At 36.5% G+C, this 72,089-nt stretch overlaps 3 protein-coding genes across 6 annotated transcripts; 2 read left to right on the top strand and 1 right to left on the bottom strand.

Moving 5' to 3' along the window:
* Nucleotides 1–23,768: 23,768 nt before the first annotated feature.
* RFNR2 (root FNR 2) lies at nucleotides 23,769–28,586 on the top strand. Of its 2 annotated transcripts, XM_028240588.2 has the most exons (6): nucleotides 23,769–23,932; nucleotides 24,047–24,103; nucleotides 25,739–26,074; nucleotides 26,601–26,820; nucleotides 27,728–28,255; nucleotides 28,368–28,586. In XM_028240588.2, the coding sequence occupies exons 1-5, from the start codon at nucleotides 23,909–23,911 to the stop codon at nucleotides 28,225–28,227; spliced, it is 1,137 nt and encodes a 378-aa protein (XP_028096389.2). In that variant the 5' UTR covers nucleotides 23,769–23,908; the 3' UTR covers nucleotides 28,228–28,255; nucleotides 28,368–28,586. The 2 variants fall into 2 exon arrangements, with proteins under 2 accessions (XP_028096389.2, XP_028096387.2); XM_028240586.2 differs by having other exon boundaries at nucleotides 27,728–28,392.
* A 2,229-nt stretch (nucleotides 28,587–30,815) lies between these two features.
* Nucleotides 30,816–40,298, bottom strand: LOC114296290 (somatic embryogenesis receptor kinase 2). 3 transcript variants are annotated; one of them, XM_028240582.2, is made up of 11 exons: nucleotides 39,877–40,298; nucleotides 38,608–38,740; nucleotides 38,413–38,484; nucleotides 36,922–37,065; nucleotides 34,932–35,003; nucleotides 34,723–34,794; nucleotides 34,533–34,642; nucleotides 33,870–34,004; nucleotides 33,454–33,795; nucleotides 32,354–32,742; nucleotides 30,816–31,304 (listed from the first exon to the last, which is right to left on the bottom strand). In XM_028240582.2, exons 1-11 carry the CDS (start codon nucleotides 40,097–40,099, stop codon nucleotides 30,966–30,968), a joined length of 2,031 nt encoding a protein of 676 aa, XP_028096383.2. In that variant the 5' UTR covers nucleotides 40,100–40,298; the 3' UTR covers nucleotides 30,816–30,965. The 3 variants fall into 3 exon arrangements, with proteins under 3 accessions (XP_028096383.2, XP_028096385.2, XP_028096386.2); XM_028240584.2 differs by having other exon boundaries at nucleotides 38,608–38,773; nucleotides 39,877–40,230; XM_028240585.2 differs by having other exon boundaries at nucleotides 38,608–38,770; nucleotides 39,877–40,105.
* Nucleotides 40,299–54,433: 14,135 nt separating this feature from the next.
* LOC114296293 (putative inactive receptor kinase At5g10020) lies at nucleotides 54,434–60,368 on the top strand. The gene is made up of 3 exons (XM_082886282.1): nucleotides 54,434–55,613; nucleotides 56,615–58,279; nucleotides 59,535–60,368. The coding sequence occupies exons 1-3, from the start codon at nucleotides 54,668–54,670 to the stop codon at nucleotides 60,110–60,112; spliced, it is 3,189 nt and encodes a 1,062-aa protein (XP_082742408.1). The 5' UTR covers nucleotides 54,434–54,667; the 3' UTR covers nucleotides 60,113–60,368.
* The last annotated feature ends 11,721 nt before the right edge of the window (nucleotides 60,369–72,089 follow it).

The raw sequence follows: 72,089 nt of genomic DNA, 5'->3' as shown, positions 1-72,089 counted from the left end.
TGTAAAATCTGATATGGAAGACACTTAGTTAGGGATATAGGCAACAAATTAGTGCAATTCCTAATTGGAAAACATTTTGCGCCATTATCCACCTAACATTAACAATATTTAATTCATTATCTCTACTATACCATTGTGTTGTTGAGTACTAGGAATAATCAATTTTCTAAGCATCCATTTCTCTTCACAGAGTTTTCTAAAATAACTCAAATAGATACTTGCCACTTTGGTCAAAACTAAAAGCATGAAAGTTGTTATCTAATTGATCTCAACCTCATATGTGCAATGTCAAAAATCATCTCAAAACTTTTGACTTATGGGAGATCAAATAGTCTTGACTTAGATGCGTATCGTAATCTATAAATGTGTCGAGATTGAGGCTTAGCTATCATACCCTTACACATATCTAGTCACAAATATCATAGTGGACTAAATGCGCCAATACAAATGACCTTCTACGGCTTTCCTACTTACTTGTGCACACCCATTGCGAACAAAGTTACACATTCACATGAGAGCAAGATGTCATAAGCGAGTGGGCCCGAGAAGGCCTACTCAAACCATCGTGTTATCATCTCATTAATGTGATTACGTATAATAAGCCACCGGTTCATATCCAATGTCATAAAGTAATTCCAATCATCTTAATGTGTGAGTTCTCAAAGACAAGTTTTAAAGGTTTAGGCCCAACTAGGTAATGACTCGCGACTAATTCATATTCACTAGATCATAAGAAGATGTCATGGAGATATCAAGTGTGCCTAAGTCGCAAATTTAACTAGTAAGTGCTAATCCCCAGCACCTTCAAGTCAATTTTATTCTCCATACACTTTACTGCATCTAGTTGAAAGATGACGATACTCCTTTTGCCATTTCTATTTCTCGCTTCATAATTACTTGCAATTAATTCTACTATCCACAAGAAGGAGAGAATAAGCTATCAATCTATGACAGCTCCTGAAGTAACTTAAGTGCGAATTAGGCTAAAGAGTCTAATTCAACACAATGCTCTCACAAGCAATGCGTCAAATTCTTAGAGTCATAACAATCTTGTCGGCCTGACCTTTTTCATTACTATGCTGCAACGTTTGTGCTTAGTGGTAAACGTTATTCAAAAAACGTTAGCCTAGTAAAGGAATCATACAAAGACGCATCTCATCATGTCTCACACTCAAGTGTGGAAACAATAAGTGTCCAGATTTAGACAAGTTGGCAATGCTAATAGATTTTGCAGCCACTTGGCGCTAATCTTTTCACTTAGTGTTAATAGATTTTGCTACTACTAAGCGCTAATCTTTTAACTTCAAGTGATACTTTAATGCACACTATTATAGTGCGTGAAATTTTGCTCCATCCACTCCCAATAATTGGGTAGAGAGCAAAACACTGCTCATACTGGCTACTCGTCTTACACTTAATGACTAATTTATTTAAGCTCACATTTCTTTGATGACGTGACTCTTGAATGTTACTTCATCCAATGTTGTAACATTATTTACAAATCAAATTACAAAGTCAATCCACGCAGCTCAATAGTTAAGATCATATACAGATCTATTGAGGGCTTACTAATTTCATAACTCCAAAACTCGCAAACCACAACTACGTAGCGTGCCGCAAACCATAGCGCACACATTAGTTTTTATTGTGCCAAACAAGGCAACAAAACCACGGCGACTTTGAGTCATGTTTCCTTACTATGGCTCAATTAAGATCTGACCTAAAGTCTCAAAGACTTTTGTTCATCTAAAGAATATGATTACATTGTTCACATTTGAACATCTCTACTAAGTCTAGGTCAACCAAATTAACTTCAATAAGCGACGTCAATTTAGAGAGAAATTTGCATTGGGATTAATTTAATTAGCATAATTTAATTTTACTGCAAAAATCTAAATTAAATAGTGACAATATTACACAAGTCGTAAGATCGCAAATCCGCTATGCTCCTAATCATCTCTTGCGCCACAGGTGACAATTATCTAAAATTTAATTTAATTCATACGCAAAATATTAGTTTTTGGGAGTAAATCTACTAAGATTTCACTCAACCGAATAGCCTCCCACTGACTATGGCATGTCTAAAAGCATGATCAAAAATTTTAATTCCATACAATAGCATCATAATGTAGATTCACAACAAACTCATTCTATGTCACAATTAATAATGGAATTTAAACAAATAACAATTAATCATGCTATTCTAATTACAACATATTAGAAACTCTAGGCAAAAAACAACAATATGCTGTATTTAATATTCAAATTATGCCATAACAGAAAGTATATCACTTCTGAAAATTTCTGCAAATTTTCTAGAATTTTAAATAAATAATAAACACACACAAAATTAGAAATAAATATTCCAGAATCTGGTAAAATGCAATAACCATACCAGTAAATAGTAAACTATAACAATAGTCTACAATAAAAAATTCAGCTCCAAAAACTTAATCATGCAACACCAGATTCATTTTAAAGCAGAAATAATGAATTATTATTTTAGGAAATATATTTTTTATTTTCATAAAATTTTGAAAATTTTACAGAAGATAAAAAATTTAATTTTGAGTCTAACGGTACCGACCATGCTTAAAACAAAGCTATAACGAATTAATTATGACCCTTTAACGCGATTTAGAATTTAAAATAAAACAAACAGCGCCTTAGTACTAGCAGCCAAGCCATGGAGAAAAACGGCGCGGCTCAGAAGGCGACTCATCGAGCGGCTCAGCGCACGGCGCGAGGGGGCTCAACGCGGCGCAGCGCATGGCGCGACTCGAAGCGGCGCGATTTAACGCGCGCATGTGGAAGGGCGTATGGTCGCCGCTGACGGCGTCACCAAGCGCGTGCGGCTTACACGCCACCTTCCAGGGTGTTTTCTGGTTCGATTTTGGTACTGTCGGACTCCATTTTTCAAAATAAAAGCATTTATGGTCTTAAAAATGGCATTTAATGAACATAAAAATGATGTATTTTTTACACTCTCAATCTAATGAGAGTGGAAGTGCAGAAACCATGCACTTCATCTTCCTCCTTCATTAATTTTCATGCATCTAATGTATATATATTTATATAAAATTATACACTTATTTTAATGCATAAAAAAAAAAACACGAAAATATCCATGTTGGCTCTGATACCAATGTAAATCATAGTATTATAACGCAGTGGGAAAAACATTTAGATCATACCTTTAGGTGATAGAACCTCGCGGGTAAATCACGTGCTTCCAGAATCTAAACAACGAACCCAACAGTGGAGTGATACTACAAAATGAGTATCACCCACACAAGTCACAGTGCAAAATGGCTTGATCGTTATTTGATGAGAGAGAGTCAGAGAGAGAGTTTGGGAAAAAAGGTTACAGGTAAAAACCACATAACGTATCTGATATACGTATCTGATATATCAATATATTATCTAAAATATATATTCAGATAAATAACCAATATCAATCTATCCATATCTATTTAGGGGTGTACACGGTTCGAATTGGTTCGATTCTAAGAAAATCTAAGAACCGAACCGATCATAACGGTTCTGTGATTTTGAGAACCAGACCAGACCGTTACACTTGTAAAATCGGACCAGAACCAAGCCGAAAAAACGGTTCGGTTTCGGTTTGGTTTACGGTTCTAAAAATTTCTATTTACAAGAATAAATTGTTAATATTAGTAAAATAATTACTCAAACTAATTACATTTAACTCATGATAAAAACTAATAATATTAAGACATTACTTAATATTACATATCTATACCATCCTAATATCATTAAAATTATAAAAAAAACCAATTAATAAAAATAAAACTTGATATTATATATTATATATATATATCTTTTAAAATTCGGTTCGGTTCGGTTCGAACCGCGGATTTTTCATAAAATCCATTAACCGAACCATTTTTACGGTTCTCATATTTCTTAATCCGAACCGAACCAATTCTTAATGGAACCGAACCAAACTGTATGATTCGATCTGGTTCGGTTCGGATTACCGGTTTGAACGGATTTTCGAACAGCCCTATATCTATTGATATGATAGATATAGATATCCTGAATGATTATCCAAATAAGTTTTAAATTCAAATTCAAACTTACACGGATAAGTTCAAAAGGTTCAGGTTCAAAATGTTCAAAGGGTCATGCCACATGAGGCGCCCAATTTCTAACAGAAGCGGTGGGAGTAGGGTCACTGGCAATTGAGAAAGGTAAATGAAGGGTCGTTAATGGTGGAGAAGGCGAGAAAAAAAATGAGGAGTGACATGGATAGGCCCATAAGGCTTACAGCTCACAGCAAACAACCCCAAACCCATCGCTTGGGACCCATAGCATAACCCGGCTGGCAAAGCCCAGGACAACTGGAGGCCATCTAGGCATGGAGGGCCAATGACATTCGAGCACATGGCAGGTGAAACACAGGCCACATCAGCAGACAAAGATCTGCAGACTTATTGCCACAACACATCACCATTAATGCAGCCCATCACAGCATTTATTACGACAACACCTCCCCGTCGGAACAGAGCCCCCTCACCCTGAACAAGGTAAGCTACGGCGGAGGGGGGTACGTCGCAAAAGACAGTGAAATGATTACCAAAGGATATAAGCAAGAATCGAAGACAAGAGGAAGGTTAAGCTTTTCTATCTCTCTCTCTCTATATATTTCCTTCTTCCTCTACTGATTTGCTGGCCGGAGGGTTCACTGGGGGACTACCCCGTTCCCCTTTGGACTTGCTTGCAGGTCATCTGGTGGAATCATCCGCCTGGATCGGAACTTGAAGAGCTTGGACCAGCCCGACCCATCCACCCAGGACGGACTGCATCATCAGTTGGCGCCATCTGTCGGAATTTGTGGTTTATTCGTGCGCTAGTTGTGTTCACTATCGCCGGAGCCCCCTTTCTCCCCGTTACCTTTTTCTCTCACCCGTCCAGGTGTATGGTCACGACTAGGTCCATGGCTTCTCACCATAATACCGCCGATCATCAAACAGACCCTCCCCATCCAAACAACCCACCACAGTACATCATCGAACTTACCAACAGCATTAACTGCATGGCCGAGCAAAACCAGGCCCTGATCAGTGCTTTACTCCAAAGAAACCTCCCCTCTCCACCTCCAGATATTCCACCCAACCAAGAAAGAACCCCGGTCCACACTGCTCCACAACCCCCTCCGCTCAACCCAGAAGGTTTACAACCTCCTCCTCCTCCACATATGAGCCTACCACCTCCACCCCCACGCCCGTCAGTCATGGCACTAGCCCCTGAGGGGGAAGCCAGCAGCGTCCAGCCTCCATTGACCGACCATGGCAACAACATTCCCCTCTGGGACGCTGAACTTCGAGCTATGAAGCTCCAACTACAAGGGGTCATGCAGAACATTCAGCACAAGCCCTCAGTCACCGCCAACTCGCCTTTTGTTGCCTCCATCCGGGACAAACCTTTGCCCGCCAAGTTCAAAATGCCCACCATTGACTCTTTCGATGGCACAACGGACCCAGTCGACCATTTGGAAACCTACCGCACCCTCATGATCCTCCATGCTTTCCCTGACGAGATCATGTGCCGAGCTTTCCCCGTGACACTGAAGGGATCAGCTCGGTTGTGGTTTAGCCAGTTACCGGCGGACTCCGTCTCCACCTTTCAATACCTCAGTGACTCTTTCCTGAGCCATTTTATCGGAGCCCAGCGTCAGAGACGCCCAGCCACCCAACTCCTTAACATTCGTCAGACCGAGGGGGAGTCGTTTCGCAGCTTCATCACCCGCTTCAACACCGAAGCCCTTCAAGTAGCGGAGAACGACGACAAGGTCATCCTCATGGCTTTCATGGCCAGCCTACGGTCGTCCGATTTTCTTTTCTCCCTCTCCAAAAACCCTCCAACCACCATGGCAGCCCTACTATCCAAAGCCTAGAAGCACATGAATGCTGAAGATTCCCTGGCCGCTCGGCAGGAGCCAATCACTAAAAATCTGACCCCCAGAGACAAGAGGAAAGACTCAGAACCCAGGACCGCTCAGTATAATAGCCAAACACCCCACTATAATGACCGACCCCACCGAGCCGACCGGTCGGCTCTGACCCGACCGCCTGGTCGGTTCGAGCGGTACACACCACTCAACTCTCCCATGGAACACGTCCTCAATCAGATCCAGCGGGACTACCCCCTCAAGTGGCCCCTGCCTTCACGAAACCTTTCCAATCGGAAAGATCAGTCCAAATACTGCCGTTTCCACCAAGACCATGGCCATACCACCGACGAGTGTATTAACCTCAAAGACCAGATCGAGACCTTCATACGTCAGGGCCGCCTCAGCTGATTCACAGACATCCGCCCTCAGCAGAGGCAAAGAACCGACCTTTCCAGGAACAATCGCCGGCATACACCACCCCGGAACCAAGCCCCACCTAACCAAGGCCATGATTGCCCACCGCCACAGCCTCGACCTCCAGGCAATCCCCCTCCACCAGTCAGAGAAATCAGAGTCATTTCAGGTGGCCTTGCTTGCGGGGGACCATCCCGCTCGGCTCAGAAGGCAGAGCTCAGAAAAATAAGGCAGGACTCAGACAAAGCAGTGGCGATGGTGGACCGACCTTCCAAACAGTCAAAACAGTGGATTGAACCCATCACCTTCACAGACACCGACTGTGCAGGAGTCCGTTACCCATATGATGACCCCCTTGTCATTTTCGCCATCCTCTCCAACTACAAGGTCAGACGAGTTCTCATAGACAACGGCAGCTCTTCAGACATCATCTTCCTCAATTGCTTCCGCCAGCTCAAGATTGGGGAAGAAAGCTTGTCTCCTCTCCAAACCCCTCTGGTCGGTTTCACCGGCGACCGTGTGACCTCCATCGGCTCCATCGATCTACCTATAACCATTGGCGAACACCCGAGGCAGACCACTAAGTTGCTTACCTTCCTTGTGGTCGACTGCCCCTCTGCTTACAACATCATTATTGGCCGCACAGCCCTAAACGCCTTCCAAGCCATCACATCCACCTATCACCTTGCCATCAAGTTTCCTATCGATCTCGGCGTCGGAACTGTCAAAGGAGAACAGACCGTGGCCAGGGAGTGTTATGTCGCCTCACTCAAAGAAGTCAAGCTGAAAGAGGCCATGATCATCGAAGGGCTTGACGTCCGAGACGAGGACGAGTTGGTTAGAGGAGAACCTGTGGAGGAACTTGTTGAAGTTAACATTGATCCCACCAACCCAATAAAAACTGCCAAAATCGGCAGCCAACTACCTTCCCAAGCCAAGGTCGACCTTACCGCTCTCCTGACCGAGCATAGAGATGTATTCGCCTGGACCCATTCAGACATGCCAAGCATTGACCCCTCCTTCATAACCCATCGCCTCAGCATCGAACCCCACTTTCGACCCCACCGCCAGAAGCAATGCATTTTCCATCCGGAGCGCAACACTCTTATAGCCGCAGAAGTTGACAAGCTCCTCGAGGCCCAATTCATCAAAAATGTGGACTACCCTCGATGGTTGTCCAACGTGGTCCTCGTCCGCAAACACAATGGCAAATGGCGACTCTATGTCGATTACTCTGACCTGAACCGAGCTTGCCCCAAAGACAGTTACCCCCTTCCCCACATAGATCTGTTGGTCGACGCCACGGCCGGTCATCAAATGCTCAGCTTCATGGATGCCTTCTCTGGGTACAACCAAATCCTGATGCACACATCTGATCGGGAACACACATCATTCATTACCGACCGAGGTACCTACCACTATTGTATAATGCCGTTCGGGTTGAAGAATGCTGGGGCCACCTATCAACGGCTGGTTAATACCGTTTTCCATCACCAAATAGGCTGAAATGTGGAAGTCTACGTCGACGACATGCTAGTCAAAAGCAAACATTCCTCCGATCACCTCACTGACTTACGAGAAACCTTCGCCACCTTGCGCAAGTACCAGATGAAGCTCAACCCAGAGAAATGCGCCTTCGGCGTAGGATATGGAAAGTTTTTGGGTTTTATGGTCAGTCAACGCGGCATTGAAGCTAACCCTGAGAAGATCAAGGCCTTGGTTGAGATGTAGTCACCTAGGACGGTCAAAGAAGTTCAAAGACTCACCGGCCGAGTGGCGGCCCTCAACCACTTCATTTCCCGTGCAATAGATAAATGTCTACCATTCTTCAAAGTTCTTCGGCAGACTTTTGAATGGACAGCTGAATCCGAAGAGGCCTTCCAACAGTTAAAGCAATGCATGGCCAATCCTCCACTTCTTTCACAGGCCATCACGGGCGAGCCCCTCTTCCTCTACTTAGCAGTGTCGAGCACCGCAGTCAGTGCAGCACTCCTCAGAGAAGATGGCTCAATCCAACGGCCGGTCTATTATATCAGTCGGGCTCTCAGGGGAGCGGAGCAGAACTACCCCTTATTAGAAAAATTGTCCCTGGCATTGGTCATTGCCTCCAGACGACTCCGCCCATACTTCCAAGCCCACTCCATAGTGGTCCTCACCGACCAGCCCCTGAAAAAGGTCATGCAGTAACCAGAACTCTCAGGCAGACTAATGCAGTGGTCAGTAGAACTCAGCCAGTTCGACATCTCCTACCGCCCTTGGACAGCAATCAAGGGGCAAACTGTAGCTGACTTCATCCTGGAGTTCACCAATCCGGCCCCGACCACTACCCCTCCACTCCCACTAACTCCAACAGAGCCAGAAGATCCTCATTCTTGGACTCTCAATGTCGACGGTTCGTCTCGCAGAGAAGGAAGTGGGGCCGGTCTCATCATCACCTCCCCCAAGGGCGGCTATTTCAAATGTGCCCTCCGTTTCTTGTTTGAAGCAAGCAACAATGAGGCCGAGTATGAGGCATTGATAGCAGGACTCCGCCTTGCCAAGGACATTGGTGTCAGCCACCTCCGAGTATTCAGCGACTCCCAGCTCGTCGTCGATCAGATGACGGGGGACTTCGACGCCAAGGAAGACACAATGCGAGCGTACAGGGATATGGCACTCCCCCTTGTTCGCCTCTTCAATACCTTCCACATCAGGCACATACCTCGGGCGGAAAACTCCAAAGCAAATGAGATGGCTCAGTTGGCCTCTGCTGAGCATCCTAATCTCAGCCATGATGTCCGTCTCGAATATCTACACCACCCGGCCATTTCACCCGACCTGCAAGCTGTACAGTTCATCCAAAACGAACCCATCCCTTGGGCATCCGACATTCTCCTATTCTTGACCATAGGGGCACTCCCAGATGACCAACAGCAGGCAGCCAAAGTCCGATCCCGAGCATCCAATTACATCATTGTCGATGGTATATTGTACAAGCGCGGTTTTTCCCGGCCATATCTACGGTGCCTCAATCCAGCTCAAGCAACTTATGTAATGCAGGAGATCCATGAGGGAATTTGTGGTAATCATTCAGGCGGCAGGTCCCTTGCCCACAAGATGCTCCGTACTCGGTATTTTTGGCCAACTCTTAATCAGGATGCGACCGATTTCGTGCTCAAATGCGATAAATGTCAACGTTTCGCCAACATCCCCTATGCTCCTCCTACAGAGTTAATCACACTCTGTAGCCCTTATTCGTTTGCCAAATGGGGGATCGACTTGGTTGGTCCACTTCCCACCGGTCGAGGCCAGACCAAGTTCGCGGCCGAATGGGGGATCGACTTGGTTGGTCCATTGATTACTTCACCAAGTGGGTCGAGGCCGAACCCCTTGCCACAATCACCGAGCGGAACACCACCAGGTTTATTTGTGTAATAACCCTCACAACTGATTACCGTTAAACATTGATTACTGATAATTGAACTGATTATAAGTACTGAACTGACTGACTGAAATTGAAAACCGAATTGACTGAGTACATGTTAGTTAATTGCATTTTATCTGATTGACAGTATGATTATCTGTTCATGTTCATATGTTTAAACTGCTAATTGAAGGCCTTATCGGCGGCCGAATCCGAAACCGATTAGTGTTCTATGATCCTTAGAATTAATGTGATTTTATAGTGTAATTATCTGAAAATTGATTAGGTATGATTAAAATAGATTAAATATTGATTAATCGCATAGTTTGGTTTAATTACCGTTCCGCCACTTAGTGGACCACTATCTCTTGAACCTTGTATACACTCCACGTATTGATCAAACAAACATTTTCTTCTCCTCTTCTTGCCTCAACCGACCCAAGTTAGAGAGTGAGAGAGAGTTGAGTTGTTCTTGAGAGATTTGCTTGATCTTGCTTGGAATTGAAGTGTTGATTGCTACTTTGAGCTCCTAGACCTTGAACACAAGACTAAGGTAGGACATTCATCTTCTTGTTGTTGTCTTAGAATCCATTCTTGCACAATTCATGCTTTAATTGTAGAGTTAAGCCATGTTTTGGTGCATACATGTTGAATTGAAGCTCATTTCATGCATGCATGTTTGAATTAATGAGTTTTGAGGTTGTAGTCCATGTTTCCTCACATGCATGTCCATCTTTTGGTCATACTCCATGAATTCATCATGTTCTTGAAGAAATGAGTCCATTTGAACAAGCTTTGAAGGTTGAATTTGGTTTGAATCCATGCATGTTTGCATGTTCATATTGTTCTTGAAAAATGGTTTGAAATTGAGTTTGAATTAAACACCCTTGGGCTTTGATTTCTCAAATTGAGCTTTAAAACATGTTGTGCTATGTGTTTACAAGTGTTTTCTGGAAATACAGCCCAAAAGGATCGGTTTTGATGCAGTTAGATTTGAGTTTGAGCTTGGAGGTGCAATATGGAATTCCCAGATTCTGCACTTCCGCTCGAGCGGGGAACTTGGCGCTCGAGCGGAGAATTCGAGCATTCAGCATCTCTCTGCACTGTTTTACAGTCCGCTCGAGCGGAGGATTGGGAGCTCGAGCGGAGTCATGTCTCAAGCTCGAGCGGGCGTCGAGCGGAGATTTCACCCATCCAGTACTTTTACAGTACGCTCAAGCGGGAAAGTTTACGCTCGAGCGTGTACCTTTGTTGCATAACCGCTCGAGCGGGGAAACATGCGCTCGAGCAGGACTCTGTTTTTCTGAAACTGTTTTCTGATAGCATCGTTGCATCCTCATCCCATCTTAGGCATTCTTAGGCCTAGTTTAAGACATCTTAATGAGGATATAGATGTAGAACACACCGAGGCATATTAGGGATTAAGTTATGTTATTTCCCAACTGTGTAGCTTAGTGTGTGTTCAATCTGTTAACTATGTAGGGTTGGCGACTGGGGAGACACGCTCTAGCATACTGTAGCCCAAATTCTGTGAGTAACGATTGTGTAAAGATATGTTCATAAACGAATATCTTCTGAACAAAATGAACTATACTGTTTACTGAACTGATTACTGTTAATTGAATGAATGTATGTCCTATATTCTGAACTGTATTGTGGCATCCTTAGCATCTACTGTTTACTGTTACTGTGACAGAATTCTCTGTCGGTTCCCTCGTGGAACCACTACTGTTTACTGACTGATGGCCATCATTACTGCTCGGTCTTTTAAGACCTACTGTTTACTGTACTGTTATGCTAATGGATGTACCGCATATGACTGTACTGACTGAACAACTGAACTACTGTTTAAATGAACTGTTTTCATTACTGTAAGGACATTCATTCTCAACCTCTTTACGCATTATGTTATTCACTGGGCTTTAGCTCACTGCTCATATATATATGTAGGTGTTCAGGCACCAGACCGCAGCTAGGAGCGTCAGGGTTACTCCTGTTTTGGTCAAGCCAACCATTGTGCCTCACCGCGAGGTTCCGAGCCTATTGTGTTAAGGCTTAGGGGTGTTTTACACTTCCCCCTTCTGTACTGTTTTACTGTTCTGTATAGACTGAATGTTTCCGTACTGTTATGTAGGGATTGAGTCCCTAATCTGAATGATTGTAAATATTGCATACTGTTCTGTACTGTTTATGTATAAATGTATGGAAAATCTTTTTGGCATACAGACTGTCACAGCTCAATGGACATTATTTATTTACTGTATTGGCTTCCGCCAGGCCCTGTACTCTGTTTTACTGTATTACTGTTCTATAGGCCTTCGGTAATCTCAGATTACTGGCCGGTTACGGTGCTAAACCCATAGGGCCGGGTTTGGGTCGTGACAATTTGGCAATCGATCGTTTGTCGATTTAGCATCCCTCAAGCCATCATTTCCGACAACGGCAAACAATTTGATAACGCAAAGTACAGAAAATTTTGTGCAGATCTCCAAATTCAACCATGCTTCTCTTTCCCCGATCATCCCCAAGCAAATGGCCAAGTTGAGGTCACCAATCGTTCCCTTCTGAAAATCATCAAAACTAAGCTCGAAGCTGCTAAAGGCCTTTGGGCTGAGGAACTACCAAATGTACTCTGGGCTTACCGAACCACTACTCGCACTCTCACTGGGGAAATCCCTTTTCGCTTAACATATGGCGCTGAGGCGGTTATTCCGGTAGAAGTCGGTCTGCCCACCCCCAGGGTTTTACATCCAGATCTCGCCTCAACCGAAGAGCTCCATCGAACAGACTTGAACCTTATCGAAGAGCTCAGAGAGACTGCTGCTGTCAGATTGGCTTCGTACCAGCAGAAAATGAGAACACACTACAACCGCAGAGTTCGACCACGAGAGTTCTCTATAGGGGACCTTGTCTTGAGAGAAGCGACTCTTGCCATAAAGAATCCAACCGAGGGCAAACTAGCAGCCAAATGGGAGGGACCCTACGTTGTGAAAGCCCGACCACGACCAAGCACTTACCGACTTCAAGACATGGAAGGCCGAGACCTCCCCCATCCCTGGAATGCGGAACATTTGAAGCGTTACTATCAATGAGTTCATACTTTTGTATTGTCAACATTGTTGTATTTTCCTCTTTAATACATAATGCAAATTCCGACCGAAGTTCTCAGTTTTTATAATTCAACTGTCTGTATGTCGCTTCCATGACACTTTCACTTGTAGCACTCAAAGCCTCAGCCAGACCGAGCACTCAAAGCCTCGGCCGGACCGAGCACTCAAGGCCTCGGCCGAACCGAGCACTCAAGGCCTCAGCCAGACCGAGCACTCAAAGCCTCAGCCAGACCGAGCACTCAAAGCCTCGGCCAGACCGAGCACCCAAAGCCTCGGCCAGATCGAGCACTCAAAGCCTCAGCCAGACTGAGCACCCAAAGCCTTAGCCAGACTGAGCACTCAAGGCCTCGGCCAGACTGAACACTTCAAAGCCTCAGCCAGACTGAGCACTTCAGAAGCCTCAGCCAGACTGAGCACTCAAAGCCTCAGCCAGACTGAGCACTCAAAGCCTCGGCCGGACCGAGCACTCAAGGCCTCAGCCAGACCGAGCACTTAAAGCCTCGGCCAGACCGAGCACCCAAAGCCTCGGCCAGACCAAGCACTCAAAGCCTCAGCCAGACATAGCATTTCAGAAGCCTCAGCCAGACTGAGCATTCAAAGCCTCAGCCAGATTGAGCACTCAAGGCCTCGGCCAAACTGAGCACTTTAAAGCCTCAGCCAGACTGAGCACTTCAAAGCCTCAGCCAGAACTGAGCACTCCATGCTGAGATCATCCTATCCACGAAATTTCATAAAGCAGGACTACGTTTTTAACACTCAGTCACATTTTGAAACTTATTCACAATTCCAGGACCATGTTTTTACTTAGTTAGATTCCAAAGGTGTTCTCACGTATTTCATTTACTAATCAGATTATCTCCCACCCCACCCAACTTGTTTCTCCAATCTCTTCTCTACAAGTTTACAATTAACCGTTTAGTTACGATTTGCAACCTACTTTTCTGTCCTCATCCATGGATTCTTCATCCGTACTTATCAAACCGGAAGTCCTAACCCCATTCGAATATTATGTTCTACAATTTCATAATCCAACTTTTCAATAAACCACTATCATCCTTTCAATTTTCATACAAATCCAATCTCACTTGCAGGGAGGAACTTTTAACTTAACGTTGCACGAAATTTTCATTGCACAATTTTTATGACTAGTTTTTATGACAAGACTTCATTCATTTTAGACAATACAAGCCAACATAGTCAATTGACAACATAAACGAAATTTTATTAATTTACAATGTGTACACAAGTTCATTACAATAAAACAAACACAAAAAAGGCAAAAAAAAAAAAAAAAAAAACAGACACAGAGAGAGGGGCTCTTCATCTCCCTTGGTTATTTCTCCTCGCTGGATACAAGCTCTTCCTCTTCAATGCCCTCGTCCAGGGGGGTCTGGGCCACCATCTTCACCAATCATTACACTACTTAAGTCCAAGTCTGGAAACAGCTCTTCAGCTCTGCGTTTGAACATCTTCCAACCGCTGTCCCAGAACTCAGCCATTTCGTGCTTGTAGAAGTCTGACTGCTGGAAGCTCTCAATAACTTCTGCCTCCTTCCTACCTCCAGCAGTCGTCCTTGATAGACCCACCCCCCCCAGATTCTTGCCCAGCCAGATTCCTGGCGACTGCGGCATCTACTGCCATCTGAAATTCGGGAGACCCTTTGTATTGCTCCACTGCTGCGACGCACAGATCGGGGTAGGCCGCCCTCTCAAAAGCCGCCCTCGCCCTCTCTTCGTCTAGCTCTCTCTGCAGGACCCCCTTTCAGCAGCCACCGTTGCCCTTTCCTTTTCCATTCCCTTCCTCAGACTCTCCATCTCCGCCATCGCCTTCGCCTTCTCTGCTTCCAACTCCCTTACGAGCCTCCCATTCTCCTCCTCTGCTTTAGCGCGCTCATCCTCCAACTCCTTCAACAGATCTCCAAATCTGGCATCTGCCTCATCTTTTTGCCTGACCAGCTCTTCATTGCTGCTCATGGCCTCTTCATGCAGCTCGACCGCAACGGCGCAGGCTCTTTCAGACTCCTCCAACTTTTTCTGTTCGCCAGCCAGTTGGAACTCGAGCGACACGACCTTACGGCGTGTGTCCTCCAGCTCCAACTTGACTGCTTGCAGCTCAGCATGGGCAGTCTTCTAGTCGGCACTCTCCTTCTTCAACTTGGCCAACTGGGCCTTGGCCTCTTCAGCTCTTAGCTTGGCAGCCCCTGCTTTCCTTAGAAGGGCCCCTGCCAAGGTGGTTACCTCCATTTGGGCGGAGCATAACCCCCTTAGTAGGTCAGCCTCATTGAATCCGGAGGCCGAGCGCAGGGCTATCTCCTCCAGAATCTTCACCAAGTGGTCTGCCCCCGCCCTGGCTGGGCCTTCTTCTCCCTCCAACCTTCCAGCTACCGCGCGAGTGTGATAAATTGCCGTGGCCAGACGGACCCCTCCTTCCTGGGATGCAGGGCCCCTTTGGGTCTGCTCCCTCCCGCTCGGTTCAGCCTCAGTCAACCCAACTCCTACTTGCACTGTTGGGGCAGTCTCTACAACCTCCAGTGTTGGGGTGACCCCCCCCACCTCTAGGATATCCTTGGCCACAGGGGCCTCTACCTCAGCTGGGGCCACCTTAGCCCTCTTGGCCCTAGACTCATCTGCAGCTCCCTCTGGGGCACTCCTCTTCTTTTTCTTCTTGTTCTTCAGAGCCTCCCCCTCCTTTCTGGCCTGTTCTTTTACAGGATCTACTGGGGGCGGTCGTGGCTCAAAACTGCTTAAGTCCTTCCCCCCTAGCAGCCTTGGGCGCGGTCGGATCCTCTCCTGCGCGATCGGTCTTCTCGCGCTTCCTTCAACTTCGTGGCTTTGGCAAGTATGGCCTGATCCTCTGCTTCCTGAACTTCTCTTCTCGCCTCCAATTCTGCTCGGTCGAGGTCCCCATCCCTCGGTTGCAGTCCCAACCCTGCCTCAAACAATGCGGACAGTTGAACAAGGTCGTCCTATTTGGTTTTCTCTCTCTCCCTCCACTCCTTCACCCTCTTCACCCTCTCTTCCACCGCTGCCCCCAGTCTTGACTCCATCGACCTAATGGGCACCTTCCAGATGGTGCGCACTCCCAGTCCCCCATTGGCAGACACGTAGAACCACCGTGGCTGCCACCCCTTGATCGATGTCGGCAACCCTGCCACCAATCCCCTCCCCATCACTGCCTGTAGGGTGACCCACGTCTCTTGCTGCCCCGAAGCCTTATAACAGGAAAAGAACTCGTCTACCGCCATGGCTTCCCCTCCATTTGCCTTGGGCCACGCGTTAGCACAGGCTAGCAGAATCTTTCATGCATTGGGCATCAATTGCCCCGGTGCTACCTCCAGACGGTTCAGTACGTTAACCACCACTTGGGGCAGTGGCAACCTCAGCCCACCTTTTAGCGCCTCCTCGTAAAGGGAAAACTCCCCTGGCCTGGCATCTGACGGCCTTTCCCTTGATGTTGGCAGCAATAACTCCACCTAAGCCGAAATCTGGTATTTTTCCCTGATAGCATCCAAATCCGCAGCAGTAATTGTGGATTTGTCAGCCTTAGTGTGCCACTGATCCGGCTCTACCTGGCTTATTAGCCTTGGAACCAATATCAGGGCCGATGCCTGCGATTGTCCCACCGATTCCCCCACCCCCACCATTCGTGTCTCCATCCTATATCGCGCTGCTAGCTCCTCTGCATCATTGTCTCCCAGGGGGTCCACCCTCACATTCACCGCTTCTTCTTGTGCCATTTCTAGGGTTTGCTTACGAATCACTTCTGACGCAGGAGCAAGGAAGTTGAGAAAATGTTGCACAGGTGTGTCGTGCGCAATGAAAGAATTAACACTTGGGTATTTTGAGTTTTTGTAAAAAGGTAGGTGAAACGAATTATACCAAAAACCCACGGTTTACCCGTATTCCATGGATCCAAAGCCCGTTTAAAAACCTTTCAAATCAACCGTCAAAACCGCCTTTTCAAAACCTCCCCTCGTGACCTATCGTTTCATTTCTACTCCAACGCTTCACTTCCCCCACGATATTGCCACGTGTATGGCCATGATGCACTGTCCCCTCCCCTTACCCTGTCCTTTCCATTTCACATCATCACATGGCACACCCTCCCTTTTTTGAGCCCCGTGCCGTCCTGGTCGGCACGCCCCACGCTCGGCCACCCTCACGGTCATCTCCCCCCGCTCGGCCACCCTTGCGGTCGGCACGCCTCACGGTCGACCCCTCCTACTAGGCCACCCTTGCGGTCGGCACGCCTCACGGTCGACCCCTCCCGCTCGGCCACCCTTGCGGTCGGCACGCCTAACGGTCGGCCTCTCTGCTCGGTTCGCACTTCTCTTCCTTATTACTATTCCCTTCGTTGGACTAAAGCTGCACTCGGAAATGGGGGACTACTGACATGGATAGGCCCATAAGGCTTACAGCCCACACCAAACAACCCCAAGCCCATCGCTTGGGACCCATAGCATAACCCGGCTGGCAAAGCCCAGGACAACTGGAGGCCATCTGGGCATGGAGGGCCAATGACATTCGGGCACATGGCAGGTGAAACACAGGCCACATCAGCAAACAAAGATCTGCAGAGTTATTGCCACAACACATCACCATTAATGCAGCCCATCACAGCATTTATTACGACAACACCTCCCCGTCGGAACAGAGCCCCCTCACCCTGAACAAGGTAAGCTACGACACAAGCTTTCGGCGGAGGGGGGCACGTCGCAAGAGACAGTGAAATGATTACCAAAGGATATAAGCAAGAATCGAAGACAAGAGGAAGGTTAAGCTTTTCTATCTCTCTCTATATATATTTCCTTCTTCCTCTACTGATTTGCTGGCCGGAGGGTTCACTGGGGGACTACCCCGTTCCCCTTTGGACTTACTTGCAGGTCATCTGGTGGAATCATCCACCTGGATCGGAACTTGAAGAGCTTGTACCAGCCCGACCCATCCACCCAGGACGGACTGCATCATCAAGGAGTATAGAGGAAATTGAGAAAATATAAAGGGTATGAGAGAGGCAAAAATTTACTTTTAATCATGTTTCTATCATTTATTTTAAGTTACCATATGCAGTGCAATTGTTTTCTACTCTCCACATTTTACAATTATTTGTACAAGTTTACATTTGTTAGTAAATTTTTTTATTTATTTTGTTCAAAATAAATCATATAAAAATAATTATTATTTTTTATCCACTCCCACTCCCACTCCCACTTCCCCCCCCTCCCCTCAAAAAAAAATTTATTCACTAAACTAATTTTTAAAATAAAAACATAACAAATTTTAAAAAATTAATCAAACAAAATCACATAATTATATCCTATTTTACAAACACACTTACATACACCAAGGTCATGTTTGTTTATCTCTTTGGAAAAGGAGATTAGACTAATAGTCCGTAAGACCCACTTACATAATGTTTGGTTGAGGATATGAGTGAAGGAATTAACCATCCCTTTGGGTCTTGTTTGTTTGGCAGATTAGTTTAGATGGCATTATGAATACGGTAAGATTGAGTGAGGTGATTATTAATGTAATGATATTAGTTTGTAAATGTATGATAAAGAGTATTTGTTTGTGTATTAGTGTGGTTGTATTAGTTTGTTAGGATTAAATTTATAAAATTACGTAAACACCTTCACTGTGTAATAATTAGCTTTGTTGTTTTTGTAATATAAGGGCAAAATTGTCTTTTCACACCTAAATCTCATGGGATTGTATTACCAATTGCACCTCTCCTATGGGAAAGCTAATCCCACCGCGTGGGGATATTTATTTTCCCATGGGACTACTAGTCCCTTTTTATTTTGTTAACCAAACATGGGTTATGTAAAGCCTACAAGATTATTAATCCAATCTCCCACCTATGGAGCTAAACAAACATAACCTTGGACTAATAATCCCCTCCATTGATAGAACTACTAAGAGAAAAACTATGGATCTAGACTTACCCACCCATAATTTTATGAGTGGGTGATTGTGTAATGAAAATTAATTTGTGTAGTGTGGGATCCATGTGAGGTATGGTGGAGATTAATTTCTGAATAATTTATAGGGTGATGAGGGTGGGCTTGTAGTATTACTCGACTACCAATTCCACGTGAGAGTTAGGATTAAAAATTAATGAGAAGATTAGTGATTTTTTAAGTAAAATTTATATATTTTAGAACCAAAAAAAAATATTTATAATATTAAAAAAATACAAAAAATTTAAAATATTAATTTTATATATTAATATTATCTATAGTATTACTAATTCGGTAATGTATAAATAAACACTCTTTATCCTAAAGGTTATTTTGGGAAATGGCTTATAAGCTGGTTTTTTTAACTTATTATGAAAAAATATACAAAAAGTAAAGAGGTGATATGATCCAAATAAGCTAGCTTATAAAACACTTTCCAAAATGGTCCTAATAATTTGGGATGATTTAAATAAGTGCAATTTTTGACTTTTTATGAAATATGGGTTGGGTTTGAAGTGATGTGTTAGAGAGGTGATGTGATTTAAATAAGATGATGTGACTTAAATAGAATAGTGACTTTTTGACTTTTTATTTTTTTTTAAGTATGCCAAACTTGACCTTAATTTCATCACTATACTCTTAATCCCCTTAACCATATAAAACCAAACAAACGTGGCCCAATTGTTTACTAGTAAAATTTGAATCATGGTTCTCTTCATTACATATCCAATAACTATTACGTGAATTTATCACTATGTAACCTGGTTGACTAATATTTTCATAACCATTAGATGATAGGCATCTTTTGAAAAGGCAAAAAACAAACTAGTTTATTGGCTTATTTAGAGTCATATCACTCCTTTAATTTTTTATATTTTATTTTTTTTATTTTTTTTGGGTAACACGATAACAAGTCCCAAAAAAAAAAATTCACATCTCAAAATAGGTCATAATGAAAATTTTCCATTACAACAATGTAATGGAGAGGATTTTAGTAAACTATTTTTAAAATTGTGTATAAAAATATTAATGTTTGAATGTACCTAAAAATGAAAAAAAAAAAATACTAAAATATGAAAAGTATTTACTAAAAAAAAAAAAAAAAAGCCTTCAAAAACTAAATCATGGCCTTGTTTTGGAAGTTGGCTATTGTAATAGGTTATTTTAGTAAGTTAAAATATTTGTATTTGGAAATATAGTTGGATTTTTTTATAATTAGATAGGATGGTGTGAGAGAAGAAGTGAAATAATTATGAATTTGATGTAACATTTTGTTTTATTAACTATTTTAACTTATTTTGTTTTTTGATAAATTTTAGCCCAAAAAAATCATTTGCCAAACACCCCATGACAAAAATAATAAAAAATCAATTCATTTTCTCTCTTTTTGTTTTACATGTCATTAAAAAAACTAATTCCCAAACCAACTTATAGGCCTCGGTTGGAAAGTTGGCTATGTTAATTTTTAACTATTATTGGATTAAAATATGTGTTTAGAAAGATAATTGGATATTTTTATAATTGGATGTGATATTTGTGAGAGAAAAAGTAAAATAATTATAAGTTTGACGCGACATTGTTTTATTAGCTATTTAATTTATTTTATTTTTTTTGTGAATTTTAGTCCAAAAAGCAAAAAACAAAACAAAAAACCCTTACCAAACAAGTCCAAGGGAGAATTCTATTATACAAACTTCATACCATAAGTATCTTTAGTTACGCCATTTTCTTTTCTAGTTATGATTAATTTTTTTCTTTAATTATGATATTATTTTGAGACATTTGAGGGGTGTTTGGAAGCCAATTTTAAAGTTTTTTTTTTGGTTAAAATTCATAAAAAGATAAAATAGGCTAAAATAACTAAGAAAATAAATATTACATCAAACTCATAACCATTTCACTTTTTTTTTTTTTTTCCACAAATATCACATTCTATAGCGATCCCGGTTGTCCCTTTACTATTCTGTTGTATTCCGGACTCGGTTCCGTAGAGTTGGTAGTTGTATCTATCTTGTTGTCATCCTTTAATTCCATTTATTTGAGTTTTAGGATGTGTTGGGCATGCTTCGAACAGGTGGGTTGAACCTTGGTCTAAAATCTTGTTGCCAGGTTTTTTGTCGTTAGGCTCAAGCGGGCCTTGTTGCGCTCGAGCGGAGATTGCACACTCCCAGTTTCTCGTGTCCCTGCAAAACTTCTGCAGGTGTGATTCTTACGCTCGAGCGGGTTTCTTCACGCTCGAGCGGTGGTGCTCGAGCGGGTAGTACTTTTTTGTGTAAGTTCTAGGAGGGGGAAATCTACGCTCGAGCGGACTAGTTTTCGCGCTCGAGCAGATGTACTTTATTCTTGTGTCTTGGTGCTCGAGCGGGCCTTCTTGCGCTCGAGCATACCTAGTTTTTTGTTCTTGACGCTCGAGCGTTGTGTTCTCCGCTCGAGCGGGAATGTCGTATATCAGTTGGCAGCTGGGCGTTTTAAATTTACTTTTTACTTTCTCTCTCTCTCTTACTTTCTAAAAAGCCATTTTGAGAGTTCCTCTCTCTAGAAACTCCCTTCTCTCTAGGGTTTGATCTAGTTAGAGTGTTTCCTTTTTCTTCGGCCTTTGTAAAAGTGGGGTTGATCGTCGAGGGCTATCCATTGATCCGAGAATATTGAGTTTTGGAGCACGTTGAGTTTCTTCACCTTCTTTCCTTGAGCTCTGAATTTGAGGTGGGGATTCCTACTCACTCTTATGGTCTTTGACATAGATTTTTTGTTGTTTTGATGAAGTGTTGAAGTTGGGTAAATTTTGGGACTTAGGGTTTCAAAATGTTAAAAGAGGATTTGTTATTTTGAGTCTAAAATGTGTATTGTGGGTTCAAAATAATGATATCGTTGTTGGTTGTTGATATTTAGACCATTGGGTCAATATTGGGAAATCGGGTGAAAAACCCTAATTTTGGAAAAATTGTGATTTTATGGAATTGAGTTGGAAATAATGAAATTGGTTCATTATATGGTTGAATAGTGGAGTTAGATTTATTGATCACTCACTTTTGAAAACATTGATATTTTATCTGTTAGAGCTTTTATTATCTGTTTAGAAATAATTGCTTGGGCTACCAGTGGAGGGTAGTTTTGTTTGTTGTAGACAATGCATGATGATTAGGCAAACTAAAACTAATCAATTGGATATGTCATAGAGTATGACGGTTGATAGAATATATTAACGTTATGTATTGATTGATTGTGTATATGACCTTTGTGTATATACGTTGTGTGTGTGTGAGAGGAGATAGGGGATGTACTCCACGGTGTAAGGGAAGATAAGGGATGGACCTCTAAACCGGATGTTGTTTGGGAGGAGATAGGGGATGGACTCCACTGATACAGCTCATATGCTTGTCAGATAATGTATTGATATAGCTTATATGCTTATCTTTGGAAGTGTTGATATAGCTCATATGCTTATCTTTGGAAGTGTTGATATAGCTAATATGCATATCTGTTGAAAGGTGGATACAACTTGTATGCTTATCTGTTGAGATGTTGATACAACTAGTATGTTTATCTATTGTAAAATGGGAAACGTTTAATATGAGTCACTGTCTCATATAAGTGGTTGGCCAGGTTCTGAGCCGTTGATGTAAATTGTAAAATTGATAAGAAATGAAAACTGAAATGAAACATGAACATAGTGGTCATGAAATGGAAATGGGTTATGAATTGATTTATGGAAATTGAACATTTATCAATTGCTAATGTCTTAGTTAATGCTTATACTGTGTTTAGCATATTTCTACTGGGCGTTGGCTCACCCTATATGGGACATTATTTTCAGGTACAGATAGTATGCCACCTCCAAGGACATAGCTTGAATGATGATGAGAGTTGAAGACTCTTTTTGTTTATTTTGTTAGTGTTACATGTATATCAAGCCAATGACTTATTTTGTATAGAGTTAGTACTCTTCTTTTGTGTAACCAGGTGTTGACTTGAAAAGTTGTAAGCCCATAGGGCATTTGCTTTTGTTGTTAACATGTAATACCATTGTAACAACTACTCTGATGAATATAAATGGTTGGATTCTTTTATATCAATGCATGTCTAGTGATGGGTTTTAATGTTATTATTTTGGGGGCGTTACACATTCAACTACAAAAAAAATCCAATAACACTAAAAGACAAAATATATTAAAATAGTCAATAAGATAAAATGTTACATCAAACTCATAATTATTTCACTTTTTATCTCACATACATCATATTCAACTACAAAAAAATTCAACTATTTTCCCAAACACAAAATTTTAGCCTCCTAAAATAGTTAAAAACTAAAATAACCTACTAAAATAACTTCTCAAACACTTACAAACAATCTAATCTGCTAAAATAGTCAAAAATTAAAATAATCAACTTCTCAAACAAAGCCTTAGTTATGATATTTTTGTGTTTAGTTATGATTTTTTTATTTTATTTTAGTTATAAATCAAAAAAGATATATATAAAATTATATAATTTTTTTCTATAATTATGAAATATATATATAATCAAATATAGATCAAAGGCAGAAACCCTAATTTGTACCATTATAAATTCTCTACTAATAAACATTTTGCAAGTGGAGGATTATTTTAAGATCAATGACAGAGAAATTAGTATAGAGTTGTTTAGGACCCAGAAACCACGTCGTTTGCAACACTCCAAAGATCACAAAAAACCCAAAAGCCATTTTTCCGTTTGGAAAATGGGTTGATTTGGTGGCTTTTTGAATTTTTTTTTTATTATTTTAGACTTGGCTAAAAAGTTTGGTCTGGGAAAGGTTTTTTGACTTTTTGATTTTTTTGTGAGAGAAGAATGTAATAATTATGAATTTGACGTGATATTTTGTTTTTTTTGATTAAAATAGCCTGTTTTATCTTTTGTGGCAAAAAAAAGTCGAAAAAAAAAAAAAAAAAAAAAAACCGTTTAGGTCTTGCCAAACGGATTAGCTTCTTTGCTCACTTCTTCACTTCTCTGTAAAGTCTATACAAACGCTCAGAGTCAGACCAACCCTTTAATCTCTCTCTCTCTCTCTCTCTCCATATATATATATAATCTTTCTTTCTTGAAGCTATTTTGATCCGATCATGGCTCACTTGGCCTTTTCTCAGGTGATTATTGCATTCTTGAATTGCGAATTTTCGAGTGCATTTGGGTGTTTGATTTTGATTGTTTTGCAGATTGAATGGAAATAATTATTGGGTATATTCTAAATTTGATCGCAGGTCTATGTGACTGTCCCTCTTAATAGCGATTCGACTTTTAAGAGATCTGTGTTTAAGGTACTTAATTTCTTTTAATTAATACTGATTTTTGTGCTTTCGTTGTGAACCCAATAAATTTTACTTGCTGATTGTTATATTTTTGGTTTATTTTTATTTTTTAACATGTAGGTTAGCTAATCCAATAGCTTAATTTAATTTTACTTTCTATGGCTTTTTAGAGAGAAAATCCAAGCATTTTTTTTATTTAAAAAAATTACATTTTTGAAGTTGTAAGTACATAAAAAAAATGTTTATCAACATAGGAATTGGTTTTCTTGTGGTTCTGTCACGGTAGATTCTCTTACTACTGCTATATTTTGTGGCTCCTTCAAATGTTTTTGTTTGTTTGTTTATTGGGTTATCTTTGAATGATGATATTAAGGTAGAAGTTAGAACCCCAATGTTTTTAGGAGTGGCTCGGAATGTCAAATTGCTGGATAAAAATTGAATTTGATTGGAATACTAGTACTGTTAGTTGTCTTGTGTATTGTTGTTCGCCAGTGATGGGGTTATGCTGTACACTCAATATTGTTCAAATGGTCTCTGTCAATAGCTTTTTGACCCATTTGACCCATGGAGGGGCTGCAAACGAACCGAGCCGAGTCGAGCTTTGCTGAGCTCAAGCTCGGCTCGTTTACTTATCGAGCTCATTTATTGAGCTCGAGCTCGGCTCGATAAGGAATTGGGCTTGAGCTCAGCTCGTTAATTTTAATAAAACTCGAGCTGAGCTCGGCTCGGCTCGGCTCGATAATTTTTTTTAATATTATTTATATTATTTAAATATAAATATTTAAATAAAAAATATTATTTCTATTATTTAATATATAAAAAATGTATTTATGTTATTATTTATATATTATTTAATATATAAATAATATATTTATTATATAATTTAAATAAAGATAAACGAACCGAGCTTGGCGAGCTTGAGCTCGGCTCGTTTACTAAACGAGCCGAGCCGAGCCGAGCCCTTAACAAGCCGAGCCGAGCCGAGCTTGTTCATGAACAGCTCGGTTCATTTGCAGCCCGGTCAGTATTTGCTTGGGAATAATACAAATTATACAATTTTAGGGCTGCAAAATAGCGTCTTTAACATCTTTTTGTTCTGAAATTAAACAAATCGGGTATGGATGAAGTTATTTTCCAAACCACAGTAAAATGTAGTTACAACTCACGTTTTCATGTAATAATGCTTTTGAGTTATTTTTTGCATGTTTTATTCAGTCGTTGGTGATTATTTTAGTAAGGCATAATCCTAAAAAAACGTGGTTTGGAAAAATCCTTTCAAGAAAATGTGATTTGTGACGACGCTTCACTGTGATTGGGAAATAAGTTCATTCCTACCTTATTTGTTTAATTTTTGAATAAAAAGATGCACAATGGTGTAGAAGGGGAGGGTGGTGGCACATGGTGGATTTGGGTTAGGTATGAGAGAGGAGACGGGATGGTGCAGTGGCTTTTGGGTGATGGTGGTTCAAGAGGGGGAGGGAGGAGATGGTATGTTGGTGGATTTGGGAGGGATGGGAGGGGAAGGGTGGTGATTTGGGTCAGGGACAGGGAGAGTGGCCATTTTTTTTTCATTTATATCCTTGGCTGCATTTATGAAATTGTCAAATAAATTATTCAAAGGATTTGCGTTTCATTTTGTGGCAGGCGCACAACATAAGTTTTCGTGATAAATCATGGGCGTCTGTTGTCTCACATTCGGACTTGAAAACCAAGAATTCACAGTTGAGAAATCAGTATGTAGTTTGCATGTCAGTGCAACAAGCCAACAAACCTAAGGTTGTGGTCTCTCCTATATCACTCGAAGATGCAAAAGAGCCTCCACTGAACTTACACAAGCCCAAGGAACCGTATACAGCAACCATTGTCTCAGTTGAGAGGATTGTAGGCCCAAAAGCTCCAGGAGAGACTTGTCATATTGTGATTGATCACGGTGGCAATGTTCCCTATTGGGAAGGACAAAGTTATGGTGTAATTCCTCCTGTAAGTGGTAAATTCTATAGGTTTCTTTTTACATTCATTATCTTGCATAGTTTCGTGCTATACTTCTTATGCTAAAATTTTGAGATTTAATCACCTAATTTTGGATTTATTATGGTTATTTGCAACATGTACAGAATATTATCATCGGGTTCCTCTCCAGCTCCTTTTTTTATGGATCTTTGTTCATTTATTAATTAATATTGATTTTCCTTTCCTGTGGGCATCAACATTGGAGAGCTTTCGCTGTCTTAGTTAGTATGGTCCTATTTAACTTCTTTTTCATGAAATTACTACTAGTTTAAGACTCTTATTAGCTATTGGGCCTAAGATGATAAGTAGCAATCAAAGCTATTTAGAGTTGGGAAATTTTCACGTGTCTCAATCTTGAAGTTCCATAAAATGGTGGGTCTTAAATCCATGCTTCCAAATAACTCGTACCTTTGTTCTTTGCATGCTAATAATGATGGTACTGTACTTAACCTCATCCTGTTAAGTTTACTGAATTATTCTTTCTTTTTCATCACAGGGTGAAAACCCAAAGAAACCAGGGAATCCTCACAATGTTCGTCTATATTCGATCGCATCCACTAGGTATGGAGACTTTTTTGATGGCAAGACGGCCAGTTTGTGTGTTCGACGTGCTGTCTATTACGATCCTGAGACAGGAAAAGAAGAGCCTTCAAAGAATGGCGTATGCAGCAATTTCCTTTGCGATTCAAAGCCTGGAGACAAAATTAAAGTCACAGGTAAGATTTGGCTGGTTCCAAAAAAGGATGACACCAAATCAAGTTATAATATTCTCAATTCTGAAGTGAAGTATATTAATTTTATTGTTGTCAAAGAAATGCATCACATAGGTAACTCCTACGAATATAAAATGACTGGAGTTTTAGTGATTAATGAAATTTATCGTTCCATTACAACTATTCAAAATATTGCTTCCTTCTCAAACTTTGAATAATGATCCTAATATCTTCTTGCATCAGTTGAATATAATTTCTGGTCAAGTAACATTTTTACAACTCAGTCAATTGGGAATTTTACAATGAAGACATTTTTAGGTGGCTTGGTATGCAAAAGAAACTGTTGTTAATTAAATATTTTGATAGAATTATGGTGTATGATATATTGGTAGACAGTTCTTGTAGATCTTTCATTGAGAAACTCGACAAATGCACCTGTTAATCAACAATCTCTGTTAGAGGTGCCTTCAAGCCTCTTATATCCTGTATGCTGTGTGTCATGTCCCACCAATCAATTACTCTTCCTTGATTGCATGCCATCAAACCAGTGTCATCATCCCAATAATCAATTACTCTTTTCTTGAGTTCCTGTGTGAATGAGGTGCATTCCTTCATCTGCAGAGGTGCAAAGGACTAAAGGAATTGACTAGTCTGACATTTTTTTTTTGGTTGATAAATCTAGTCTGACATTTATTTACCAATGGTTCTATTATTCTTATACCCACTTTGTTCTTCATTAACAAACTTTGAGACAATTGAACATAATGGGCATTTATTTTTTAAATGGCAGCTAATGGCCTAAATTTCTGAAGTTACGATAGGATGAAGTAATCACGATAATCTGATTGGATTACTTTTTTGGTTTTGGTCCTTTTGCTGTTCTGTTAATTGAGTGATAATATTTTGGCAGGTCCTTCTGGGAAGATAATGCTTTTACCTGAACATGACCAAAATGCCACTCACATTATGATTGCTACTGGTACTGGAGTGGCTCCATACAGAGGCTACCTCCGTCGTATGTTCATGGAGGCTGTCCCTAAATTCAACTATGGAGGCCTTGCTTGGCTGTTTCTTGGGGTGGCCAACACTGATAGTCTGCTCTACGATGACGAGTTCACCAAGTATCTTCTAGACTACCCAGATAACTTCCGGTACGACCGTGCTCTAAGCCGTGAACAAAAGAACAGGAACGGAGGCAAAATGTACGTTCAGGATAAGATCGAAGAGTACAGCGACGAGATTTTCAAACTCTTGGATGGTGGGGCCCACATTTACTTTTGTGGGCTGAAGGGGATGATGCCTGGTATCCAAGACACGCTGAAGAGGGTTGCGAAGGAGAGAGGGGAGAGCTGGGAAGAGAAGCTATCGCAACTCAAAAAGAACAAACAATGGCATGTTGAAGTCTATTGATGTTGCATTTCACTTAAAGAGAGCTTGGGTAATGTGGTTCATTGTTTGTTATTTTGATGTGATGAATTTCACTAGCAGTTGTTATTCATATGTACTATTTATATGAGAAGGGAATGTGAATTGTTCTCTATTGAATGCAGGAAGATTAAGAAACTCCATTGATAATGCTCGAGATCATTCTTGCTCTGTTCTTCTGTCATATTGTTCATCCATTTGTAATGAGTCTGAAGAGGGTTGTTTCTTGAATCTGAAATTTTTTTAGGTTTTACGTGTGATAGATGGTTGTAAATGGATGCATTGGTGACACAGGTACCCAAATTTGATCGACATGGCATTCGGTGGGGTATGCTTTTTTAGTAGTTTTTTTGTTAGTTTAGTTTTGTCTTGGTGATTTTTTTAAAATTTTTTTATGTTTCACCAATTTCTTCTCCAGGCAACAAATTCAGGAGTTGCAGAGTTCAGTTTGTGATATATTGTGGCCATATAAAATTTGGTAATAAATTTTAAAAAATGGATGCCTTGTTACTAATGTTAGTTACTAGGATTATTAGCATATCCAAGGAGCAAATTACATTTTGCACTTTTACACTTTCTTGAAATTCCACATTCCACTCCTTCCTCTCTGCTTCGATTTTACAATCGCAGTCCATGTCATACCCTTTTGGTCAAGGGTCTCGTTTGGTAGAGCTGTGAAAAAGTGATTATAAATTATACATTATAACTTAATAGATTATGGCTTATAGCTGTGAATATAAGCTGTTAACTTGTTTGATGTAGCTGTGAAATTATGAATTTAAGCAGTAGAGTAGCATTTGGTTAATAAGCCGTAAAATAATTTTTTACTGTATAATTGTCATTTCTGTCCTTATATGATATAAAAATGATTATTTTGTCATTTTTTTCAGTTTTAATTTTAAAAAAAAATATTTCATTAATAAAAGTTAATATAATTAGTATTAATTAGTATCAATTAATATAAAAATTGATGCATTTGCTAAAAATGTAATGGAAGTATTATTGTCATAATTATTTTTCATTGTAAATTAATTAGTATCAATTAATTGCTTAATTAGTATCAATTAATATTAAAATTATTAATTAGTATCAATTAACAGCTTAATTAGTATCAATTAATACTAAAATTATTAATTAGTATAAATTAATATTAATATTTAATTTTTATTAGTATCAATTAATATTAATAATCAACAATTGTTATTAATTAGTATCAATTAATAATTAATTCATTACAAAAGTATACAATATTAATTTATTAATAATTGATACCAATTAATATTGATTTTTTTTCTTTTTCTTCAGAAATATACAATTGTTTATTTTTAATTAATATAAAAATATACAATATGAATTTATTAATAATTAATACCAATTAATATTTATTTTTCAATTAATATTGATTTTTTTTCTTTTTCTTCAGAAATATACAATTTTTTTATTTTTTTAATTAATATTAATATGAATTAATATTAATATTTTGGTATTGACGAGGGCATTTAAGTAATTTTAGCCCCCCACACCAGCTATACGCTTAATTTAAAAGTTTAAGCACCCCTGACCATTTTTTGAAATAAATTTAAGCACCCCTGACCATCTTTTGAAATAAACTGAGAAATAGCTTGATTTAAGTTATAAACTGGTTAACTTAAACTGCACCAAACACAATATTTTAGCTTGAATTAAGCTAAAAATTGAAATAAACAGCTTCTAAGCTCTACCAAACAAGCCTAAGTTGCAATTACCGCCCAACAGGGAATCTCCATTCAAGAAGCTAAAGAAAAATAATCGCATTCATATTCTAGTAACAGAAAGTCTCACTATTGATCAAATGAATATTTCGATCCGATCAAATCGAGCGAATTGAACCGTCGCATTTTAGAAGGATGCTTAATGACGAACGAACGGTTGCGGATTAATTTTTTTCCAATCCGTCTAATTTTGGACGGATAGTGAATTTGATATTCATTTGGCCGCAATCGAATCGCCAAACTGCGAGTACCCCTAATAATTTGTAAAGCTTTGTATTTTCAATTTATTTAGATATTATATTTGTATTTTCAATTAAAAAAGAGTTTAAATATTCTATTATGTTTTCAATTTGAAAATCCTATAATCAAATGGTAAGAGTTGATATTTATATTTTTGTGTAAAAAATATCAAACTTAATTGTCTTTTTTTTAAAAAGTCGAATTAAATATTTTTTGAATAAAAAGAATAATGAAATTGTTTGATAATGCATGATTTTTTTTATATGTATTTATTATTAATATTTGACAATTTACTTGATAATTTTTTGATTATGTTTAGTTGAATTGTTATAAAAAAAAATGTTGACAAGTTGTATTATGTTTAAAATTTATAAAAATTTAAACAGTTAAACGGACTTTCATCTATTTCCCAATTCGCCAATCTGTATCCATCAATTCGACAGACGGATGCAGATTGATTTTTTCCAATCCGCCAATCTGACAGTGGATGACGGAATTGGAGATTTTTTGGCTGGAACCAAACAACAAGCACCCCCCTATCTCTCGCTCCCAGAGTAGAGCTCTCCTGCTATCGAACCTGTGTACTCTCAACAACAAAGAACCATCTCTCTCATACATGCATATATAATAAAAACATATGCCCAAATTCTGATAAATGCTATTGCATACACAATGCTATCGAACATATGCACAAATAATGTAAATAATAAGGTTCTCTACTTATCCTTTAGGTCATCTCGGTCCAGACAATTCAGCATTAGGCAAATTGGGGGTGGAGTCAGGCAAATTGGGGGTGGAGTAAACAATCCGATTAAATTCAAAAGGTGGGACCCATGCAAATTCCGGGCGGGATAACTCCAACTGCGGCCACTCCTCCCATTTTTCTGCCAAGCCATCACCTTCGAGCATTCTGATAACCTCTGACATCTTAGGCCGGTCCATTGGAGCCGCTTGTGTACAGAGCAGTGCTACTTGGATCAGCTGCACAACTTCATCGGCTTCAAAATAACTGTTCTGCAGATTTGGATCTACCAGCATTTCCAACTTGTTCTCTTTGAAGAGTCTTTTAACCTGAGAAAAATTGCAAAAATGTGCTTCATAACGGCCCAAACACGGCTAAGTGAAAAGACAACTAAAATTATAAACAAAATATAGAAATCCAAAAACTGAATGCTTTATCAGCCAATGTCGATAGAAATTATGCTTATACAGTAGCATTTTGGAATGTACACTCCGAAACAAAGTGGAATGGTCTAATTAGGTAGTTTATAGAATTAGTGGGTTCAGTGGATAGGGCTCGGTGCGAAAATGCTTTCAACCTGTGTTCGAGTCCCCATTGCCTCTCAGTGTGGCGCCCTTGCGTTCCCCTGGTCCGGCTTGCTGGATCAAAAGCTGGGGGAGCCTTGCCCGGGGCTGGGGTTTGGCTGAGCCCGTGCCACCCCTTTTTTTTCCTAACAAAAAAGGGGGGGGGGGGGGGGGGGGGGGGGTGGGGTGGTTGAATGTAAGTTGCATCTAGTTGATGAGTCCAAATTGGCAAGTAGATTACGAATCTTATTGTGTAGATTGTGCATCACTAGTCGATGTCGATTGTGCCCCATATGGCTTCTGCCCTATGAGCAATGTCAATGGGGTTTGTATGTTCTTCTTTATCTTATGTCATGTGCCAGGCAAATCCTTGCAATACAACTTGGCACAGTGGATCTATCACACAAGGATTCCGAATCAGCAGATACAAAATCTTGAATCCACATGAAATATAAGAATTCTCAAAGAGAGAATGAATATTATTTATCAAAAAGTTGTAATACCCTTGGGCATGCGTAGCTATTTATAATAAACCAAGTCTTGGAGACATGGCAAACTAAAAAAAGTGATCTAAAATTAGGAAAGTAAAATCAACACAAATTAACAAACCTAATACCCTTAGAATATTCTATACTAAAATTATAAGCTTCCTAATGAAATAATATATCAAAAATATAAATATACAAATATAAAAACCTCTAAAATCATGTACTACATCATAGTAGTTTTAAGGTAAACAAATTAGAAACATGAAAAACAAAAACCATGAGAATTACAATGTACATGAAATAGTAAGGGAAAATAATGAAGCATACCCAATTTAGCAGCAAGACATCATCATCATTTGCAGCACGATCAAATGCTCTCTGTCCAGTGATCAGCTCTAACAACATAATCCCATAGCCAAAGACATCAGTCTTCTCTGACGACTTCCCTGTAGAGAGATATTCTGGAGCCATATGCCCGACAGTGCCACAAACTGTCGTCGTAACATGGGTACCTCTATAATCCATAAGTTTGGCCAACCCAAAATCACCAACAACAGCCTCAAACTCCTCACCTAACAGAATATTTGCAGCTTTCACATCACGATGAATGATCTTTGGATCACAGTGATCATGCAAATAAGAAAGCCCTCTTGCAGATCCCATTGAGATGCTCTTCCTTGTTGGCCAATCAAGTGGTGGTTTTGACGGTGGACGTTCTACAATATATTTTACCCAAAGGAATGCTATCAGTCACACATTTCCAATTGCACAAAGCTAACAGAATTAACTGTTGGAAGCCAATTTGTTTCGTATTCAGAAATTCAAAATGAAATAGCTGGTCTGGTAACAGACTAAAATGATAGCAAATGAAGTAGATGTCATAAATGCTTCATTTTGACAAGATATAAATATACAATATATACACATGGAAAGAAGTGTATCCAACATGTAGGATAAGGCTTGCAGCATAACAGTTTTGATTATCAATATCTTGTATGAATGCTAGAGTGATACACAATATAACAAAAATAAGGCACCATTGATTAATAACACAAAAGCGCCATTTGGTGAAAGAAGGAACTTGTATTAAATAAAAAAGGCGGGTTTCAATTATGAGGGATGAGGTTTGTAGCATAACAATTTTAATTATCTTCATTGGCATATAATTTGCCAGAATAATACACAGTGTGTCAAAAATTAGGCACCAAGTATTGAGTAGAATAGAATAGAGCTTCCTAGAGAGGGACTTATCACCAAAAAGAAATTAACCCTCTTTATTTTGGATAATAAGGAAATAGCTCACTACAAACTGTCAATTTACCAACACAAATTGTAGGTGTTTCTGGAATGAATTTCTCTGTGGGTTACTTCACATACAGTTTTATCAAATCTAGCACAATAGCACAACAAAAGACAACAAGTAGTACCTCTTAAACATGATGCAACACTTCCATTAACCATGTATGGATAAACAAGCAGTCGCTCTGTTGGTGTCATGCAAAAACCACGTAGTCGCAAAAGATTTGGATGCACAGCCAAGCCGATCATTTCTATTTCTGTTTGAAACTGCAACTCCCCACCTAGTGTCCGCTCGTCTTTAAGTCTTTTTACTGCCACTAACGAACCATCAGCAAGGCATCCCTTGTACACCTTACCAAATCCACCCCTTCCGAGAATTCTTTTATTGCTAAAAGTATCAGTTGCAATTTGCAATTCTCGCAAAGAAAACCTTTTGAGCTGTCCCAAGTGGACTTCTAGATCCTCTTCGTCTGAGGAGAGATAAATAGTGAAAAGACATATCCCAACAGTCAATTTAATCTATTTTTGAGTGAAGAGCACAAACCAGATAGATCAAAGAAATTTTCTAGTTGTTTCCTTCTGTGCCACCATGCAAACCCAAGTACTGGTGCAACAAAAAGTAAGGCAGCAGCAGCAGCAGCTGCACCTTCAACAATTGCTCCAGCGGCACTATTTCCTCCTGAAATCCATTGAAAAACCAAATATTACAACTCAACGCTGTTTTTCAAATCAAAAAACACCGAAACATATGCATTAAAATGCCAACAACAAATTACCTAAATACTGGTTCAAGAATAACATTCCAACAAAATATTTCTTTTCTTTTCCTACTTGATAAGTACAACTCAAAAAATTGGCACACTTCAGAAGAAATAATAATTCAATTAACAACCCTTCTTAGACCAAACATTAACCTTATAATTTAACACTCCTATTAACTTTTAGGTAATTCGGCAAAAAACTAGTAGCAAAAATAATGCAGCATCGATATCAACGAAGTAAAACTCTACTCTTCACACTTTTGGGGTGCATTGGTAGACTAAATTCTTAATTACAGATGTGTGCATTTTATAGATAACTTCCAGAAAATATTAGTAGCGTAGAATAGTTTCCTTTGTCCATATGGAACAAATGGAAAGGATTTGCAAATTAAAATTCACCGACAAAATCATAGAGTACTAGTATCAGCCACAATAACAGACATTACCAGGAGAAGCAATTGTTGATGGTGGAACAAATGGAGGAGGGGAAAGTGGTAGAGATCCAGGGCAAGTTCTCCCAGTAACTGGTCCACATAGATTTAAGTTATTAGCAAAACTGCAGACGGTAAACAAAAAAAATTAGCATAGTGTTCATACAAGATCACTATGGTTAACAACATTTCTCTAACAAGAAACCTCAAGGGAGTGAATGATGAAAATGAGCCATTGTCTGGAACAGGTCCTGATAAGCGATTGTTTGATAAATCACTGCAAACCACATTGTGAGAATATAATGTCACATCACCATATCTAAATCTGCTGATGGGGAGAAAAGATTATGAAAAAGAAAAAGAGGAAAACCAAAATTTTAGCATGAAGGAGATCAATAACATCGAGGCACTTACAGGACTTGCAGTGCTGTGATATTAGTCAAGGACAATGGAATAGAACCAGAAAGGCTGTTGTTGTTGAGCCGCCTACCCTTACATAGACATACCAAGAGAACAATGTTAAGTTCAAACATAATTAGAATGGCCTTACATGGCATAAATAGAAGATGCACACAAATTCATTTGCCCAGATAAAGCATGAGGATATGGAATGAAGTATGGGTAGCACCTAAAAAAATGCCCATCTCTCTTTGGGATTTTATGACCTTGCTATGATCCACCATACCAAAGACAATGTATGTAAGAAGCAAGGTGTTAATTCCTAGAAAAGAGGATTCATGTACCAAACTCCATGTTGAGTTGCCAATGCATGTGTTTCTCTCACTACCAATTTTTTAGGAGTATCGGTTTTAGAATTTGTGTATGCTTTGTAAATAAGCTAATTCCACAAAATCCGCCCCCCCCCCCCAAAAAAAAAAAAAAAAGAAAAAGAAAAAGAGTTTCCTACAAGTACATGCAATAGGACAATGTTCTACATAATAAACCCAAAAGGTAATTTATTTTGTTTTTTTCCCTTGTTATCACAAGCATTGTTTGAAGAGGGGGGAGATGATTCGTAAATAGGCGCAGACAGTGAAAAAGGTTGATCATGGTCAAAGAAATAGACTAAGGATTCCCATATTGAAGTTTAACGAGTACTAAAGGTTGATCATCACAAATAGAATCCTCAAATAAATACACAGTGAATGCTAAATACAAGTTTCTTTGTGCCGTTCATAGTCTTTGAACTCTAGGTTCCATACATGGTCAAAGAAACACAATGCATCAAAAAGAGGTCTAATTTAAATATAAAAAAATAAAATTAAATAAAAAATAAAATTTGCCTGACCAACCATCTGATGCACATCATTTTTTTCATACTTCAAGTTTCTTCAATTATATATATATACATGTGTGTGTGTGTGTGTGTGTATAATTTTCTGATTTAATGCATAAAGAAATTAAAATGTTATTATAAGTTAAACTCATGTCACTGAGACTTCAAACTTGATGGTTTCCTCATGAAACAACACAAAGCTTAAAATGTTCTCTGAAACATTGATCAACACCTCCATCATGAATTAAGAATTAGCCAAAAACTGTGAATTCTTAATAATGGACTTTTAGAGTGTGATGTAAAAAATGGAACGAATGTGTCCAGAGATTTAAACCATCACCTAGGATGTGACCATAATGACTTGATAGATGACATAAATCTTGAACTTGATAATCCAATTGAGAATTAACAAAAAAACGCGAGTTCTTAATAATGGGCTTTTAGAGTGTGACATTAAAACATGGCACGAATGTGTCTAGAGACGCAAACAGTCATCTAGGGTGTGACCATTGTGATTTGATAGACAACACAAAACTTGAACTCAACCATCCAAATGAGAATTAGCCAAAAAACGCAAGTTGTTTGGGATGTTCTAAATAAGTGCACTTTTTGACTTTTCATAAAAAAAAATGTGTAGAAAAGTTGAGAGGAGATGTTGATTGATGTGACCCAAATAAGTGTATGTATGCAAAAAAAAGTGCACTTTTTTAGTGCATGCCAAGCACCTACTTAATTAATGATAGTGTCAATTAACAAATTGAAATGATATCTGATATCCAATGCCAATGTGTTACCATGTTCTACAAGAATTATATTATTGACTTTACTATAATAATAATAATAAACAATTAGAAATTTCAGAAACCTATATATCCAATACATAGTGTAATGTATCCATATAAAAACCTATTTTCCAATAAGTAAAAAGCCTTCTGCTAAATGACTTGAGAATGATGAAAGGAATATAATAAACAGGAATGAACTCAAATAGAGCAATTGATGAAGGTGAAGATGTGTGTGCATATTGGATTGGTAAATGAATTAAGAAATCTCAAAAAGAATATGACAAACCAAACTGAAATTAACTAAAGCAATCAAAGGAAAATGGTGAAGAATGTGCATGCATACAGGAATTGCAGTTTCGTCAGCCTGCTCAATGTGTCTGGTATGGGACCAGTGAAACTGTTCAAATACAGATCCAAGGTCACCAAATTTGTCAAATTCCCAAGATCACTGGGAATCGATCCACTTATGTTGTTACCATAAAGCTCCCTGTCATATGAAAATTGAACTTAACATCTAAGCAAGTTACAATGAAAAGCACAAGATTAAAAGGAAAAAATAGTATTTAACCAAGTATCTTTTACTGTATTATCAATTTTAGGCATCCAAAAGCAGGCATCTTTATACTCCATTACTTTAACATATTTGTAGTAGTCAATTCGTTTAATGGTGCAGGGCTAAAAGTTCATGTAAAGCATGCAGTTGGGCCTAAGCTTCAAATGGTGAGCAATGCATACACCTCAAGACAGGAACTGCAAACCTCACCATTCACCGTTTAATTAAACCAAAAAGTTACGCCCTCTTATTAATTTGCTTAGCTCTTACTTTAAATCCAAGAGATGACTATCAAATTAACATGAATAGGATTATATACATCCAAGGCAGTCAACAAAAACCTTCATCTTTGATTTAGGACCAATGCGGGAAACACTCTCCCACAGGTAGTGACCCCAAAATTGATGTACAGGAACATGGTAAGAGGCTTTTAGCGGTGAAATTTTAAATGCTAGTATGGGGCCAAAATCTTGGTGAGTTTTTTCTTTTTAAGATTTTATGGTTTGTATGGAGGTGACAAAAGGATGAGAGCTTGAGGGTGAAAAGAAGGGACTGTATGGGCTGTTCTAGGCCTGTGAATTGTTCTCATTAATAGTTAAAAGCCATCATGTGTTATTTTTACTGCAAGGGTAGAGTTCTTGAAGGAACAAGGGGGTAAGGCTTAGTTTTTAACGGTAGGAGGAGGAAAATCAAATTTGGTTGTGGGGCTTGTGGCTGTTATTTATTGGCTACTACTACTGCCATGCAGATATTTGAGTGACAAGACAGCAAGTCAAAGCCTTAGTAATATAAACATGTAAATATATGACTGAGGAATAGGGAAACTAAAGTTGAAATAATATCTTACAAAGGTGAGAAAAACAGATGCACTCATAAGTTGGTAGACACACAAAAAGGTTGATTGGTGGAGGTATAGACTCCACCAACCCAGAGAAGCCAGATAACATAAACATCCAACTTTAAATTTTGCAGAATCTCTCTATGTCGCTCAAGTAAGGAACGGGAGAATTGCACATAAATCAAGCACAAGAAACAAGTTTGTCATCTTAAAACTATAAAGACAAACAATTTAATCACAATTTACTCTTCAAAATTATCATTGAAAATAATTCTTACCAGAAACATTATTAGACTAAATGAAATATTCTTCTTTTGCCAACAATACAAACAGAACAATTTGAATGACAACATAATGAGAAGATGCATATAGTGAAACTTTCAGGAAACAAAATGTGAATCTGCCCAAGACAATAAATTTCAACATAGTTACACAAGACTTACAGGTGCTTTAAATTTTTAAGCTGACAAAGCTGAGGAACTATTTGACCAGATAATCCTGCATTTCCAAGATCACTGAAGAAGAGACAAACAACCATCATCCAATGCATCAGCTACAAATCGGAATAAAGTTAAAACACTTCGTAGAAGTTTATGTTTGCATGCCAATTGACATCATCGAGAAAGAAGGTAACTAACACTCTTATAACACTACTTTCATTGTTACATGTAACATGAAACCATGTGCAAGGGTTCATAAGTGTAGGATCCCAGCTCCGCAGAACATCCTTAGGATCTTCTAAATTAGTTTGTAGGCTGCGCAAAGCATCAACTGTTTACAGACGCAAGCAATAGGCATCAGCTGCTGGAACGAACAACAAATAACATAAACTCAATATTTTATTTTCATATTGTCATTGATTACTGGAAAAATAAAAATAAAATCGATTTTGTAGTTATTCCCTCACACACAAAATCAATTTTTTGGCTTCGCCACTACACCCAAGGACTTGTAATATTTAATTACAGACTTTGGTGCCTGTACAGTTAGTTTGTATAACAAATATATAAGTTGGGTCAATGCCACTGTCATCTACCTTCTACAGTTCTTCAACTATGGAATATTATAATATTCATACAAACTTCGAAGTCCTTTTTAACTCAGTCCACCATTAAAAATTGGCCAAAAAGAAAAAATACTAATCTAGTGACTCATAGTTCATGCAATGCAACCGCACACCTTGATTAGAACTTCCAGGCCAAGTTGAAGTTTTAGTCAAAAAAAAACAAAAAACCACTATAAAAAAGTCTAACTTTTATCATTACCTTTTGCATAATTTTTCATAAAATGTCAAAAAATCACTAAAAAGTCGATTCTCAAAACAATTCTTACTCTGCTATAACACGAAACCGGATACATAATATTTTACAAAATTTGTCGATGGGATCCTAATCTAAAAAAATATTAGGCTTTTTTCAAGTTCAAATCTCAACTTGAGAGGTTCGTAGGTACACTATAGTTTTCGTTTTGATAACACCAATCGTTTATTTTGTAGAGTATTCCATCTATATGAAAAAAAAACTTAAACTGATCTGATGATAATCGTAAACTTTTTCATTTTACTGTGTTTGCCTTAAAAAACATAAATAGTCTACTTTCATAAACATACTTGTCGTACATTTTTTCAAAGATAAACGTAATAGAATAAAAATGTTGTTATTATTACATCAACCTAATTTTTTCCCGGGTTCTACAAAATAAATTGTTCAAATCTCTTAAGTTCTCTCATGAGATTTGAACTTGATAGACATTTTGCATTCTGTATCCCATTTTTTGATTGGTTTCCATGTTATTAGAGACAGAACTACAACTTTGAAGAACAAACACATTTCATCAAATCAATGCCACAAGAAAATCGAAAAACAACCAAATATCAAAAAATAAAATACAATTAATTCAGTACAGACGTTCCGTATTAGCATAGATCATCGTCAAAGTATGAAACGCCATGGTTAACCACAGGAGAGCCATATACTTGGTCAATCTCCTCCCTCTCGATCCACCACTCGCGAAACCATAGCACGTAGTGAATGTTGCAGAAACCTCCATCATTTCCAGCGAATGGTGCACCGAGCGAATCCAAATCGAAGGGCGATCTTTTCGTGACACGAAAACGAGTTTTGTGAACATTGTTGTACACTTTTTCTCGCTTAGATTTTCCTTTTACTTTCTTCATCTCTTCTCTGAAACTTTTTAGGTTGCTTTACTGCTGAAAGAGTGTGAACACGCTGACATTATTCATCCAAAACCGTCCTATCCGTATGTTGGGATTGAGTGATTGGGAGAGAAAAAGAAAAAAAAGAAATAGTGGGATGTATTTTTTTATTTTTTTATTTGGATAATTTAAAGCTAAGAAAAATGAGAAGAAGTAAAGAGAAATTGAGAAAGACTCGTTTCTTTTATAAGTTTTATTTTTAATCTTCTTAACAGTGAAGGAATTGAGAGAGAAAATAAATTATTATTTTTATAATATTAATTTTGTTTTTATAAAAATAAAAAAAATAAATGATTGATAATATAAAAAAATTATTTTGGTAATATAATATAAAATAATTTCTTTTCTTTTCTCTTAATGGAATCTAACCAAACAATAATGAAATAAATTACAATCATTTCTTTTCTTTTATTTATTCTTTATCCAAACAAAAATTAGAGAAATCAGAATCATTTCTTTTTTTTTTCTCTTCTCTTATAACTTAAGTAATACTTTACTTTCTTTTCTTTCCTAAGTTCCCAAACAGTGTAAGGCATGGTTAGGTTAGAGCATCCCGATTTGTCTTCTTTTAGTTTTTTTTTTAATTAAATTTTTTATCAAATTTGGTAAAAAAATTTCAAGTAAAGTGTTTCAACGGAAAATTTTAGGCGGTGTTTGCTACGTGTTCCACACATATTTCTGCCAATTAATTTGAGTGTAGTGTTTATTTTGAGTTTTAAAATTATAATTTCATACTCATTTTTTAAAACTTATTTTCAGGTGAGAAAATTTAGCTAATCTGGTCGTCTTCCCAGACGTCGTGACGTTTGACCTGTTGACCAGAACAGTATTTGATTTTTTTTTACACCTGTTATTTTTATATTGTAAATAAAAAATATTTTCATAATTTTTTAAATTTTTATATAAACTTTGAATATAATTTTTTAGTTGTGTATTTAGTTATGCGTTGTAAGATTTTTAATCAAAAAACTTTTCTAATTTTAAAAATTCAAAATTCTCTAAAAAACTCTTTCCAAAACTCATAACCAAACAAATTTTCTATACTCAAATCATAATTTCAAACTCACAAATTTAAAATACAACCCCATTCTCAAATTATATTTATAAACTTTTATCAAACGCTTCCTTGAGCTTTTATTAAAACACCAATTGTTCGGACGAATGACTAGACAAAAGTCTAGCCGATTGATCAGTCACCGTATTTTTTTGGGCAAATTTTTGTTTTGAGATAGTCATTTAAGAGGACATTCAGTGAAAGATTTTTGATATTCTCACTTTGATACTTAACCATTAGAACTTGAAAAGATTTGTTTTTTCATCAAATTTAAATTTGATGACAAAATTAATGAGCCATTGGAGGTGGTTTTATAGATATCAACAAATTCATACTAACAAAATAAAGAGAAAAAATGTAGACCTAAATATTTTACTAAATATCTCATATGGATGTGAAACTCACACCATATGAGTCTTATATAGATTTCACATTTACGTAAGACACTAGATAGAATATTTGGTAAAACATTTGGAATCCCTAACCTTGCTCAATACTAAGACCTTGTTTGGATAGTCGCTTTTAGGTTTTTCTTTAAAAAAAAAAAAAACTGAGATGTTATACCTTGTTTGGAATATAAGTTTTTAGTCAAATGGCAACTTTTCCCCAGTTCTGTTTCGATAATTCAAACTATTAAATATGTAAAATTCGCTAAGTCCTTCATTCATATAAAAATACATTAAGTCCTTCATTCATATAAAAATACATTAATTGAATATCAATAGCCACTTGATCAAATCATTAATCTATCAACGGTAAATATGATTTTTAAAATAAATTATTGACATAAATTGGTTTAGATCAAGTAGGTATCGATATCCGATCAACGTCATTTTATACAAGAATGAAATGTTCGACGAGCTCTACACATTAAACGATCCGAATTATAGAAACAAGACTTGTGGTGGGCCCTATAGGCCTAGACAACACGATTCAGTCCAAAATCTATTTCTTTAATCAAATAATTAAAAAGTCACTACAATTTATCAAATCACTCTTTTCATTTTTCTTAACATCTGTAAGTCATATAAGTTTAGCATAAATATACTGGGCTTTCTTAAAATTTTAATTCATATAATATTTTGTTTTATTTTTATAAGAAATTTGTTAATCGTACGAATAAAAAAATAATATTATTTTATTTTCATTAAAATATATATTTTAGTATATGTATTTTTGTATCTTCATATCTTGACCCTATTTGGCAAGTGAGTTTTTAGCTTTCATGACTAAAATTCACAAAAAGATAAAACAGGTTAAAATAGTCAATAAGACAAAATGTCACTTCAAACCCACAATCATTTTGCTTTTTTTCTTACAAATATCACATCCAATTACAAAAAAATTCAACCACCTTTCTAAAATATAAAAATTTTAACCTACTAAAATAGTCAAAAACTAAAGGCTCCGTTTGGCAAGTTGATTTCCAGGCTTTTTTGACTATTTTAGCCACAAAAGACAAAATAGGCTATTTTAGTCGCAAAAAACAAAACTTAGCATCAAACCCATAATTATTACACTATTCTCTCACAAAAAAAATTTAAAAAACTAAAAAGTCCTTCCAAAACTAAGTTTTTTAGCCCAGACTAAAATAGCCAAAAAAGCTAAAAAATCAAAAAGCCAATTCAGTTCCCAAACGGAGGCTAAAATAGCTAACTTTCCAAATGAGGCCCTTGTGTTTATCATTTTTAAATACTAAGGTAGCGTTTAGTACCGTTTACGTTTACAAAAAAATTTATAAACTGATTTTTGTTTATTTTTAAAAAAATATAAACTACATACTTGTTTGGTTTAAGCAAAATATTTAAAAAAATTAAAAAAACAGAAACTAAAAAATATGTTTATTCAGACGTAAAATATTTATATTTTTTTATTATTATTTATAACAATGGGATCATACAAATTATAATTTGGAAAAAAATATATGTGAAAAAAAATTAATTGAAAAAAAAAATTGGAAAAAAAAATATTTGAAAAAAAATTATTAGTCGAATTTTTAAATTTCTGTTTAAAAATCAACGTAAACTCTTTTTTTGAGTTTACGTTTTTTCCTCAAATTTATAAATTAAGACAACCATTTATAAACCCAAAAAATTATCCAACAAATTTTTTATGACAAATTTTAAAATTTTTATAAATATAAACCGAAAACAAAATGATTAACAAAGAGACCTTAAACTTTCACTAACATGTAAGGTCCATTGCAAAAATTCCGTATGTAAAAAATTAAAATTCATTAGACATCATCAAATTATTTTTATTAAACAATTTATAATCAAAATTATATTTAACATTCATATCACAAAAACAAACATGATTGATTATTAGATTTTGCAGATGATTAAACAAACACGATAACTTTGTCAAAGCTAATAATGTAGCAATGGTTTTAACAGATCATTGGAGGAACATTTTTTTTAGAACCATTGCTATGGTTTGGCTTTTGACATCTCTGGTAACTTGTCGCTAGTCTTGTTTTAATGGGACTGTTTATAACAGTTTTTATTAGTTGATTATATCTTATTTTAATATGAAAATTTATGTTAAATTATTTGGTATAACTTTTACTTATAGTTTATTATGTATAAATTATTTAAATAAATTAAAAAAATAATTATTTAAAAATTAGGAGATGTGTGCTTTTAACTTCCATTTTCTAATTATTAACTTTAACTTTAAAAAAATATACCAAATAGAGCCAATGTGTTTAATGTCTGATAAAATTGATTTATTGAATAAATAATTTTCACTGCGAGATTTGGATGATGAACAATTCAAATTACCGTTACAAGTTTTAGATGAGATTTACAAAATAATAAAATTCAAAAAATATAGAAAATAATGATAAATTGAATTAGACCCCATATATGATTACCAAAAGTATGCGGACACCATGTTGATGAATGTTTCACCAATTTATTTTGTCAGGCAATAAATTTCTAGAATTCCACAGTTCAGTTTGCGATATATTGTGGTCCTACAAATTTTGGTAATAAATTTGCAAAATTGATTAGAGTCCCATTTATTTTATTTTTTTGTTTGTTTAGCAGTTGGTTAGGTCTCTTTATGTGCACATTGACAAATCTCCTCTGATTCGGTCATTTTAATTTAGTGATCAGAGGTGTTTAGGTCAATTTATACCTATTTTAACTAATATTTTTCCTAGTTTGGAAAAAAAATAAGGGCTCTTTTGGGAACTGGGTTATATTCCGCTTCCTAGATTATAACCCACTTCCTCTCTCACAAAAAAACTGCTTATAAGTTATTTTTTACCAAAAAACTGATTATAATCATCTTCCCAAAATAACCCTAAGTCATCTATGCCGAGATCAAGAAATTAACAAGGAATTATTTTTTTACGACTTGATTCAATCAATTAAACCCTCAATAATTGTGGGGAGGGTACACCCACTAGCCACTCGAGATAAGCCTAAATGTTGGAGTCCGATTTTGTTGTCATAATTTTTCTTTTATAGTAATCTTATGGGACATTTATTCATAAATTTCTCTTTACCCGCTTATATTTCACTAAGTTTAAATTGTTTTCTTATGTTCCAATAAATTATATGGGTGACATAATTATCAAAATATCCTTAATAATAATAAGATAAAACCCACATTAATGTTCACATTATTAAATTTATTTAATGTAAATGTTCATATCATTGAACACTTAAAATAGTTCAAAAATAGTGCATACCAAATTGCTAAGGATTCAAAAAATATTTGTAAAAATAAAATTGTCCATAAATTATCTTAACTATGAGAATTAAAATTTAGTGAATCAAATGTTCAAAATAATAAGATTTATTGAAAGAGATATTTCATTGCAATTTTTCATCGTGACAATTTTAAATTAAAAATTAAATTTTGTGTCAAACAAAAACTTAAAGGCTTATTTATTTTTAGAGTTGGGTTGAGTGGGATTGTTAGAGTATCAGCATCAGGATCATTAAAATCGTTTTTTAGCTAAATTAACGATATAAATTTCAAAAAACCATTTCCATCAGTCTCGCTTGCAGCTCGTCAAAATTTGTGTTTACTACAGTATTTCGCTACAACAAGCGAGGTACCGTTCATCGCTATTTGTGTATTGCCGGATGTTCGCCCAAAAGTCCGGCTGGTCAACCCCCGGTCAACGGCATTTTTTTTTTTTTTAGTTTTACCATCACAAAGGAACATACGAATTGTTGGCTCGCAACTAATCAATTTAATTTAAAAAATATATGTATTTTAATAAGATTGAGTTATAATAGAGAGTTTAATGCCGTGGAGTGATTAGCTAAAATAGAAAAATGGCTTTTTTAGTTATAATTTGACTAAAAATTTAAAGAGATTGGTGTGGATACTCTTATGCCTCACTTGGAGACTAAATATTTTAGTTAAAAATTTTAAAAATTATTATAAATTGTCACATCATTCACTCTATTTTCCTACACATTTTTTTTGTAAAAATCCAAAAAATTACTAAAATAGTATTTTCTCAAACGAGACCTTAGTGTGAGAATTATTAGTGAGGGGATTAAAAAAAATTATGTTTATTTGTAATATATTTTAGTGAGAGGATTAATTATATAAAATATTATAAATACATTTTGATGTTTTTGATATATTTTAATATTAAAAATTATATTTTATAAATTTGTTTCATATTATATTATTTGAATATTTATATATATATATATATATATATATGATAATGTAATACCCAAAAAAAAAATCAAAAAATCAAAAACAAAATCACACACAATCACATAATATATTATGGGCAAAATAGTATTTTTCCAATCTAATTTCCCCACTAATTTTAAAACTCAGTCATGAGAGACTTTGCTAATTTCCACTTTCAAGTCCCATGCCAATCCAAACAACTACCAATTCCAAACTCCATTTTACAAATAAACATTTTTTTTTTTAGAGTAATACTAGGGATACTAAAAGCAGCATTTAATAGAGTTTTCTAAATATAATTTGAGAATAGAGTTGTATTTTAAGTTTGTGAGTTTTGAAATTATGATTTGAGTGCAAAAAATTTGTTTAGTGAATGAGTTTTGAAAAGAGTTTTAAATTGAATGAGAAATTTTTGATGTGACATATGATATTTGATACAAAAATTTATAACTCATAACCAAATACACACTCAAAATTTTATTCAAAACTCAAAAAAAACTTTAGTTTTTTTTTTTATATTTTTTTATATTTAAATTATAAAAAATAACAGGTGTCAATTGTAAAAAAATAAAATAAATAAGCACTGTTTCGGTCAACCGGATAGACGTCCAGGAGGACGACTGATTAGTCTAAATTTTTTTGCCTTTGAAAGAGTTTTCAAAAGTAAGTGTGAAATTAATTTTTGAAAACTCTAAACAAATAAGACACTCAAAACAAGTGGTGAAAATATATTTGGAGAAGCTAACCAAACATAGCCAAAATTTATACCAAATGTTTTACCAAATACCTCACATGAAATTGGTTCAAATCTATCCCTTATAAAACATTTGATAAAATATTTGATAAAATTTTTAAAACCTTTAACATTTTTTTATAATTTTTTTTTATGGTCCGTACTCAATATAAATCCAATCCCCTCCATCATCTTTCTTTCATCTTCCAAACCAATCAGGCCTAAGTGTTTTTTTTTTTTTTTTTAAATTTCTTTTAGTTTACTTTTGTCTTTAATAATTTTTTTTTAATTTATAAATTTAGCTCAATAACACTAATCAAAAAATTATAATTAAAAAAAAAATCAGAAAAGATAAAAATAAAGCAAAACAAATAATGTTTTTTGACTTATTTTTGCCTTTAATTATTTTTTTTTTCTAATTTAAAAAAAGGGTTTTTTATTGATAAATCTCATATAGAGATGTTCTATCCCAATAAGTCCACAAAGAAAAATTATAACCTAATTAGTCCCATGTGTTTATACTTTTATTCCATAAGGTCCTTTTTTCCTGATTTATATTTTTTATTGGACTATTATACCCTTTTTTCTATATGTTGATATATATTATATACAAAATAATATACATGTTTCCCTCTGTTTTTGTTGTGGTAGGATTTCGTTCCTATAAGAGAGAAGACGACGGCACATAGTTTGTGGTAGTGTTTCATTGCGACACGGTTTCATTCCTGTAGAAGAGAAGATGACGATTCAGAGTTTATGCTTTGTTTTGTTTTTTTTTGCCACAGTTATGATTTCAGCCAGAAATCAAAGGAAGAGAAAATGATTTGAATCAAAGAAACAGGGGTAATGGCTTACAAACTTGTTCAGTAGATTGACTAAAACCCACATTCAACTGGATTGAATCAAAGGGAAAGATGAGATGGATTTGAATACTTGTTCTTTGAAGGTGGGTTTAATTTGATTTGGATTTGTGGAATGGTGAAATTACACGGGTTGTTAATGATAGTGATATGATGGAGCTGAAGATGTGGGTGATAATTTTTTGTTTTCAGAGAGATTGAGTTTTTTTTTTTGATTTATAGTTCTATTGCTGCCATTATTTTTGGTTTTTTTGTCAATCAATGTGAATGTTCACATTTCAAATTGTTTAGAAGCTTAAGAAATGAGTGTTAGAATTGTGAAGAATGAAGTTTCTGATACAGTAATGTAGCTTTCTTTATAAAGAGATAAGGAGTGCTTGGTTTGATTCTGATTGCTGTAATGGTGGAATTGTAAGAGGTGTTAATAATAGTGATAATGATGAAGACGGAGACGAAAATTATGAAGATACAGAGGAGGATTTGTGTGGTGGTTTTTTTATTTTTTGAGAGATTGAATTTGGAGAAGACGAATACTGTGCTCTGTTTGATTACATTGTCCTAAGGTTAGTATGTAATGGATGCATGTCATTTGTGATTAGATTTATATGAAGGGTTGTATGCTCTGTTTTTTGCTTCCAGTTTCATTTTCTAGAATTTATGGACATGCAAGTTTTTTTTGGTTGTATGGGGTTATGGATTTTGGCTGGTTATGTGGTTGAGTTATGGCTCTGTTTTTTTGAATGTGGTGAATATTCACATTGCATTAAGAATGTGAATGTACATGAATGATTGTATGATCTATTTCTTGCTGTCAACATCATTATCCAAATTAAATTTTGGTTGGTTATATAGGGATATGGGTTTTTCCTGGTCATGTATATTGTGAGGCATGCATGTGTATGATGTGAATATTTACATTCTTGTTACCATTGACAGTATCAAAATAGTTAACATGAATATTTATATCACTATAACCATTCACATTACCAACACATTACCAAATCATTTATGTGAATATTCAGATTTGTATTATGAATTGTCATTGTGAGTGTTTTTTGCTAGCAAAACGGGATGTTTTTGTGTATATTACGATGCATGAATGGGCGCGGTGTGAATATTGACATGTCTGTTACCATTTACAACATGAAAACATATAATGTGAATATTCACATCATCTACAATATGCTATTTGATGTGAATATTCACATTCTTGTTACCACTGACAACATCAAAGTAGTTAACATGAATATTTATATCATTGTAACGATTCACATTACCAAATCATTTGATGCGAATATTCAGATTTGTATTACGAATTGTCATTGTGAGCATTTTCTGATAGCAAAACGGGATGTTGTTATGTATATTATGATGTATGTATGGGCGCAGTGTGAATGTTGACATGCTTATTACCATTTATAACATAAAAGCATATGATGTGAATATTCACATCATCTGTAACTATTAACATCATCAAATTATTTGCTACGAATATTCACTTATGTGTTAAGAAATATGATATTCACACCAGTTACATTGTGTTACAATAATATTTTAAGTAATATTCACATCCATGTGAATGATCAACACGAAATATGCCTCAAAATGCATATACATATATTGAATGAAAAATTTGAGTACAAGCATTGATACAGAATTGATTTACACTTAAGTTAGTCTGCTCCAATATGTCAAAACTATTGATACTAAATTGTCTTAAATGTGGATAACAATTATGGATAACAATTACAGGTGGACACCCCCCACCTATAGGTTTTCATATTGCACTGTCTTTGTGTGATTCAGAAAAATATGTACAACGAGTCTCTTATTTGACACCATTCAAAGCGATTAAGGCTGTCAACAATTTCCTCGCGGTATACATGCGCCCTGATGATGTAACACACTACGGGCCCGCAATCCACCCTGAAAATGCAAAGTTATTATTGTTAGAATTTCAAATTTAGGTGTGTATAATGGTTGTGGAAGATGTATACAAATTGATGTAAGGCTTACCATTGGTTTGTAGTCATTATCAATATCTAACAATCTGATGTAAATATTGACATTGTGTACAATAAAATTCAGATTGAACCAAAAAATGGTTGACAACCATTCAAGGTTAGGGGCTTTTCATCAACAAGCAACAATACTAACAACTTTGTTGATATCTACATCATATTCCATTGATAACAGGAGGTGAATATTGACATTGATGTTAGAATGTGAATATTGACATTATGTTCAGAATGTAATTATTTCATCACCATCAACAACCAACAACATTAACAAATCTGACATTGACATAAGGGAGGACATAGTGAGTGTATTACAAAAGAGTGTATTACACATGACAATTTAAGACAAACAAGTCATTACCAATATATAGCAGTCTGATGTAAATATTGACATTATGTATAATGAGGTACACATTGAACCAAAAAAGAGTTGACAACCATCAAAGATTAGGAGCTCTAATTGCTTTATAACCATTAACACACAATAATACCAACAACTCTGTAAATATTTACATTATATTCCATTGATGTTAGAAATTGAATATCTACATTATATTCATAATGTGAATATTGACATTGAAGTAAATATTTACATCAATGTCAATATTTACACCACATTCACATCATATTTGATTACCTTTTAAATATTATACAGATTATGTATAATGGAAAACACATTGAACCAAAAAAAAGTTGATAACCATTCAAGATTAGGGGCTCTAATTGGGTTATAACTATCAACACGCAACAATACCAACAACTCTGTAAATATTTACATCATATTCCATTGATGTTAGAAATTGAATATCTACATTATATTGATAATGTGAATATTGACATTGAAGTAGATATTTACATTAATGTCAATATTTACACCACATTCACATCATATTTGATTACCTTTTAAATATTATACAAATTATGTATAATGGAAAACACATTGAACCAAAAAAAAGTTGATAACCATTCAAGATTAGGGGCTCTAATTGGGTTATAACCATCAACACGCAACAATACCAACAACTCTGTAAATATTTATATCATATTCCATTGATGTTAGAAATTGAATATCTACATTATATTCATAATGTGAATATTGACATTGAAGTAAATATTTACATCAATGTCAATATATTTACTTCAATGTCAATATTTACACCATATTCACATCATATTTTATCACCCTTTAAATATTGTGTAGATTATGTATAATGAAATAGACATTGAACCAAAAGAGAGTTGACAATCATCCAAGATCAGGAGCTCTAATTGGTTTATAACCATCAACACGCAACAATACCAACAGCTCTGTTATATTCCATTGATGTTAGAAGTTGAATATCTACATTATATTCATAATGTGAATATTGACATTGAAATTAGAGATGTGAATATTTATATTACTGCTAGGGTACAAATAGGAGTGAGACAACACCAATATATGTTGATTTTTCATATTGATACAAACAAAATTTCACAACATAAAGGAAACAACACATGTGAAATGGCTAGCTCTAGAATGTGAATGTTCACATTGATTGTTACTCAATAACGGATAATCAACAAACAACACAAACATTGATTGTTACTCGCATTACTGCTAGGGTACAAATAGGAGTAGACAACACCAATATATGTTGATTTTTCATATTGACAATAACAAAATTTCACAACATAAAGGAAACAATACATGTGAAATGGCTAGCCTCAGAATGTGAATGTTCACATTGATTGTTACACAAACATTTGAGACTACGGAACTGAGAATAAAGCAGATAATCAACAAACAACACAACAAACATCATAATGTAAATTTATAAAATGGCTAGCCTCATAATGTGAATGTTCACATTGATTGTTACTCAATAACAAGAGAAACAATAAGATGTTATTATTTACAACATGCCTACAAGAATTCACATTGAACTAAAACAAAGTTGACAACCATCCAAAATTAAGGTTGTAATTATTTGATCACCATGAATAACCAACAACGCCAACAAGTCCGACATTGACATAAGGAGGGAGATACAATATACACCATAATGTAAATTCATAAAATGGCTACCCTCAGAATGTGAATGTTCACATTGGTTGTTACTCAATAATAACAGAAACAATAAGATGTTATTATTTACAACATACCTACAAGAATTCACATTGAACTAAAATAAGGTTGGCAACCATAAAAAATTGGGCATCAACACCAACAAAAACAACAATCACATAAAAATTGAAAAAATAATAACAATAATATGAACAATACATGCGAAAGTTCACATTGAACCAAATAATCATTCGATGATTATACAAACAAAAGAGGAAAAAATATGGTGGCTCACTCTGTTTTCTTGAAAAGAAATAAATGGTCAAAATAGGTGATTTACATCAACACCAACAAAAACAACAATCACAAAAAATCTAGAAAAACAACAACAATAATATGAACAATACATGTGAAAGTTCACATTGAACCAAATAATCATTCGATGATTATGCAAACAGAAGAAGAAAAAATATGGTGGCTTACTCTGTTTTATGGAAATAAATAAATGGTCAAAATGGGTGATTCACATCAATACCAACAAAAACAACAATCACAGAAAAATTAGAAAAACGACAACAATAATATGAACAATACATGCGAAAGTTCACATTGAACCAAATAATCATTCGATGATTATACAAACAAAAGAGGAAAAAATATGGGCGTTCACTCTGTTTTCTAGAAAGAGAAAATGGTCAAAAATGAGTGATTCACATCAATACCAACAAAATCAACAATTACAGAAAAATTGGAAAAACAACAACAATAATATAAATAACACGTGAAAGTTCATATTGAATCAAATATTCATTCGATGATTATACAAACAAAAGAGAAAAAACTATGGGCGCTTACATTTGGTCCGCATCTAGTCGGTCGATGTAAACTTTCACAGAGTTGATTTTTCAATTCGGAGTAGGGTTTCATTCGCCGACAACGACGTGACAATGGTGGGATGCAGAGATGATGAGAATCGCAATGAAGGATTCAAATGATGAAACGATGAGACGATGAGAACTGGTATGGAAATGAATGTTTTCTGAAAGCCTTGCCGTATATTTTGCGATTTGCTCATATGTTTTTGTGCTGTGACGTTTTGAATGGAAATAAATGCTCGAAAATGTGTAGGGGTGTTTTGGACAAATTGCTTGGTATAAGACTTATTGGAATAGTCAAAAACGTTTTGAGCTAGATGGAACAAAACACTTAGAAAGTGGATTTATCAAAAAAACTCCCTTAAAAAAAAAATTGTTTGAATCGTTTCGAGAAGACAAATCAGAAAAAAATAAATTTTTTTAAAAAACAACCACTAAAAAAATTTCGAAAAAGTGGTATTTTTTTTTTTTTTTTGCTAACTGCCCTCTGGTTCGTGATCGAATTGGAGGGTACTGTTAGGCCCGTGAAGGCTCACCATAGGTCACGTTTCAATAATCTGAACCGTGAAATGTGTATAATTCGTTGAGTACTATATATTTATTAAAAATTACGTTGATCAGATATCGGTAGCTATATGATCAAATCAATTTTGCATAAAAAATAGACGGTGAAAAAATAAATGGTTGGCATAAATCTAATTTGATGAGATAGCTATCGATATCCGATTAATATGATTTTTTATAGACATATAGTACTTGACGAGTTCTACACATAGAACGGTTTGGATTATTAAAACAGGACTTGTAATAAGCCCTTATAGATCTAATAATATCTTTCAATCTGATCACGAACTGGAGGAAAGCCTAGGCTCTGTTTGGAAGAGTTTTGGAAATGTAATTCTACCTTTTGATTTGCACGTGGTGTTTGGTTACAGTTTTCAAAATATAATTTCATATCTACTTTTGAAAACTCTTTCCAAGGTTGAAAAATTTGGGCTAACCGGTCGTTCTCCCGAACGTCCGGCAGGACATCCTCCCGGATATCCAGCCAGTTGACCGGAGCAGTGCATTTTTTTTTTTTTTACAATTGACACATGTTATTTTTTATATTTTAAATAAAAAAATTTGAAAATTTTAAATTTTTTTTAATGTGTTTTGAATAAAATTTTGAGTTGTGTGTTTGATTATAAGTTGTAAGTTTTTACATCAAATATTATATGTCAGATCAAAAAATTTCCACACAATTCAAAAAAAAAATCAAAATTCATTCACCAAATGATTTTTTTACATTCAAATCATAATTGCAAAATTTATAAACTCAAAATACAATTCTTATTATCAAATCATATTTAAAAAAAGGTATGGCTTCTGTCTAGTCCGAAATCGGACTGGACCCTGCTGTTGGGCTCGTGGGGGCCCACTAAGGATCCCGTTTTGATAATCTAAACCGTTTCAATGTCTAGAAATTATCGAGTAATATATGTCTATAAACAATCACGTTGATCGGATATCGATAGCTATGTGATCAAAACAGTTTTTTTTCAACCGTTAATTTGTTTACCGTCCAATTTTTTTAATACGAAACTGATTTGATCATATAGCTATTGATATCCGATTAACATAATTTTTTACAAGCATATAATACTCGACGAATTCTACACATCAAACAATTCAAATTATCAAAACAAGACTCGTGATGAACCTTCACAGACCTAACAACACGATCCAATCCGATTTTAAACTGGACAGAAACTATACCCTTTAAAAAACCCCAACAAATGCTGCTCTAGTTTTTTTCCCCAACATGGGCCTAAGTGGTTTACAGACTGTAGTTAACTCAGCCCCCCAACCAACCAATCACCACCCTCCACCTTATCCCTAAACCGCCATTTTTTTTAACCGGTTAACGCACTCCTTTCTCTCTCCTCTCTCCTCTCTCCAAAAACAACAACTCGCTCCACTACATATAAATAAAAGCATAACCCACTCCTTTCCCTAACTTTCTCCTTCTTTATTCCTTTGCTGAGCTGCACTCTCCCTCTCTCTCTCTCTCTCTCTCTCTCTCTAAATTCCTTCACTTTCTCTCTCTAGAAATGTCTCATTCTGTTTCCACTTTCTCTCCATGAGTATACCCTGTTCTGTCCTTGACAAAGATTTGTAGATTCTAGGGTTTCAAGCATTCAATCTCTTCATCAAAATGAGTGATTTGTAGGGTTCTTCTCACCATGAATATCACTCTCCCCTACTTTCTCTCTCCTTTTCTCTTCTTCTTCCTCTTCCTTCTCTTCTCTCCCATTCCTGTTTCTTCTTCTTCCTCCGACGAAGTCCGATCACTTCTCGAGTTCAAAAAAGGGATTCTTGAAGATCCACTAGGGAAAGTTCTCAATTCATGGAACCAATCGCTCACAGATCCCAACTCTTGCCCTAGTTCATTCTACGGCGTCGATTGCGATACCAACGGCAATGTCACATCCATTTCGCTTGATAGACTCGGTTTAGTCGGAGACTTGAAGTTCTTCACATTGGGTGGTCTCAAAATGCTAAAAAATCTGAGTCTTTCTGGGAATTCTCTCACGGGTCGACTCGTTCCTTCAATGGGTTCGATGACTACTTTAGAGCATTTAGATCTGTCGGGAAATCAGTTTTACGGACCCATTCCTGCTCGGATCAACGATCTTTCGGGGCTGAATTTTCTCAATTTGTCATCAAACAATTTTACAGGTGGGTTTCCCATTGGAATCAGGAATCTTCAGCAACTGAAGGTGTTTGATTTGCATTCAAATGGGTTTTTTGGGGACATTCAGGACTTGTTTTCGGAGCTTCGAAATGTTGAGTTTGTTGACTTGAGCTATAACATGTTCTCTGGATCGCTTGATATGGATTTGCAGAACATATCGAGCTTGTCGAATACAGTTCAATACTTGAATTTGAGGCACAATGGCTTGGGTGGCGGTTTCTTTCACCCTGAGGTTATTCAGTTGTTTCGGAACTTGCAAGTTTTGGACTTAGGTGATAATCAGCTGAGTGGAGAGCTCGCTCCATTTTGGTCATTGCCAAATCTTCGAGTTTTGCGCCTGGGAAGTAACCGGTTGTTTGGTTCAATACCAGAAGAGCTGTTGGAGAGTTTGATTCCTTTGGAAGAACTAGATCTCAGTGAAAATGGATTTTCAGGTAAGGAGTTATTTTAACATGTTACATTTTTTGATCTTTGGATCAATATTCCTTGTTTGTAATGTGCATTTAACAAAATACAAGCTGTGGGGAACTTTGGATCATTTGAGCATAATAACAAATGATTCTACACTCCTACATGTAGCAAAAGTTGCCTCCTTTTGGCCGCTAGTGTACAATTGATTTCATCGGTGGCATTGGCTGCTTGGCACCTAGTTTGAAATATGAAGTAAGAGCAACTCCAATATTAAAAGCCAAAAATGGCTTTGCCAAAAATATTTTTAGCTTTACTGTGCAAAAGAGTCATTTTTTTGACTAATTGGCTTTGCCAAACTTAAAAGCCATTTTTTGGCAAGTCATTTGGCTCACCATTGGAGGAGGAATTTTGAGATGTCTAACCAAAAAATAGCTTGGGCAAACCTTGTGGCTTTGCCATTGGAGTTGCTCTAATGACTAGAAGTTTGTCTTTTTGGTGAAGCAAGTTTTAAACCTTAAATAAGTAGGGAGTGAGTTGCATAAGTGTTTAATACACGGAGCATAACTGGTGGTGATGCTTGAAACATAATCTCACACCGCATATTGAGTCTGAGATGAAGCCTCATTTTATTTTGCTTGTAGTGGATTTGTTGGACAAACTAATTGTGGAGAAATTTCTATTGCTATAGCGAGTTATAATGAGTCTAAGATGAAATTTCTGTTGGTTGGGTGGTGTGTTCTTGTTGACCTTGTGGTTATAGTATAGGAAAGCATGTGGTTGGATTCTTTGGTCGTCATTGAATGTTTCTAATATTTGTACTAACTATAAAAAAAATAAAAAAAAAAATTCTAATTTTTGCTCAATTTAGCTATGACTTTCCATGATTACATGTAAGGATGCTTTTCTTTTGTGTTTAACCAAAACTTGTGGTGATGCACACTATTTGGTGCTTGCACTCTTCTGCCAAATTTTTCTTGTCAATAACATAATTGGACTGTCTAATTTTTTGCATGTATATGTGCAGGTCCAATACATGTAATCAATTCTACAACTCTCAGTAATTTGAATCTTTCATCAAATGCCCTCTCTGGTTCTTTGCCTTCTACTGTGGGAAGATGTGTCATTGTGGATTTGAGCAGAAATATGCTCTCTGGTGATTTGTCTGCAGTCCAGAGTTGGGAAGCCCGTTTGGAAATTCTCGACTTGAGTTCAAACAAGTTGTCAGGAAGCATTCCTAATCTGACATCCAATTTCCCGAGTTTGACCACTTTCAATATTAAAAATAATTCTTTGGTAGGTACCTTACCTCCTTCACTAGGGAGCTACCCAAGGCTGTCTGCAGTTGATCTGAGCTTGAATTTACTTGACGGGCCTATTCCACCTAGTTTTTTCATTTCAATGACCTTGATAAACTTGAACCTTTCAGGCAATAATTTTACAGGATCTATTCCTGTGCAAGGTTCGCATGCAAGTGAATTCTTAGTGCTACCTTCTTATCCACCAATGGAGTCTCTTGATCTCTCTTATAATTCCTTAGCGGGTACCTTGCCCTCAGGCATAGGTAACTTCGGTCAGCTTAAGTTGCTGAATCTTGCACACAATGGCTTATTGGGACAGATACCAAATGAATTGAGCAAGCTTAGTGGCTTGGAGTACCTAGATTTATCTAGTAATAATTTCAATGATAAAATACCTGATAAGCTTCCATCGAGTCTAAAGGTTTTCAATGTGTCCTATAATAATCTATCAGGACCTATTCCAGAAAACTTGAGAAACTTCCCTATTAGTTCATTTCGTCCTGGGAACTTGTTGCTGAGCTTGCCAAATAGCATGTCGTCCCAGAATGATAACTCTGCTGAAATTCATGGGAGCGGAAAGCATCACAGTTCGAAATCAAGTGTTAGAGTAGCTATTATTGTTGCTTCGGTTGGGGCTACTGCGATGGTTGCCTTTGTACTGATAGCTTATCATCGGGCTCAACTTCAGGATTTTCACATGAGAAGTGGGTTTAGTGGCCCAACCACCGGTAGAGATGTTAGATTAGGAAGATTTTCCAAGCCTTCTCTCTTCAAGTTCCAGGCAAATATTGAGCCCGCATCAACTTCATGTAGCTTTTCTAATGCTCACTTATTAACTTCAAATTCAAGGTCAATGTCGGGGAAAGCAGAATTTAGTACTGAGATTGTTGAACATGTTTTGCCTGAAGCAAGGGCTGCTACTTCGGTATCTCTGAGTCCCAATGTCCCAGATAATCATCCAGTGATATCTGGAAGGAAGTCTTCTCCAGATTCCTCTTCATCACCCCGTTTTATTGATGCAATTGAACAATCTGTGACGTTAAATGTCAATTCACCAGATCGATTGGCTGGAGAACTGTTCTTCCTGGAGGCTTCGCTAGCATTCACAGCTGAGGAGTTGTCACGAGCTCCAGCAGAAGTTTTAGGTCGAAGTAGTCATGGCACTTTGTACAAAGCTACTCTAGATAGTGGACACATGTTGACTGTGAAGTGGCTGAGGGTGGGATTGGTCAAACATAAAAAGGAATTTGCCAAGGAAATAAAAAAAATTGGATCAATGAGGCATCGTGACATTGTCCCGTTACGAGCTTATTATTGGGGGCCAAGAGAACAGGAGAGGCTTATTTTAGCAGATTATGTCCAGGGAGATAGCTTGGCTTTGCATCTTTATGGTAAGGGCTTCAAAACTTATATATGGTTGTTACTTTTTTTTTTTTTCTTCCCCTTTTTATGGGAGATAAGATAACTTTATTATATTTTTATATTCCTACTTCTATACCTGTGGTGCCTGAAAATTTAATAAAAAGTAAAACTATGCCTAGTTTAGTCCCATTGAATTGGGAGGGGTAAATTGGATACATGCCTAACCTTTGACATAATTTGCACAATGGCTGCCCTCAGGTTTGCACCCACAATTTCAAGGTTAATGGGTTGAGTAAGCACCGAATTAGTGGCCCTTGTTGGAAATTGCATTTCTTGGGTGATAAAGCAAAAAATATAAGATTTACATCTTTGAAATTATGAATAGAACCAGTTAAATATTAGATTGGCATAACATCTTGGGGAACACTTTTTATATCTATGTCTTAGGGGATGGGTATATGAACGTGAAACTGCTAAATTTCCACGATGTAGAAAATCTTAACCTGCTGACGTATCATTAGCATATATAGCATATAAATGCATTGATATGATGTAGGACTAACATTTGTTTGAATGTAATGGCTTTTCTCCAACATTTAAAAAAAAAAAAATTATCTTTATACAACACACGGAGTTATTGAATTTATCTTGCTGAACTTTCTTATGCATTTAATAAAAAAAATTCACATTACTACTACTAATAGATTCTGGTCTGATTACATGGTCTTGTTCCAACTATGTATGTCTGCGAGATTGAGTCTTCCCCAATTATTGTTCTTGAGCTTTTGTAGGTTTCTTCATTGTATGTTTCTCAATCTTATGGACTTAAAAACTATTAAAGAAAGGTTGAATTTGATAACCTCCTTAACTCCCTCTCACTTCACTAAGGTCCAAAACGTTTTCGTTTTACATATGCCTGGTGTTCTGGTTTCATTACAGGTGTCTTATAGATTACCCTCCAGAAACCATGAAGGAAAATTGCATGATTTAGATACGTTGTAATTCTAGAACCAGTAGCTCACATTTGCACATTGGCACAAGAGATGAAGTTAAACCAATATCCAAGTATTTTGACAGGATCTAATTGATGCAAGGGCTGCAAACCCCAATTTTTGTGGTGCCTTGTGTTATGGTTGTTTGGTTCTCGGGTGGGTATTACTAAACAAATGTTCTAGGTCTTGTGATGACATTTTCTACCAACTGTTTCATCTTAAAGATTGTCTGAGATGGCCATGAGCTTTTTCTTAGTTTTGAGTATTTCATCAATATATCTATCTCATGCAGAGGCGACACCACGGAGGTACTCACGACTATTGTTCAGCCAAAGGTTGAAAGTTGCTGTTGATGTTGCCCAGTGTCTGACATATCTTCATGATAGAGGCCTACCTCATGGGAACCTAAAGCCTACTAATATACTCCTCACAGGCTCTGATCTCAATGCCTGTATTACCGATTACGGTCTCCACCGTCTGATGACACCATCTGGGATCGCAGAGCAGATACTAAACCTAGGAGCACTTGGATACCGTGCTCCTGAACTCGCTATAGCTGCCAAACCAGTCCCTTCATTCAAAGCGGACGTGTATGCATTTGGAGTGATTTTGATGGAATTGTTGACTAGAAGAAGTGCCGGCGACATTATCTCTGGTCAATCGGGTGCCGTTGATCTCACCGATTGGGTTCGGCTATGTGACCGTGAAGGTCGAGGAATGGACTGCATCGACAGAGACATTGCTGCCGGGGAGGAACACTCGAGAGCGATGGATGAAATGCTTGCGATATCGCTGAGGTGTATTCTACCTGTAAATGAAAGGCCTAATATGAGACAAGTCTTTGAGGATCTGTGTTCTATATCTGTTTGAAATTTTGTACATGGTTGATTTGTTGATTTTTATTTCTATGTTTTTGTTTTCCTCTTTGTCAATTGGTTTCCTATAATCTGGGCCGATCCTCTCATTTTTATCTTAATTTTTTTTTGGTGTAAAGGGATAGTTGATCCATTGATTGATTGATTGACAGTGTTAATTTCAGTTTGTTCTTGAATTGAAAAAGATTGCAATTCATTTTTCTCATTTGTTTATATTGAGAATCAATTGCAATGGCACATTAAAAAGCCAATGATGAACTTTTTATTTGTTTATTTATTATTATCCTGAATTCAATTATTGGTTTGCATCAAGATGGTTGGTTTATGAACTTATTTCACATTCACAGTTGTCCTGATTCTATTATAATCGGGATACGCGTTATTCCAACATATTTAATATTCAATTGTTTCTCTTACAATGATTTGCGATTCTAATATAATACTGGGATACACATTGTTCCAACATACTATTGTTTTTTTACTATTATAAATGGGAGAATGAGATTCTACTATCATAGATTTAATTTTAAAATTTTTGGGATTAAAAGAATAAAATAATTTAAAAGATCATATATATCAATTTATAAGTGCACATGTTATTTATTTGTTCACTTATTTATTCACGTATTATTGTTTTATTTGTTCATATATCACTTATCGGTCTATTTATTATGTCTATTTGTTCATATTAAGGACAACTTTTTTGACTATTTTTCTGGTGACATACTAGCGTCAACGATGGTTTGACGGCAAGTCGATGGTGGTCTGACGACGATTTAACAATATTGAGATAAAATGGACGAAAAAAAAAAGAAAAATCTTTCAAAACAATCTCACCACAATTTCATTCTTAATGACTGAATAGTAATGAATTGAAATTTTCCCTAATTCCATTCACCCCATTGCAAGTGAACCCTTAACACTGTGTTTGGCACACCATTCACTACTTTTTTTCTTCGTTTCCCTCCAATCAACTCTCTGAAAACCTTTCTCTGCTACTTTTCTTGAACACAATTTTAGTATTACACAACCTTGATGAAGAGGTTAAAGAGCAGATTCTTAGACATCGTAGCGAAAAAGCTTGCCATTGCATTTGGTCTGTTAAATACTCCGGAAAACACTACTTTGAGGATCATGAAGAACCTTAGAGTCTGCGATGACTGTCACTCTGCAATAAAATTTATCTCCATACTTGTGGGGAAAGAAATCATTGTGAGAGATGCTACTCGGTTTCACCATTTCAGGGGTGGCTTGTGTTCTTGTTGCGATTATTGGTAACAGAAGCACTAACAGAAATAACTGACACACTAACAGAAACACACTTGTTGTTACAGTATATTATTTGATTATTTGTCAATGCCATTGTATACAGTGGTGGCCAATTCAACTACAATACAAGGTTATTTACTTCAATCAGGTACACTTGTTCTTAGACTTGGCGAAAATTAATGATGCACAACCAGAAAATAAGAAACTCACTAGGTGCAGTAGATTTGTTGTTATGAGATATCATTTGGGACATGCTACACAAGCTTATGATGTTGTAAATAATGAGCAAATGCTGTTAGGATATAAATACAGGTATTTTTTTGCAATTATGAATCATATTGATAGGCCTTTTTATTTCCAAGTGAACTATTACTACTTGCTCTTAATCTTAGTTTGACACATGAAGTACCAAGTGAATTATTACTAGAAATTTGGGCTAATGCTTTTGAGTCATATTGGTAGACCTGCTCTATTTAAGTTGCAAAGTTGCAAGGCCAGTGGGCTACTTGGGCCGTGACAATGATATCAGATTTAGGGTGTAACAATCCTGCCATAGCAGAGCTTTTGAATTGTAATGTGAAGGGCATTGCTTTTGAATTGTTGTCATGTTGAAGGCAATTTTGTATTTTCCATGTATAGGACTAGTTTTCCATGGCATGTCCTAGTTTCATTTGCACACAACCCTACCTCGCCACTGCTCTCACCACCTGCAAAACGCTACTTGTCACCTCTCTTGTTACCTTCAAACTCCACCCTTTGAAACCCAAGATAGGGGAATGAGAGACTGAGAAGAACATGGTGTGTGTAAAGAGATGGTGTGAAGTTAAGGTTGAGGGTAAAAGATAAAAATGATTTAAAAACTTTTTCTAAATGAACATAGTATGAATGTGGTGTTCACTCAAGGTAAGTCCCCATTTATTTCCAATTGTAAACCCTTTAAATTTTTGACTGCTTCGATCACTCATAAGGATTTTAAGAATGTGGTGGATGTGAGCTAGAGTAAAAATCACACCTCCCTGTGTAATAAGTTACAAACACTTGGTCAAGAGGCTAGTGTTTGGAATAAGGAGGTGTTTGGGAATATTTTTCAAAGGAAGAGGTGGTTATTGGGAAGAATTGGAGGCATTCAAAGATCTCAAGCCATCAATTATTCCCATAACCTCCACAACCTTGAGCTGGATTTGGTTGACCAATACAATAAAGTATTATATCAAGAGGAGTTCTCGTGGTTCCAAAAAGCTAGAGCCAATTAGATTGTAAGGCCCCTAAAATATGTGTTTACTTTTAAGACCTTAATGATGAATTATTTTTTTAAAGCCCTCGTTTACTTGAATTAATTCGAATCTTGTCGGTTAGTAATTTCTATTTTTTATTTTTATCGAAACAGGAATTTCCCTAACCGAATTAGGATCCCTAACCTAATTTAATTCTACCTAAGCTAAATGTATTTAACTTCAAGCCCTCACTCTTTATTTAAATTCAAAACTTGCCCTAAAAACTAGTACTTGTACCTTGTACAAATCTTGTAATATATATATATATATATATGTATACACCTTGAGGGATGTGCCCTTGTACCTAAAATTAATTAAAAAAATAACCCATCATTCTAGGAAAAAGTGAGGAGACAACTTTCAAGATATATCATCATGAAATTCTAGAAAGAAACACCACCTAGTACCCTAGACCTAGGATGCTAATTCCTAAACTAGTTCTATTTTAACTAAATCTTGCCAAATCCTTGAGTAAGCCTCCCAAATCATCCCTATTTCCTTTAACACTTCAAACAAATCCTAAACTTTCCATCCATTTTCAACTAGTGGGCTTTTAGGACATTTTACATCAAAAATTGCCTATATATACCACACCCCCTAGCTTGCAAACTCACACAACACACTCACTCACACACACATTTTGGTTAGAGAGAGGGAGGAGAGCAATGAAGAGAAGTCTAGAGGAGAAGAGGGAGAAAGAAGAGAGTTTCTTATGCAAAGCTTAGAAGGTAAGCCACCAACACAACCCTCTCTTCATTTCCTTTTCTAATGCATGTTTTTAGAGATTCTAAATAAAGTTTCAGATCTGTTATTATCAAGTTCCTATGTTGAAAATACTAAGATTTGAAGTATTGTTTCCATCTCTCTTGTATTTTACCCATTTTTAGCACAAAACCATCTTCTTTTGTACACATCTCTCAACTTTTCAAGGGTACTCTTTCATACAAATTTTCTGAGTTAAATATGTGATAGTTAGCATATTTTCTTCACAAAAGAAATGAAACTTTTCCATGGTGGAACCCCCTTTTTTATAAATTTCCTTGTTTTGGGCATTCCACCTTAAAACCTTTTTTTTCAGTCAATTTTCAAAAATTCCAGAAAAATGTACAAAAATATTCTGAACCTCTATTTTATGTCAAAACCTTCTGTAAGGAGTTAGATTTCAACTAAAATTGGTTTCATCAAAAAACATTGAGTGGTTTGCAAGGAAATCAAGTTTTCATAACAGTCGACAGATCTGGGCAGATTCTGGAACAGTGCTGGACTATTTTCTAAATAACTTAAAATCGGGAAAAGCAATCCCATTTCCGAAAAATGTTCTAGGAACTAGATCAAATTCTCTACGAACCATAGGAAAACCGAGTCCGGTGGATGAACCTAAGTAGTCCTTCCATATTAACCTTCATGTGATGTTAAATCTGGAAATTTGTTATGTTTGGATGTTTTATACCCTTGTATTCATGAAAATGTTTAATGGCCTATTATCATATCTTGGCATAATGTTGTATGGGTATGTTATGTTATTTATCTTCTTATCTTGAGGAGGCATGCTTATGTGAATTTTATTTTATCGTTTAGTTGGACTAACCTTGACTTAAAACACTTAATTCAACGGGAAACCTAATTGGGTGGGTATTGGGTTTTCGAACACTTGAGTAATGAAAAAATGAGAAAATGTGATATATGGATTGTTGGGATGAGTTCCCTATTTGAAAGTTAAAGTCTTGCGCAAGTGGTTTTCGGAACCCTTGAACGGAGCGGTTGTATTCGGACCCTAGGTGGTTTGGTGTGAGGAGGGATTCGGGCAAGGCCCTATTTTTACCGTCTCTTTTGAGGCCCTGCGGTTGGCGCTACGCGGTATATAACCGTTGGTAGGCATCCGAGGTTAGTTCTGCAACAAAGCAGCAAAAGAGGGGGCATACCGAATAATCCGCGTCCGATTCTTGTAGTCGGGAGGACGGAATCTCTTTGGGGGATTTCTAGTTACTAACATCTGACTCAACTCTTAATGTATTTATTTGTTTATTGGAGTATCATCCTTTACTACTTGGTGCTATAAATGTGATTGTGTATTGGACTGGGAAAAAGGGGTGGGGTGTGTGTGTGTTTACTGAGCATTCAAAGCTCACGGCGTATCATGCCAGGTGACGAAGCGGAACTCGTAGCGGAAGACGACGAGCCGGAAACCTTTGAAGACTTTTGGCTATCTTAAGAATACTAGAAGTTTCTTTTTGGATATTTTTGTAAGACTCATATGATGCTTAAAACTTCTTTTTGGGATGTAATGTAACGGAAAAATCTTTTTAATCAAGTATAATTGTGGTTGTTATGTACCTATATCCTATGTATGAACCTTATCGTTGCTTATGAGACCTTGTGCCAATGCCTTGTAAGATCTGTCAAAAAGGTAGTGCGCTGCCTAAGAAAGCTGGACTTAGAAGGGAGGCTATTTTGACTCCTCCGGCGATCTGGAATCTTACTTGGTTATTGACCATAGGACTCACTAGTGACTCTCCCTTGACTGCAACCTATAGTGTAGAATCGGGGCGTCACATGGATTACTCAGGGAAAGAAGAATACTAAGTATTTCCACCTTACTACCCTGAATAAAAGGAGGAGAAGGAGAATTGAGATGCTTAAAGATGAGAATGGTTCTTGGGTTGACCAGACTGATCAACTAAAAAGACTCATCACTTCATAATGATTCTCAAACTGTCTCTCTTGATCAGTGGAACAACTTGGTGAGATGTAAGATCAACCATGAGGAAAATTTATGTAATGAGGAGATTTGGAAGGATGCGAAACACATCAATGCCTTTAAAGCCCCTAGGAGGAATGGATTTTAAGCCTTGTTTTATCATACCTATTGGGACATTATTGGGCCTGATGTTTGTGATTTTGTAAAAAATTGTTTTTTTGAAAAACAAATTCCTCCTGAAGTCAACAAAACTTTGATTGCTCTAATTCCAAAAATTGAAAACCCTGAGAGCATCAAGCATTTTAGACCTATAAGCCTTTGCAATGTGTCCTATAAAATTGTCTCTAAGATTATTGTGAGTAGAATTAGACATTTTTTAAGTAAAATTGTGAGACCAAAGCAGTTTTATCCCTGGTCGCAACACTTGTAGTAACATTTTTATTTCCCAAGAGATCATTCATTCCTTGAGTCATAAAAGAGGTAAGAAAGGGGGCATGATTTTTAAAATTGATTTGGAAAAGGCGTATGACAATATTACCTGGGATTTTTTAAAACAAATACTGGAAGAATTTAATTTTGACAAAAATCTGGTTGATCTTATTATGAGTTGTGTCACTAGTGTCAGTACTGCTATTATCTGGGATGGTGAGTCTCTGGAGGAGTTTAAACCTCAGAAGGGCTTGAGATAGAGAGATCCTCTATCTCCTTACCTGTTTGTTTTATGCATGAAGAGACTTTCTAATACGACTAGCCTCAAAGTTGATAACAAACAATGGAAAGGTATTGAGGCTAGCAGAGGAGGTCTTAATATTACACACTTATTCTTTGCTGATGACATCATGCTATTTGGTCAAGCCACCATGTCTATTTGTAGCACTGTCATGAGAGTGATGGAGGAATTTTGTGATATCTCTGGGTTGAAAATTAATCTTAGCAAGTCCAAACTATATGTGTCTCCTAACCTTGACAGGAGCAAAGCTAGAGATTTGAGCTCTATGTGTGGTATCTCGCTAACCGATGATTTAGGGAAATACTTAGGTGTTTCCCTAATTCATGGTAGAGTTAGCAGAAGACACTTTAACGATATTATAGAGAGAAAGCAGAAGAGATTAGTTGGTTGGAAAACTAATGTCTTATCCATGGCTGGTAGAGCAACACTGATTAAATCAATTAGTGCTGCCATCCCCTCTTATACCATGCAAACTATGCTAATCCCTAAGATAGTTAGCAATGAGATTGATAAAATAAATAGGGACTTTCTCTGGGTGACACCCTGAATAAGAAAAAAATCCATCTTGTTAACAAGAATGTTGTGTGTAAAGTGAAAAAGCAAGGGGGTCTGGGAATTAAAAAGGCCAGAGACCAAAACTTAGCCTTGCTTACAAAGTTGGGCTGGAATCTGGTTAGTAATAAGGAAGGTATGTGGTGTGAGGTACTTAGAAATAAGTACTTAAAGAACACATCCCTTCAAGGGTGGAACAAAGGAAGGAAATGAGTACCAAAAGCACTCTCAGGAAAGAGGTAAAATGGAAAGTTGGTGATGGTGCGACTGTGGATGTATGGAAGGACTGGTGGTGTGGAGACAAAGCTTTTGAGGAATTTGTTCCACACCAAAATCTGAACATGCATAATAATGAGTTAAAGTGGGTTACATGTGAAAGACTTACTGGGGGAGGATGGAAATTGAGATGAGAATGAGATTAAAATTATTTTTCTAACTCCCATTTCTGAGCTCATTTTGGGTCAGTCCTCTCCTAATGCTTCTAATATGGACATTCCTATGTGGAAGGGTACTCCTGATGGTGTTTTCTCTATTTCATCTTTATATGAGTATGTACAAGGTATAGATGAAATAGAGGAAGACTGGAATTGGATATGGAAACTTAGACTTCCTTAGAAATTGAAGATCTTTCTATGGACTATGCTCCATGGGAAGTTGCTTACTAACTATATGAGGGTGAAAAGGGGCCTAACTAATGATCCCATATGTCCTCACTCTAGTGGAGTTGAGGATCTTAATCATCTTTTCGGGGAGTGTTATAAGGCTAAGGAAGTGTGGCTTAAAATCTTTGATAAAACTTGGTATTTCAATTTGATGAGAAAACCTTGGGAGGATTCGCTTAAGAGTAACTCTAGAAATACAAAACATTTTTCTAGATACATCTCTTGGTATACTGTATTTATAGTGACCCTTTGAAAAATTTGGAAAAATAAAAACTGTGTTGTATTTGAAAATAAGAATACTAGTAACTAAGAGAGCAATAAATTCATTTTAGATTACTCTAGAGAAATCAACCAAGTTTTTCTTAATTTAATTATTATGCCTAGAAAAGCTTATAGACTGATTTAGTGGGATTTACCACCTGCAGAGAGAATCAAGGTGAATATTGATGGTTGCAGTAGAGCTAGAGGAGAATGAGGCTTTGGTGGACTTCTTAGAGATGAGAAAGGAGCTTGGGTGTGTGGATTCTATGGAAAATGCAGATGGGAATTGTTGGAACAATCTTCTGTGTAAATAAAATAAATTGAAACTAATTCAAACAAAATAAAATAATAAACTTACAGAATTTATTTTGTCGAACCAAATGAAAAATAAAAGACCAAGTCGAGTGTGTGACACTCTGTCCTTAAGACAGATTGAACGGCGAACCAAACATGTGCTCTAACTCTTTGAAATTTATTCTAAAACTAATATGAAGAATAATGCACTAAATGAGCAAAGTAGGACAACAAAAGGAATTTTTAGACTGATTTTCAGATTCCCAAGACTGTTGGAAATGTCAAGTATTTATAGGCAATAAATTTGATCCGAACAGGTGCTTTGTAGTAGTGAACAGGTGTGATATTGTTTTGAACAGATATGATTCAAAATTTAAAGAGATCTGGACACTGTTTGAATTTACAACTGCTGGCAGTTAATTCTGTAAACTGCTGACAATTTTCAGCAGTTAAAATACCTGTTACACCTCAGTATAAATCTGTTCAAAACTGGCTGGGTAGATTTAAATTTGTTTTGAACAGAAATAAATCCGTCCGGGTTCATACAGATATAAGACCTGTTTGGACTGATCTGTCCGAACAGTGCACTGTGCAAACTTAATCTGTGAAACTACAGAGCAGTTAATCTGTTTGGAATTTTCGGACTGAATGAGATAAAAATGGACAAAAAATTAAATCAATTTTTGGCACAAAATTTAAATTTAATTTCATTTAAAATTCAAATAAATTTTGTCTAAAAAATTAATATTAGAACCGACTCGACCCACAACCGCGTTTGGCACGGCCGGACGGACGATGGCGGTCGTGCCGGGTGCGCGCGTGTGTAGTGGTTTGCGCTAAGGTTCACTTTGTCCATAACTCCTCCCTTCTACAAACTTGGGGTGCCCCTTGGGCCCAACCCAAGTGTTGTAGTCTAGAGCTTATATACATAAACAAGCTCTCTTAAAGTTTCAATGTGGTACAACCCATTTCAAAGAACCCACATTTACTTCCTTAAATTTCCTATTCCATGAATCCGAAAACAACGTCAACTTTCCATTCACTCATAAATGGTTTTGACGAACCATCTTCCTCGTGTAACTTGCCACACGGCAAGGACCACATCAGCTCTTCGGACCCGCTCCAAAAGACGTTTGGGGCCTATTCAATTTTGGGTTCAAAGATGGCCCAAAATAAGCCTATATTAAACCATTTTTTCAACAATCCCCCATATGAATGGAATTTGACGGAGAGAAAATGCAACAACATGACCTAAATACAGAGAGTACAAAAATTGGAAATAAGTTGCAAAGTATAGGTAGCTTTTAGCTTTGAATCTTCCCTTGCGAGACACTATCGGATTTACTAGCTAACCAGTGAACATGATGTCTTGAACAGTTCAGCCGTTTGTGTAAACCAAGACAATAGAACTCACACAGTATATCCCCAGACACAGTTTAGTTCTCACTAGTGTGTTCATTTTGGCCCTGAACAACCTGGTCTTTCATGAGTGCTTTAGAGAATTGTAGCCCTTCACAAATCTCATAGAACCGGCCCAGTTCACACTCATATAGGTGATTCTTATACAAAGTATCCTGTCATACTCCATTAGGTATACCTAGATATAAGAATTATTAAAAGTATTACTTTACCTAAAACGCTGCAGTCATCACTTATTTCATCCTAGAAATGGGTAGGAGTTGGACTCCCTAGTGATCCTTCTGAGTCATTTACAACTAAGTTGTCCCTTTGAACCTAGATCTTGGGATCTCTAGTCAATTAGGTTGGGTTGCTGTTGTGGTAACTCTTATTTTATAGGCTTAAGTCCCATTCCCTTCGATGAATTCTCAACTAACTCTCTCGCTAACCCTTTGGTTAGTGGATTTGCTATGTTGTCTTTAGACTTCACATATTCAATGGAAATAATTCCATTAGAGAGTAGTTGTCTTACGGTGTTATGTTGACGACGAATGTGTCATGACTTATCGTTATACATATGACTCTGTACTTTATCAATTGCTGATTGACTATCACAATGTATGCATATAGCAGGCACTGGTTTTGGCTATATTGTAATATCTTCAAGGAAGTGAGGAAGCCATTCTGTCTCTTCCCCTGCTTTGTCTAAAGCTATGAATTCTGATTCCATAGTAAACCTAGCAATGCAAGTCTGTTTGGAAGATTTCCAAGATACAACCGCCTCACTAAGAGTAAAGACATACCCACTGGTGGATTTTGAGTCTCTAGTATCCGATATCCAATTTGCATCACAATATCCTTCAAGTACTGCTGGATATCTAGTATAATTCAACCCAATGTTACGTGTAAATCGGAGATATCTTAGAACCCTTATAATTGATTTCTAGTGTTCTACTCCCGGATTACTCGTATATCTACTTAATTTACTTACCGCATAAGCTATATTCGGGCGAGTGCAGTTCATCAAGTACATTAAGCTTCCAATAATTTGGGCATACTCTAATTGAGAAATACTTTCCTGTACATTCTTAGATAGAAACAAATTAACATCTACATGCGTTCTAGCAAGATGATCATCATCTTTGCTGAATTTGTCAAGTATTTTCTCAATGTAATGAGATTGTGACAAAGTATAACCTTATGATGTTTTGGTAATTTTCATACCAAGAATTACATCAGCAATGCCCATGTCCTTCATGTCAAAATGTTTATTTAACATTTTCTTGGTAGTTTTAATCATATCATTATTACTACCTATGATGAGCATATCATCTACATAAAGACATACAATGACATAACCTTTGTCTATGTTTTTAATATAAACACATTTGTCACACTTATTAATTTTGAATACATTTGACATCATTGCCTTGTCAAATTTCTCATGCCATTGCTTTGGCGCTTGCTTTGAATCGTATAATGATTTAACCAATTTACACACTTTCTTTTCTTTTCTTGGAACTGAAAAACCTTCTGGTTGTTCTGTAATAACCTGACCCTCGTACATGTTTTCTGATATATTTTCAGTTCTTGTTTTATGCTTTTAAATGTTTATTGTAAAATTCCAAGAGAATTAAGGGTATGTAAGTGAAATCCATAGTTAAGGATGTCTATCTGTTCTCCAAGAATCGTATCTGTTACACTTAGAATATTTGAATCAGAAATTGGAAGCCTTAGGGGCTTAATTATTTGAAATTGATTTTATATATGTGATTAGCATAATTTTTATGTGATATTAAGCATGGCCACGAAATTTCAATTTCGGAATGATTAAACGATTGGATTTTGTCTTATATGCCCTTATATATGTTTTCTTTATGTATGACTATATATGTCTCTAAGTGTATTATTGAGTTAAGACTTAAGAACTTCTCCATTCAACATCTCCTGAGAGAGAAAATAGAGAGTGTGGAGAAGAAGAATTGGGGGAAACGAAATTCAACAAGAGAGATTGCCAAATTGAGGAAAGTTGTGGGATTTAAATCAAGGTACGCTCCATCAAACCCATTTAACCTTCACTTGGACTCAAGGAAGGATGATTTCTTATTTTGACAACTTAGGGTTTGTATTATGTATGAATTATGGTTGATTAAAGGAGGTTTCTTATCAATTGGTTGTTTTGTCACCTAATTTAGGTGTTATGTGAAAGTTACACTTCAATCTTTAGTATTATGCTAACCCCATGAAGGTATATATATACAAGATGTTATGTTTTATGAACATAAGGACATTGCAAAAGTGATGAAGCTTCTAACATGTTTACTTTGTGTGGTTTAGATGATAATTCATGTTATAGTAAGGTTAAGTCAATGTATTGCATAAATTCCTCCTTGTTTTGCATGTAAAATGTGTTGGTATTGCTGTTTTTTTTGGTTAAACTTCGAACTGCCAAAACAGCACAGCCGCTCGAGCGGTCACGGCCGCTCGAGCAGAGAAAAAGAAAAATTATTTGTTCTGTTTTGTGTGCTCGACCCTCTGTTATTTTTTGATTATGTTTTGATGATCTTAAGATAGTTATATATTCACTAGAAGCGTAACGAATTAGGACCTAATTTACCAAGGAAAAAGAAGAACTAATATGCAAGTTTTGATTGTGTACAGGACACACTCCGGGAGGAAGTAGCACGTCATCTCAACACCACTGTGAGTAGTAGTACCATTATATGTTTCATATGTATAGCTAATGATTGTCATTAGCAACTTGTTCACATACGATATGTAATTATGTTCATGTTTTGATGTGGGTATATAAAGAAATGGGGAAGATGAAGTGA

This window comes from Camellia sinensis, chromosome 9 (genome assembly GCF_055761805.1).
Source record: "Camellia sinensis isolate YWXY chromosome 9, ASM5576180v1, whole genome shotgun sequence".
NCBI classification, from domain to species: domain Eukaryota; kingdom Viridiplantae; phylum Streptophyta; class Magnoliopsida; order Ericales; family Theaceae; genus Camellia; species Camellia sinensis.
This window is presented reverse-complemented; position numbering and strand designations above follow the sequence as displayed.

Excerpts from the sequence above, each read along its gene's own strand:
- LOC114296290 (XM_028240582.2), bottom strand. The coding sequence starts at position 40,099 with ATGTTCACAAAACTCGTTTTCGTGTCACGAAAAGATCGCCCTTCGATT. Across the intron at positions 38,485-38,607 it reads GAAAGTAGTGTTATAAGAGT|TGATCTTGGAAATGCAGGAT; the intron begins GTTAGTTACCTT and ends TCTCTTCTTCAG. Across the intron at positions 34,795-34,931 it reads ATCACAGCACTGCAAGTCCT|TGATTTATCAAACAATCGCT; the intron begins GTAAGTGCCTCG and ends TGTGGTTTGCAG.
- RFNR2 (XM_028240588.2), top strand. The coding sequence starts at position 23,909 with ATGGCTCACTTGGCCTTTTCTCAG. Across the intron at positions 23,933-24,046 it reads CTCACTTGGCCTTTTCTCAG|GTCTATGTGACTGTCCCTCT; the intron begins GTGATTATTGCA and ends ATTTGATCGCAG. Across the intron at positions 26,075-26,600 it reads GTTATGGTGTAATTCCTCCT|GGTGAAAACCCAAAGAAACC; the intron begins GTAAGTGGTAAA and ends TTTTCATCACAG.
- LOC114296293 (XM_082886282.1), top strand. The coding sequence starts at position 54,668 with ATGAATATCACTCTCCCCTACTTTCTCTCTCCTTTTCTCTTCTTCTTC. Across the intron at positions 55,614-56,614 it reads CAGTGAAAATGGATTTTCAG|GTCCAATACATGTAATCAAT; the intron begins GTAAGGAGTTAT and ends GTATATGTGCAG. Across the intron at positions 58,280-59,534 it reads CTTGGCTTTGCATCTTTATG|AGGCGACACCACGGAGGTAC; the intron begins GTAAGGGCTTCA and ends TATCTCATGCAG.